The following is a 59,361-nucleotide window of genomic DNA, read 5'->3' as shown; positions in this document are numbered from 1 at the left end:
GAAGTCAGTTGCTTCTGGAGGGGACTGGACAGAGATGGCCACTGATCAGTGTGGAAAGGATGTGCAGCCCTCTCAGGGCCAGCACAGCAAACATTAAACCCATTTTCTATTTCGAAGGGGTTGTTTTAAAACCGGATCACAGATGAGGTCCACTATCACTATCCGGGCTTCTCCTCAATTAGGGTTCCCTATCCTTCTAAGGTACCAGATATTTCCCTCCTTTTTCCTTATGTATTTTCTTGATAGCACTGAGTACCCACCCACCAGTATCTTATTTGCTTGTTTACATAATCATGGTCTACATACCCCTATAAGGATCCCTGACTTGATCCTAATCTCCATGAAAGCAGGAACTTTGGCCATTTTCAGTGTTGGCACTAAAAAAAAAAAATGGGGGAAATAGAAGCATAAACAAGAATTGTGAAACAGTATGCTAAATCCAGTGATAAAGCAATGCTTGAGATGTTAGCTCTTTTGGTGCCTGAGGTCTCTACCTTCTTCGAATCACCTATATAGAGAACCTAACAAGTTTAAGTGCTGAATGAATAAATAAGTGAATGGAGATCTGTTTCCGCTCACAGTTAAGGAATTGAGCCTCTGCTGATCCCTTCTGTAAGAGGCTAATAGGCCCGTGCTCTGTGCTAAGAAACAGTACTATAAATTATAAAGTACAGGAAACCTGAACTGAAGAGCAAACTCACGCAAAGAGAACCAGTTAAAACACACACACACACAAACTCCATGTTCATTTATTTAAGAACCTCTATTTAAGAAGCTTAGAGAAAAGACCACCAAAAAGGGTGGTGGGAAGAGTGAAGCAGCCTACGCCTGCCTGCAACTCATGGGGTTTCACACAAGTCACTTAACAGTCTCAGACTTCAGTGTCCTCATCCATTAAACAGCAGGGTCCGCCCAGCTCAGGGGAATAGAGTCTAACAATTGAATAATAGAGCTGCCATTTATTGAGTACTTACTATATACCAGACATAGTACCGTCTTTACCTGTATTAACTCCTTTAACTCTTACTACCCTATTACATTATTTTCTCCCTTTTATAGACTAGGAAACTGAAACCCAGAGAGGTTAGGTAACTTGCACAAGGCCACAGAGCTGATGAGTGGCAGAACTGGGTTCAAGTCTGGGCAGTCTGACTGCAGAACATAAACATTAAAAAAAAATTTTTAATTATGAATAATATTGTATATGTAAAAGAGTATATAAAATGCATAAGAATATTTTTAAAGAACAACTGACAATAGAAAAAATTACATGAACGCCCATGTACCCACTTTCCAAGCCTAGAAAAGAGGACATTACCAATACCTGCAGTGTCCCTGGGTGACCCTGCTCAATTGCATTCCCTTCCCTCCCTGACAGAGGTAACCAGTAATTTGAATATTGTGTTGAATCATTCCTGTTTTTATAATTAAAAAAAAATTGACTCTAAATGTTAGGTTAAATTTTACTTGCATTTAAATTTTATAGAAATGTAATCATACTATATATGTTATTTTTTCTTGTTTTTTTCCCTTAACATTGTGTATAGTCATCTTATATTGATATGTGTAACTATAGTTCATTCATTTTTGTTGCTGTATAGTATTCCATTAGGTAAATATACAAAATTTCATTAGCCAGTCTCTATTGACAACGTTGGGTTGTTTCTAGTGTCTGCTATTACCTACAATGATATTAAGAATATTCTCATACATGTTTCCCAGGAAATCTATGCAAGGGTATCTTTAATGCATGAAATTTCTGGGTCAAGGGTATACAGATAGTCAATGCAACTAAGTAAGGCAAACATATACCAATTTATACTCCCACAAGCAGCTTATAAGAGTTCCTATTGTTCCACATCCTTGCCAATACTTGATATTATCATGCTTTTAAGTTTGGGGCCAATATGGTGGTTGAAAATGATAGCTCCTGGTTGTTCTTGTTTTGTTTTGTTTTTGTATTTCCCTAATATCTAGTGCAATGAGCATCCTTTCTTATTTATGGGTCATGCATATTTCCTTTTCAGAGAAATAATAACATTATCATTCCATTTTTAATTTGGCTATTTTCTTGTTGATTCATAGTAATTCTTTACATATGATGGATAGCAGATCTTCTTAAATATAAATGTCATTAGAAGACCCAGAATTCTTGAACACTATTATCCCAGAACTATTCTTTTGCTTTTAGGTTAGAATTAACCAACATGTTCTCCTTTCTCTTTTGAACAAATGGATGGTGATAGGGATATTTCTGGATTTTGAGGTATCCAAGGCAATTGCCTAGGCTGCCAAGCCCATAACTCATAGTAAGAACTTGAGTAATCAGTGCCAGAACACTAAGTGTATCTGTGTCCCCAGGAAACCAAATTTATTCCTAACAGTTCACATGAAGAGATTTGATTGAAGGTACTACTTGCAGAAGTCTAGATTATGGGATGTTATGACATCCTAAGACTAGCACCAGTAGGAAGCCATTACCTTCCTCAGGGCTAAAGGGCAAATGGAGGGCATACTGTTCTGGAGCTCAGTGGAAGCTGGAGCCATGAAGAAGAAGCTGCTCAGCAAGACTGTAACCATGTCGGAGCAGAGAAACAGACCAAAGCAGAAAGGGAGCAGTGGAAAGCACCCAGCTGCTCTCTCTACCTACCCTCTGGTTTTCTGAAAGAGTCTCCAATTAGTTAAAATCAGGTGGAAGCCAGCCAGGAAGAGACCCAGTCCACAGGGTTAGCCTCCAGGGGCACAGAGAAGGCAGAAAATGGAAATAGAAGAGGGCAGGGCAGCAAGCAGAGACCAGCCAGTACAGTGGAATATGAATCCCCCTGAGATTTCTTACAGAACGGATGACAAAAGACGGCTCATACTGGTTAGGGGGCCAAGCCCCAATCACCTGCCTGCCCCTACAATGTCCGCCTAACAGGGGACATTGTTCTCACCATCTTAGTTAAATTAGAAAGTGTAATATAATTAAATATAATTAATCATACAATTTTACTTGGTTAGGTCTGATTATACCAAAATTACATGGTAAAACTGGGACCTTATGGAAAATAATGGTCAAAGGGAAATATCTTCATCTATTAATTGGAACCTCATTTCCTCACCAATAAAAAGGGAATGATATTTACCTTGTGAGCATGCTCTGAAGATTAAAGGAGTTGATGTACATTAAGAGCCTTACAGAGGGGCTGGAACCAGTAGACCCTGGAATGTAGTTTGTTGCTATCATCATCATCATTTTATGTCATTTTACACTCCTCATTCTACTTAACATTGTTACAAATGCTTCTAGTTAGCTTTCCCATCATGTGACACACAATTGACACATTCTAGAATATTCAACTTAATGTGTCCACCTAGGGATCCACCAAAAACATAACATTGCCATTTGGATAGCAGTTTACTGGTATGAAGCACTTCCCCATTCATTCTTGTACTAATTCTTAATATTAGACTTACTGTCTCTGTTCTAAGACAGGGAAACTGAGGCTAAATGACATACAATCCAGACTTTCTAACTCCAAAATATGTCACAACTGTCCCACCTTTACACCTTCATTATGATCTCCTATGAAGTTCCACGTGTCAGGGTGCATCTTAGAATCTACCAAAAAGTTAATGCACACTAGGTTTATTCAAGTACTCTTCATGAACCTCCATCACAGATAATTTCTCTGATATGCTTTATCTTTTCTTGTGCAAAACTGCTTCAGATCTTGACCATTGATTACCTTTCTCTCTTTTATCAGGAGAGATACAGAGTTCCTGCCACTAATTCATGGTGATCTGACTCAACCCATCAGGCCTGCCTTCTCAGCAAGGCAGATGAACACTTGCAGATGGCCTGTCTCTTCTGCCATATCAGAACCCTACAGATGAGCCAAATTGGAATCCTCCATCTCATTTCATTCTGCATAAAGAGCCCTTCCTTGGGGCGGGCCGCGGTGGCTCAGCGGGCAAAGTGCTTGCCTGCTATGCCGGAGGACCTCGGTTCGATTCCCGGCCCCAGCCCATGTAACGAAAACGGAGAAACAAAATACAATAAAACAAGAAAATGTTTAAAAGATGTTTCCCTTTCTTCCTCTCTTCCTTCCTTCTCTCTGTCTTTCCTTTAAAAAAATATAAAAAAAAAAAAAAAAAAAAAAAAGAGCCCTTCCTTGGCACCAAATTCTAGAAAGAAAGAAGCAGGCCCTCATTGGAAAGAAATAATTGAAACCTCAAAGTTGGAAAAGTGAAATACAAAACTGAGAATTTTTTCCCAAGCTTTTTAAGGCATGAAATCATGAGATATTTCATCTCTGCCACTTCATTTACAATCAGCCTATATAATTAATATTTAGAAGTTAAGAGTTGGGGTAGGGACCTTTGCCAATGATGGTGCTTTGTGACTTAGGGGAGTCCTGTTCTCGTTGCCAGAAAAGTCAATACAAAGGGAAAGAATAAGACCAGTATTGGAATATTTTATTTAAAAAATTATTAAAATCTAAGTCATTTGACTGTGAGAGGTTTGGAGGCCTCCAAGGCTACAAAAGATCAGATGTGGCAAAGCCGTACAGGCAGGCTGCTCCGGGAGGAAGTGGGGTACAATGGTTTTGAGCAGAGCTTTCAAGTCCGACAGACCTACCTGAGACTCCTTGTCTCCAAAATCTTAAGGTCTGTGTTGTGATTCTCTGTAGGAGTCTGCCAAAGTCTCCAGGGAACATCCCTATTTGAGCAGCACTTTGGAGTCCAACAGACCTGTCTGAGACTCCTGGTGCCACCACTCACCCGCTGTATGGACTTGAACTTGTCACATCAACACGTTGGGCCTCAGTTTCCCCACGTAGTACCCACACCCCATGCAGTGAGATGATGCACACACCAGTTCTCTGGACGGTGCCCAGCACGTCCTAAGCCCTGAACAAAGGTTAACCTTTAATGTTATTATCTTCTGTCTAATGCATTCCTTATGTACATGTGGAAAGCTGTTTTTTGGCATTTTGTCACTCATGTAATATCAGCACACTGGATTTGCTGCCCCCATTTAAATACTTGGCATAAAGCAAGACAGAATAGAATAGATTCTTCCCCCACCCACTTAAGTCACTGCCAACTCTTTAATGTAAACAAGAGCATATTTAATGTCATTACTTGGAATAGTTAAGAATGGATAAACAGTAGTCCACAAAAGGTACCCCAAGTTTTGTAGTTTAAGGAATATATCCCTGAGTCTAGGCAGGCAAAAATAAATAAACACACGAGTAGAATATACTTAGAAACCACTGTAATTACATGGATTCCACCAAAATGACCTATTTTACTTCTTACCACCACTCCACCCCCCCGCCCCCCCCCCCCCCCCCCCCCCCCAGGCTGGGGAAAGCCTGTTTCCTTCCTTAACTCACTGCTACTACTGCAGCACAGCAGCCCAATTACACTGTCTCTCTCTCTGATTTAATTCTACAGAATTTTGTCTAGTTCCTATGCTTTCCTGGATTAGACCTTAGGAACACTGAGATGAAATGGCACTGCCTTTAAGGAGCTTCTTGAGTTGGGGAGATAGATACCAGCTGGCCTCCAGGTCCCATCATGGAGGAGGGTGGATTTACATTAAATTTCCTATCTCAGGTGTGCAAATTTCCAGAGGGAGGCCTTAAGCTTGGCTCCTGCCAACAGGCAGAGGTTGCGTCTTGTGTGTCCCTGCCCAGGTGAATTCAAAGTCATGGAATCAGCACCCTTTGACATTACTGTCTCTGGACTTCCCTCAGTTCCTCCCCCTCTGTCTTGAAAACCGCCCCCTACTTAAAAGCAGGTACCTGGTCCCTTCCCACCTTCTAACACCACCACCCTCATCCCCTTTCTCCGAGAAGCAAAGAAAAGCTTTGGGACAGTCAATTTTGGTGAAGAGAAATTCATTCCTACTAATATGTTAAAGAGTCTCCTCCTCCTCACAAAAATGATTCTGAAGGAATTCTGCATTAGTTGTGTGAGTGTCTGTGTGTTGGGGGAGAGAGAGAAAGTTTAGCAGGGATAACAGGGCACAGGAGCTGCCCATCTCTTCCCCTGCCTGGTCAGCCTGTGAGCCCTCCAAATTTCAAGGCATACAGTGCAGAGAGCAAGACATAGGTGCTCTCAAGTCAAGGAATGCAGGTGACACAGGGATGAGGATAGCCACTGGATTGAAGTACTGAAGGTGTTTGGGTGAAGGCAGATATGCCAGCCCAAGGAACTGAGGGCATCTCACTGGAGCCTAAGATTCAGGTCTTTGGCTTTTTAGGGGATGTGGATGGGAGGAGAGGAGAAGGAAAAAGCAGTGTGGGGGGAAGAGCACGAATTTTATTTTTGCCACTGATTATAGCTATTAGAACTGACCATATAAGATATGTGGTTTGGTTATATCCACATAATTCAAATCATACTCATTTATGCCAACTGCCTTACCATTTGTGTGAAATGGCCATGGTGCACCATGAGAAATGGTACACTTTCATAAAGAGGACATCACCACGTGGCAGGAGAGCCAAAGATCCCAAGGATTGCCAACCAACCAGAATGCAAACAACTCAAGGAGGAATCAAGCCTTTCAGCCTTGGAAACCATGAGCCAATTAATTCCCATTGTTTAGGCAAACCCGTTGTGTGGTATTTGTCATGGCAACCAGGAAACTAAGTTAGAGATCTAGAGAAATACAGCTGATATAGGCCCAATTCTTTAAGAGTCTGAACTAGACCAAAGTGAAAATTTGTTATTGAACAAACTCCAGTCAAACCCTTGCCTCCACCACTCTGCTGAAACTCCTCTCAATAAGGTTGAAAAGCCAGTGGACAATTCTCAGTTCTGTTCTACTTAAATCATGAGCAGTATTTGAGGCTATTAAACACAAGAGGAGTCCTTAGATAATGTCACTCCACCGAGGGTTCATCAATGCTCCAATGATAAAGATTTGGTAGTTAGCTAAAATAGCCTGGCATTCTTTGTAGCTGTTGGAAATACATTTGTACTTAATTGTGTATATATAGGTTCATATATGAAATAGGTTTAGTTCTTCTCAACTAAGATTTTTTATTGTTTTCAGCAAGTACCAAGTTTTAAAAATCTATATAGACAATCACTTCTGAGACTGTTTAAAGATAAGAGATACAGTAGTATCAACTCCCACCCATGCCCTGCCACTTGGTGGGTCACCACTATACATTAGGAACTGCATAGACATAGACTAGTAGTTAAGGTCACAGCCTCTTCTAGAGCCTTCCTACCTGTGTTCAAAATCTGCCCCTGAGGCGTACCAGCTAACAGAATAAAAGAAATACAAAACACGCAGAGCTACCATGAGCAGTTGCCTAAGTTGTACTCTGCATAAAGGTGCTCATCTAAGGGGAGATGGTGGTCGCAGTCCTGTCCTGGCCCTTCTCCCCATGCCATGTGTCTGGTGCAGCGTGATGTCTACCTAAAGAAGGGAGTCCATGAGACGTATCTCTTCAGAGGGGTGACTTCCTCTAATTTACACAAAGGTGCCAAAAGCCCAGCAGCAATCTGAAGTGGAGGCCTCTGTCTTAGGTATGTTCGGTTGTGCAATCAGAGCTTCATTTAGAAGCCTAGCACTTTGCAGCATTGCCTGGCATATGGCAGCACTCAACAAATATTTATTGAATGAATGACTATTAAAAAAAAAACTAAACAAACAAAAAGATTTAGGAAGAAAACAAAGAAAAAAAGATATAAGTGCTGAAGGTTGTAGAAGGTAACAGTGTTTCTCAAGGTGTGGTCCAAGAACCCCTGGGATTCCCCAGGACTCTTTTGATCATGACAGTTATTTTTTCATTCTCATTCTCTACAAGTGTACAGTGTTCAAAAAGTTCTGCGATGTGGTTCAGATTCCACATTGCAGCTAACCTTTAAGAAACTACAACTTATGAATTATTAGAGTACTATCAAGGAGAATATTTACAAGTATCTGAGAAGGCTATTAAATATTTCTCTAACCACATATGTGTGTGAAGCCAGATTTTCTTCACATAATACATCCAAAACAATCAATTGCACCAGATTGAATGCAGAAGCAGATCGTCTTAATTACTGGCTGCTATGACAAATACCACACAATGGATTGGTTTAGCAACAGGAATTTATTGCTCACAGTTTTGAGGCTCAGAAAAGCCCAAAGTCAAGAGTCAGCAAGGCAATGTTTTGTCCTGAAGCTTGTGGTATTCCGGTGCTGGCTGCCAATGCTCCTTAGGTTCTTCGGTTTTCCCATCATATGGCCATGTCCCCTCCTTTCTCTTCTGTGTTTCATTGACTTCTAGCTTCTTGCTCATTTCTGTGGCTTTGTCTTCATAAAACCTCCAGGAACAGGATCAAGGCCCAACTTTATTCAGCTGGGGCACAACTTCACTGAAAATAACATCTCTAATAGATCTTATTTACAAGTTCACACCCAAGGAATGGATTAAGATAAGAACATGGTTTTTTCCAGGGATGCATAATTCAACCTACCACAACAGACATAAGAATCCAGCCATCTAATATTTTTAGTCATTAAAGATATTTACAAAAATATAAAACAATGCTACTGTTTTTCACTAAATTTTTTATTTAGGAAAATATAATTATTTTTCATTTAAAAATGTATAATTTAGGTTAATATTTAATGCATTAATTATTGCTATTTTGAGGAATTAATATGTAAATATTTTTAAATTTCTCATTTGTACAATTGACTGTATTTTAATACAGTTAATAATTAATAGCCACAACCCACATCAACAAAAACACTTTGAGTTTCTCAATAATTCTTAAGTGTAAAGCGGCCCCAAGACTCAAAACTTTGATAACTGTAAGTATAAAGCAGACTAAATTATCACAATCACCTAGGGAACTAAGACAGGCAGTAAATGATACACCTCCCTACCAGGGATAGACTACCAGGGTGTGAGCCAGATGTCATCAAAAGTGCCCACGTCAGTCAGACACTCGCCAGTGAATAGATACATATGCTCAGGGCTATAAGGGAAGGAATGTACCAGCATTCCCCTTACCTACTAGAGGATTGTGTTTCACACCTGGTCCTGAGCACAAGCTGTATTTATGGATCCCAAGGAAACTTAGCAGGTCGTAATAGGACTCTCCCCTAGTACATCGCTTGCCAATTATTTTTATTAGATTCTAAAAATAATAAATTACATTGCCATGCCAGCTCAGTTCAGAGCTCAATTTGCTAAATTACCATCACACTGCTGTCTTTCTCAAGACCTGCAACCAGATAGGAGTCACACTGCCCGAGTAAGCCGGTGATGTGAATAGTTCCAGAAATGAAAATATAATCTATGGCTATTGGAGCAATCCGATTCTCCACCTGAAAGGTTTTCTTTCAATTTGTTTTGTGAATGAGAGAGAAACATTTAGTGCAAAATTGGAGTTCTTTGGGTAGAAGGTAATAAAGTAAATAGAAAATGCTTTTTTTAAATCATTACAGAGAAATACAGTGACAGTTTAAAATCATTAGGCAGCATTAAAATATCATGTTATTGAACTATATACATACAGCTCTGAATTAGATAGGTATGTGGAAAATTAATTGCAAGGATCAGTTTATGGTCATTTTAAAGTTTAATTACCTAGTAAAATCCAGCAGACAAGTGATTTCAACAAAATTACCATTTCAGATGAAAACAATAACATAACACTACAAACATATGTAAGACTCCATAGGTCTTTTCACTCACAGGGCAGTTTTGTCTTTGTGAATATGAGAGAAAAGACTACTCAAGTACAAGCATGATACACTGTTAATATTTAAATAAAATGCGTTTTAAGTATGGAATCCTTTGGAAAATTCATTTCATTGTCTAAAATTTTAGAGATCATTTAATTTTTTTTTTATTAAAGATGAAATACCCATTATGGCTTCCCAAGGGATTTTCTAATTGGACTGGGTAAGTAGTTCATTTATTGGGTGCATTTAGTGAAAACATCCAGTGGTCAAGTTCCATCAACAACTGTATCCAAAGGAAACACTTCTTGAGATGTACCCAGAAAGAGCACCAACCCTTCCCAGCTTGCCAGCTCCCCCTCTGTCAATTAGTTTTTGGGGTGAGCAGATAAATGTTGGGTGAAGTCTATCCAGGGTTTAGAAGATCTTGCACTCATTGATGGAGAAGAGCTTCCTTCTGTTGCGCCTCCTGGCTTGGTTGACGGCCGTTCGGACGGCACACTCAAATACCTGCTGTACCCCCCGGTTGCTGAGGGCCGAGCACTCTAGGTAGCCCTTTGCTCTCACATCCTGGGCCAGTCTTTTCCCTTCCATGGCATTGATGCAGGAGGCTCGGTGGGGCCCCATCTCCCGCTGGTCAGTCTGGGTGGCTACCACCAGCACAGGGGTACAGGGCAAGTTGCTCCTGATTTCACTGATCCACTTATTCTTCAAGTTCAGAAAAGAGTTATGGTTGGCCACGGAGTAGCACATCAGCACCACGTCTGCCTGCTGGTAGGAGAGGGGGCGGATGCTTCTGAAGGCATCGTTGCCAGCTGTGTCCCAGAGGCCCAGGCTGATCTGGATGCCATCCATGAAGACGTCCACACCTGTGTTCTCGTACACCGTGGGCCTGTAGGCCTCTGGGAAGGTCTCCGAGGTGAAGCGCACCAACAGGGAGGTTTTCCCCACAGCGGGGTCTCCCACCAACACACACTTGATGGAACTCAGCATCTTCCCAATCTGGTGTCCTAAGTACAAGTTGAGAATTGCAAGGCAATGAGCCCTCAGTGGACTGCTGCAGCAGATGCCATTCAACAAGAAGAATGAGTACCAGATGGGCTAGTGTTCTTGAGACCTCTGACAGCGCCTCGTGGAATGTTACTTCTCCCTGTCCATCAGAGGGAGAAGCACAGGCTTCTTTGCAAATCTCCAAGGCCTAGTCTTCCACTGGAACAGAAAGAGAAAGGGAAAAATTAAGCTTTTCCTCCCACTTTTTGTAATCATGGGGACTTCCTCAAGGGCAAACTCATCTACCATGTGGTAAACTGGTCAATTGTGGGGCCCACTGCAGTATCTCTTCCAAACCCACTCTCCTGGAGCCCACCTGGAGGTCAGGTTCCCTTCCCCTTGGCACAGAAAGCATGGGTCTGTAATCCCTAAGCACATGCACCCACAACTCCACATGGTCAAGAAGCAGAAGTTTATTTTATCTCTAAAATCAGACTAGTGTTAAAAACACATGCAACTTCTCTGCTCATAATATGAAAAAAGATCTCAATGGCAACCTGGTGTTTCAAGGAGACGTTTTTTAAACAGCTCTCTGCTGGCTTCTGTTCCAGGAAGTAGGGAAGGCAGTTGAGAGTGTTTACCGTCTCTTCAGTTTTTAATGATTCCAGCCACCCTGGGAATTGCAAGAAAGAGAAATGTATATGATGCATTTGAATCTGTATACAATCCAGAGCAATGGATACGATGAGCATTTTCCTTAATTGACTGATTTACTACCCAGTCCTTTTATATGTGAGAATTCATGTTGAGATAGGGGAAAGAAATCACCAGACCTGTAAAAAATTGCTGTGGATTTTCCCTTAAGGTTTTTCTAAGTTCTAGAATATCAACATTTCTAGGAAATGAGACCATTGGTTACAGATATAAGGGAAAGGTCACTGTCCTTGGGGTTTTTGGCTTCTAGAATCAGTTTCCATTACTTATACAACTGTGTGACGTTGGGTACTTGATCTCTGAGCCTCAGTTTACACATCTGCATGATGGTGATAAATTTGGAAACCACTTCTCAGAGTTTTGCGCAGATTAAATTCTTTGTGTCTTTCAATGTTTCTGGACAGCCTATGTATCAGGAATTCTAAGCCACTGGCTAAACATAATAATCTATTTGAAGGCAACCATATTTAGTGTCTATCTCTTAAACAGGATTGCATAAACATTGTCAGAATATAAATTTCATAAAAGGTACAAATTCTCATTCACAGCAGATCGGAGAGTTCCAGACAATGAGGTCAGCTTTGGAGACAGGCTACAGACATTTTCACAAGGCCAGTCCAGCTTCAGATGAAAAAAAGGCCTTTCACACCAAAACTCAGAGTAAAGGTTTTTAAAAATATATTTTTATTGAAATATCTTCACATACCATATAGCCCCATCCAAAGTATACAGTCAATGGCTCACAATATCATCACATAGTTATATATTCATTATCATCATTTTTAGAACATTTGTATCAATCCGGATAAATAAATAAAAAGAAAAAAGACACACATCCCATGCTCCTTACCACTCCCCCTCATTGACCATTAGTATTGCAATCTACCCAATTTTTTATCTCTTACCTCCCCCCCACACACATTATTTATTTATTGCCCTTATTTTTTTACACATCTGTCCATACCCTGGATTAAGGGAGCATCAGGCACAAGATTTTCATAATACATAATCACACTGTAAAAGCTATATAGTTATACAGTCATCTTTAAGAATCAAAAACTGTACTGGAATACAGGCAACAGTTTCAGGTACTTCCCTCCAGCCACTCTAATACACCATAAACTAAAAAGAAATATCTATATAATGCGTAAGAATAACCTCCAGGATAACCTCTCGACTCTGTTTGAAATCTCTCAACCACCGAAACTTTATTTTGTCTCATTTCTCTCTTCCCCCTTTTGGTCAAGAAGGCTTTCTCAGTCCCATGATGCCAGGTCCCAGCTCATCTCTGGGAGTCAGGTCCCATGTTGCCAGGGAGATTTACACCCCTGGGAGTCATGTCCTATGTAGGGGGGAGGGCAGTCAGTTGACCTGCCGAGTTGGCTTAGAGAGAGAGGCCACATTTTGAGCAACAAAAGAGATTCTCTGAGGGTGACCCTTAGCCATAATTATAAGTAGGCTTAGCTTCTCCTCTGTAGAAAAAAGTTTCATAAGGGCGAGCCCCAAGATCAAAGGCTCAGCCTATTGAATTGGTTGTCTCTACTGCTTACGAGAATACCAAGAATTCCCGATGGGGAAATTTAATATTTCCTCCTTTCTCCTCAGTCCCCCAAGGGGAGTTGGCAAATATACTTTTTTTTTGCATGGGCAGACACCAGGAATCAAACCCAGGTCTCTGGCATGGCAGGTGAGAATTCTGCCACTGAGCCACCATCGCACCACCCTGCCAAAACTTTTTTATTCTCTGCCTAAATTACTCTGGGATGTATTGGGGCATCACACTAACCTATAGAAACCAACAAAATCTCACTCCCTATTCAAGATTTTATGTAATTATGGTGTTCGAATAAACTGACCATACAAGTTAAATTAGATAATGTGCTATCAAAACTATAAATTTTGCATGAAATAAATATCTCTTCCTTTGGCCTCACACAGAAGTTGAAGTTTTAAAATACAGACCATATCATCCTTTATCCTATATTCTGATTTACCTTAGTCCTAGCCAAATCAGCTTCATTCATATCTCTAGTCGAAGTCTGATCACTTTTTCAATTTTTTTGCAATTGCTGTATGGAGCAATGCTGACTTTGATAGCTTCAGTGCTCTAGAGTGTCAGGTATCACATAAATACCCAAAGTTCTAGGGAATGACAAGGTTATACACAAATAACTCAGCATATCAGAATTTAGGAAAAACAGTTAAAACTCTGGAATAGAGGGTGGGCCATGGTGGCTCAGCAGGCTGAGTTCTTGCCTGCCATGCCGGAGACCCAGGTTTGATTCCCAGTGCCTGCCCATGTTAAAAAAAAAATTCTGGAATAAATGTGACTATGTAAGAGCCTACAATCTAGGAACCTTTACAATAGGCCCCAAACTCATAACCCATGTTTTCACTTCAATTCTCTGAGTATGTATATTATAGTTAGTTCATATAAGTGAGGCATGATAATATTTGTCTTTTTGTTTCTGCCATTTCATTCAACATACTTTCTTCAAGGTTCATTCACCTAGTTGCATGCCTCAGAACTTCATTCCTTCTTGCAGCTGCTCAGTAGTCCAATGTGTATATACACCACAGTTTCCCTTCTATTTCTCAGTCATGTACCCTTAAGCCACCTTCATCCATTGCAAATCAAGAACACTGCCTCCATTAAACACCAGTGTGCAAATGTCCATTTGTGTCCCCACACTCAGTTCCTCCAGGTATATACCTAGCAATGGGATTGCAGGACCACCTCTAGCCTGCTGTGTAACCACCACGCTGCCCTCCAAGGGGCTGCACCTCTCAGCTTCCCAACTAACAGTGAACAGGTGTGTCTCTTTTCTCATTTTCTCCAACACTTGAATCTCTCTGTTCAGTTTTAAACAGTTTACTCACACATCATACAATCCAACCTATGTAAAAAGCCTGCCATCGGGAATATAAGAATGTAAACCAGTGCATGGTTCCAAAGCAGTGAAGACAATTGCTAGACCTTGGTGACAGGTGTCACCTTCAGCAGATCACCAAATATGGGGCCTCGGGGCCAGGGAGGGGAGGAGCTCAGGCCAGATAGGGCAATACCCTATATGGACATGAGACACATCGTCAGAAAGTGTGTCACACATTCCCAGTACTAAGCTGCTGTGGGTCACGTCCTCAGCATGTATATCTGATTGGCTTGATTTCAGCGGATTTTTTCCTAACGCAGGAATTCTCCCCCAAAAGGGCTGCCAGGTGAAAAATAACAGTGGGTTTTCAGTGGTATACTACAACTGGCTACCTGGTTGTAGTACCCTAATTACATATCTCAATACAGAAGAGTAACTGCAAATGAAACTTCAGAGAGCTACATGAGTGATGCCACGGAGTGAAGCCTTGAGACTGTGCCTCTCTGAGCTTTATCAGACCGCAGTCAATGAGCCTTCAACCCCAAAACCTCTCAGGGCTGGATAATTCGATTTCTCCTCTCCTTTCTCCTACTGTTTTCACAGCAAGGACAGCCTTCAGTTGGCCTGCACCCTGCACACACAGCAAGCCAGAGGAGGGAAGGGAGGCTTCCTGTTGCAAGGGCGTCAGGCCCTTCTGTTCATTATAAGCCAAGGGATAAAGACGGAGGGTTAAGGAAATGAGGCATCCCAATTCATTTAATCTTCTGGAGAATGGTGGGCTGTCTAGGAGGAGCTCCTGGTTTCACTTGAGCCTCACACTCACCCCATACTAAATACCCACTCTATTACCCCTGCTTCAGACCCACTCAAGGCTGCTCTCCTCACCTAGAAAGACCTGCCCTTCACCCAGTCCTCCCAACCCCTACCTCTTCTTTTTTTTTTTGAATTTTTTTTTTTTTTTTTTTTTTTTTTACATGGGCAGGTACCGGGAAGTGAACCCAGGTCCTCTGGCATGGCAGGCAAGCATTCTTGCCTGCTGAGCCACCGTGGCCCCCTACCTCTTCTTAAGTCTTCTTTGATCAAAGGTGATGGTGGAGTTATACAGAGCAGACCGTGTTTAACACATGAGTAAGATTGCTGAATCTTTATATTGATATTTCTTTTAGTCTCCAGGACCCTTAGAGCAGCTAGAAGTAAATCCTAAAATGGTGGAATTGTAATACCCACCAAATTTTGAAACCTATTCTACAACTAAGTGTTGTGATGTGCTGTGAAATGTATTGCTTTTTAGCATATATGTTATTTTTCACAAAAAAGAAAAAAATATGTTTTTCCTAGCCTCCAATGTTTTGGAGCAGCTAGAAGGAAAAATCTGAAATAGTGGAATGGTACCCCATAACAAACTGAAATCTGTTCTGTATCTACTTATCAAAATGCACTTTGAAAATCATTGCTTTTTTTCTTTTCTTTGATTATATGTTATATTTAACAATAAGAAAACTTTTTTTTAATCTTCTTTGACTCCCCCCATGCCATCCCCGCCCCCAGCTATGTTCCTACAATACCTCCTAATGCCTCTAACAGAGCAGTTGTGACACTCTGCTGAAATGGATTGTCCTCTTGTGCAAAGCTGGAATAAGATTTGCCTTTCCTTCCTCTTGGGGAGCTCATGAGGATCAGGTGGAAATCATAATAATGCAGCAATTTGTGCTAGTACATTTAACAATAATTTGTACATTTGGAAATGCTCTGTTTTATGAGAAAGCCTGTTTAGAATGCTCTGGCATAAAATAAACTGAGGTCAAATTATGCCTGGGATGAGCTAATTGTTATTATTGCTGGTTTTAAATCAGTGGGGCTTTGTATGATGTGGCTGACTTCAAAATGCTGATAGGATTCTCGGTTGTTTCTTCAAAACGATGCATGACAGCCATCAGTCAATGTCAATTACAGACACTACATCTAAATGTCACCCTCCTCAGAAAGCTTTTGGCAAAGGGCCTGTGCTGGCAGCAGCTAATTCATTCATTAAGAAAATTGTTAACCGCATGAATCGAACACATTTAGATGATTAGGAAATCATCACTCTCCTCAGCAACAACTCTCTGGCCAGCACTTCCATCAGTGACCCTCCTTAGCCTAGCAGAGACATCCCAGCAAGAGCAGACCTTGCTCAGGATGGGGGAACCCAGCAGAGAGCTTTTCCCGTCTGGGGAAATGGAAAGACGCTCAAAAAATCTTAAGCAGCTTAGTAAAAAAAAAAAAAAAAAAAAAATCTAGACATCTCCAAACTTTACCACTTCAAATTCTTATTCAGTTCTCATACACTTGTATATAATATCTTCTAAACATATATATTTTTTAATTTTATTTTCAACACGTTCTACATACTTGTCAGGCTTTCAGCTAAAGAGCTTTCTGTTGTGTCAAAATTATGCACAGCCATTCCCCATTGTTAGCCCAGTCTTTTGAGTTAGTTCCAACGTTTACCATAATTAACAACTGTGCCATTAATAGCCTTATACATGTTATTTTTGATGTGGGGGGATTTTCTGCGGGATATATTCACAAATGTGGCATTGCTGGGTCAATGGGGGCATTCTGTGACATTTATTTATTTTTCATCCACCAGTCACTGTATTAAGTGCTTTCTATATATTATTCCTTGATTGTTTGATTCACTAAAAAAAAAAAAAAAGTTAAAATTTTGTTTAGGGTGTCCTGTGTGGCAGGCTCTATCACAGTACCGAGGACATAATAGTAAACAAGCCACCAAGTTTTTTGTGGAGATTATGGTGGGGGAGGGGTTGACAATCCTGCTACAGTCATACAGCTAAGCGGCAGGGACAAAGTTAGACCCACAAAGAGCCTGACACCAAAGCTGCACCCCATAATTCCCATTAACCCTTTCCAAGTCATGCCAAATTAAACTGTGCTTCCTATGCAAATACAGCTCCAAGACACTTTCCCTATCCCCACCCCCAGGTCACAATTCCCCTTTTACAAATAAACCAGTGTTTGATATTTAAAAGGAAGCATGCTGTTTCTCGATCCACTAGTGTGTTCAGCTTGTGAAAATTGATTGAGCTATATGCTTACAAGGTACTTGCTTTTTCTGTATGTGTAATAAACACCAACAAAAAGTAATTTTAAAAAATGAGGTTTAAAAAAATAAGGGTGTTGTTTCTGTGGTGAACACCTTCTCAAGTAGTATTTCATCTTGCAAGCTTCATCTTGTAAGAGTCGATTTCACTAATTCTTAATCTGACTTTGAGAATTCCTCCCAGCTTGTTTCCAATTACTACAAAAAATATCAAATTCCCCAGCAAATACCACAAAAAGAAATCACTTATAATTTTTTTTGTATACACAGATCATCCCTATTCCAAATGAATTTTGTTCTGAAAGTTCCTTTGCAAGCTGCTGGTTTGCAATTTAGTAATGCATGTTCCCCAGAATCAAGGTTCTAAGGAGCATACTTATATCCCAAAGCCTTAAAGCATTTTTAGCTCCCACATAGTTGAATGAAAACAGAGTATCTCAAACTCCGAGGCCTCCCATTATCTCAGTGGCCTAAACTTCAAAGCCTCTCTGAGCCTTGAGCCCCTCTAACCCTCAGGCCAAGGACAGGGTACCCCTTCCCCTCCTCGATTCTGTACCCCCCACCCCCACCCCCCAGCAGGTCCCTTCCACTCCTAGGAATATGGTAATCAGGTTGTGTCACCTCAGCTCGGGAGTTCTCAGCCTGGTCACGTTCAGTTGAATTTCAAGGCGGGTTAGCTTTGTAGCTGTTAGAGTACCAATTCTTAAAGCAGTGCTGGAATCTCATCTCAAAATTAAAGCAGTGGTAAAATATATTTACTACAACATTTCTCATAAGTGTGGGACGGAATACTGAAACTCTTCTTGGGCTGGGGAGCGAAACGGCACAGGGCATGCTCAAGGAAGGCCATGGGGCCACTAAACTTTTTAGGGGAAGTGAACCTCATTTACTAAAGGATTCTTAATTTCTCTGAGTTAAGTATGCACGTCTGGGGCCTGAGCTGATTGGTTCGTGACAAGAGGGAACAAAGAGGAAACACATGTATATCTAATCGTGATCTGATTTAACAATGATATAAAGAAACGACTGCAAACTATGTCCCATCCAGGCCAAATCTAATCCAACGCCTGTTTTTGTATGGCCCATGAACTAAGAATGGTTTTTCCATTTGCTGATGGTTGGGGGGAGAAAACAACAAAGAGAAATAATATTTCATGACACGGGAAAATTATATGAAATTCAAATTTCAGATTCCATAAATACAGCTTTATTGGAACCCAGTCATGCTCATTCATTTATTTATTGGCTATGGCTGTTTTCAGGATACAACACAAAGTTGCAACAGAGATTTTATGGCCTGGGAAGTCTAAAATATTTACTATCTGGCACTTTACAAAAAAGTTTGTCAACCCCTACTATAAGGAGAGGCAGTTCAGAGGAAGAAGAAGAGCACAGATGCTGGAGTCAGATGGGCTTGAGTTTGACTCCAACATCTGCCACTTACTGTGTGATCTCGGGCAAATTACTTAACCTCTCTGAACCTCAGTACCTTTGTCAACAAAGGTGGCAGAGTTTAGTAGTATAGGAGAGTGGGAATGAGGAAGGCCTTGTCTAGAGTAGAAGCTGTGAGACTAGTAAGGAGGAAAGGGACCCCAGCAATACTTGTGAGGTAGAATTGACCAATGGGCCTTCTGAAGTGAGAGGACTGGAGACCATAAATGCCTTTGAGGAAGCTGATAGCAAACACAGGAAACACTGGAGGAGAGAGATAGCCCTTTCAGACGAGGTGAAGGATTATGTATTTCAGACTAGGCCTGTTGATGAATCAGATTTCAGGAGAGTCAAGGAGGCCACCTTGTAGGTATAAGAATAAGTGGGAAGGAAAAAAACAATGGTGGCAAACATGGTTCTCACTCATCCATGAACTTTGGTATGAAATATTTGGCCATGCATCTGTTTTTTTCTATGTTATTTTTAATGACAAAAAATTATTAAGAACAGGTGATTGCTTAAATTAATTACAGTTTGTCTCTATGAAGGATATTCTTTAAAATAAAAATGTACAAGTATAATTGACTGATATGGAAAAAGTCTCTTTAAGTTAAGTGGGAGAAAAACAGGTTTCGAAAGGATATGTACTGGGAGAAATCTGCAGAACCTTGTATTAGGCAATGGATACTTAGATTTACATCAAAAGCACAATCAACAAAAGAAACACAAATAAATGAGATTTCATTCAAATTTAAAACTTTTGTGCATCTGAGGATATTACCAAAAGTTGAAAAGACAACCAATAGAATGGGCAAAAATATTTGGAAAGCAAACGTGTGACAAGCATTTAATATCCAAATTGTATAAAGAAATCCTACAGCTCAACAACAAAAAGACAAACAACCCACTTTAGAAATGGGCAAAATACTTGAATACATATTTCTTCAAAGATATATAAATGGCCAAAAAGCACATGAAAAAATGTTCAACATCCTTAGCCATCAGGAGATGCAAATCAAAACCGCAATGAGATACCATTTCAAATCCATTAGAACAGCTATTATTTTTAAAATGGTAAATAATAAGACCTGGTGAAGATGTGGTGAAATAGGAACCCTCATACACAGTGGGTGGAAATGTAAAATGGTGCAACCACTGTGGAAAACAGTTTGGAAATTCCATGGGAAGTTAAGTACAGGATTACCATTTGACCCCAAATCCCGTTTCTAAGTATATACTCAAAAGAATCGAAGCAGGGACTGGACAGATATTTGTACACCAATGTTTGTAGCAGTGTTATTCGCAATAGCCAAAAGGTGGAAGCAACCCAAATATTCATCAGCAGATGAAAGGATAAACAAAATGTGATATGTACATACAGTGGAATATTACCCAGCCTTAAAAAGGAATGAATTCTGATACATGCCATTACATGACTAATCTTTTAAGATATCATGGTGAGTTAACTAATCAGATATAAAAAGACAGATATTGTATGATTCCATTTATATGAAATTGCTACATTTTGTAAATGCATAGAGACAGAAAGTAGAGTAGAGTTTACAAGGGGAGTGGGTGGGGGTAGTTGGGGACTTAAATGCAGGATGATATAGAATTTCTGTTTGGGGTGATGGGAAAGTTCTGATAAGGGATGATGATGAGGGTAGCACAACATTGCAAGTGTGATTAATCCCACTGAATTGTATGCTTGGGAGTGACTGAGATGGGAAAGGTTATGTTGCATTGATGTTTCTGTAACTTAAAAAAGAGAACTAAAGCAGTAATGACAAATAAATGCAATACAAGCCTGGACTGTATAATGTAATATTCATATTATACTTTTCATAATAATATGAAAAAAATTGGAATATATAAAAAAATTTTAGATCACTGTTAAAGTTCATGAACTTGATAATTGTACATAAGATTACATAAGAGAATATTCTTATTTTTGGGAAATGTACATGGAATTATTTTGTGTTCAAACAGCATGGTGCATAAAACTTACTCCCAAATGTTTATAAAACTGACTTACAAATAAGTAGACTGAGATAGATGATTGATAGATAGATAGATGGATGATAGAATAATATAGCAAATATGGCAAAATTCTAAAATTGGTGGATCTGGGTATCTGGGATGAAGGAAATTATGTTCGTGTTCTCTGCATAGTTTTGTGTTGTTTTTGCTACTGTCCTGTAAGTTGGAAACTATTTCAAAATAAAAAGTTTAAGGGATAAAAAAGGGTATGTATACCTCCATAAATATGAAAAAGTCTAGAGGACTGTATATATGTTAAAATAGTTTGTTTCTGGGTCCTGGGATTACAGGTGATTCTCATTTTCATTTTTAAATGCGCTTATGCGCATTTAAAAATATTTCTACAATAAGCATGTGGGGGGGTTGTATAATTTTGAAGAAATGCTTTGTATGTGAAATATTGCTTTTTAAGTTTGGCTTAGAAGGGAAAGGAAAGGGTGAGTTGCTCCGTTGAGGCTGTAGAGGATCTCCATGAGCTCCCATTAGTAGTAGCTTTGATAAAAATTTTCTAGATCTGGATAGACAAAATTTGCTTAAAATTCCTAGAAGAAAAAAAAATTCCTAAGAAGCACCTCTCTGGCTTCAGGTTCCTATTTAAAAGTTTATTTCATCCTCTCCCTCTTCATGATGGAAATGAGTCAAGTAAACGAAGCAATCAGCCACCTCACAGCTGTCCAGTTACCCTAAACCCCAAGCCTGTCTTTCTTTCTTCTTCCCATTCATAGGAGAGTTTTAAAAGTCTTGTTGTTGCTGTTTTTTTAAAGATATTCCAAGAAATCTGAATATGGACTGATTATTAGATGACTTTAAGAAGTTATTACTAATTTTGTTGGGCAATAATTATATTGCGGTCATATTTTTAAGATCTTATCTAACATAAAGATGTTAACGTATTTACAAGTGAAATAACATGATGCCTTGGATTTGTTTTACATTATTCCAAGGGGAATAAAAAATGAGAGTGACAGATGGAGTAAGACTGGCAAAATGCTGAGAACCGCTAAATTTGGGTGATGGGTACCTGAGGGCTCATTAGTCTATTCTCTACTTTTGCGTATATTCAAAATTTTTAAAGTGTGAGATCTTTTGTTTTCTATAGCATTTCATCCAAGCTGTAGTTTTAGTCTCACTCTTCAGTTATAGAGAAAATGCAAAAGAGTATCAACAACAAAAATAAATATTCTTTATGCCAAAGTGACGTTTTCAAGTAGTTGAAGAAACGTTAGTACATCAAATAACAAATGATGTTAGAGTAGACCGAGCAAAGACTTGGAACCTGCCTCTGGTAGAGGGGTCTGGAGGAGGAAACGCTCCAGGCTTGGGTAGGGATCCTCTGCCAAGTCAAAAAAAGAAAAACTTTGTGCTTTAAGTACAAGCTCCACCTGAAGCTCGATAAGACATCACTATCTATCCCTGGGAAGTAAGGGCACCTCTAGAAAATTCCAGCCAAAGGATGGATGCTCTTGAAATTGCTTTAAGATTCTCAGGACTTTTAACCTCCTAACTTGTATAATTACATTCACCAACTTCTCATGTCTTCCCTGCCCTATTTCTGCAGAATATCTTCCTTTCTTTAAAAGAGCAAAATGTCATAATGAAAATAACTTTAAAAAAAAAAAAGAGAAAGAAACTCAAGAATGAAAATGTAAATCAAAGCAACTGAGAGTGAGGGAGACTCTATGCCCTGCCCTGGGGTCTTTTTTTTTTTTTTTTTAACTTTTCTGTTGTATGGTATAACATATATACAAAGCAAAGAAATAAAAAGCAACAGTTTTCAAAGAGCTCTTCAGCAAGTAATTACTAGACAGATCCCAGAGTTTGTCATGGACTGCCATACGACCCTCTCAGACTTTTTCCTTCTAGCTGCTCCAGAATATAGGAGGCTAGAAGGAACAAATATATTTTTATCATCACAATTGACTTTTTTTCCCCTTCTTTTTTTTGTGAAAAATAACGTATATACAAAAAAGCAATAAATTTCAAAGCAAAGCACCACGATTAGTTGTAGAACAGATCTTAGAGTTTGACATGGGTTACAATTCCACAATTTTAGGTTTTTACTTCTAGCTGCTCTGTAGACTAAAAGAAATATCAATTTAATGATTCATCCTTCATATTCATTTGTTAAATCCTATCTTCTCTGTATAACTCCACCATCACCTTTGATCTTTCCATCCCTCTCTTTATGGGTGTTTGAGCCATGGTCATTCTAACTTTTTCACGTGGGAAGTGTCTGTCACTAATATGGGCCAGGGGGATTGAATGAGCTAATGCTCTGGAGAGGCTGGGCTCTCTAGGTTTCAGGATTTTTCTGGCCCAGGGACCCATCTGCAGGTTGTAGGTTTCTGGAAAGATACTCTAGTGCATGGAACCCTTGTGGAATCTTCTGCCCTGGGGTCTTTATGCCTGAAAAGTTACATGGCCTGTAGGGAGTTTCTGTTTCCTATAGGATTTTACATCTTCCCCTTAGATTTAAAGCAGTGCCCTGTCTGATCTTTACTTACTATGGAAATGTGGAATCTGCCTGATGCCTGGATAGACTCCCACCAAGTCCAAGATACCTCCCACATCCAAAGCTCCATATGACTAAGAAAACCATCACACCCCAGGGTTTCCCATCAGCCCACCTCCAACCAGCACTAGCACCATAGCACAACACGCATATCCATAGGGAGGCAACGAGAATTCGTCTTTTATTTACTAGTCCAAGCAGGCAGAAGATGGCTTCCCTGCTCTGACTAACTTCTCTCTTCATTTTCTCTGGACCATTTTTACATACTCTTTATTTTTCTGATTATAAAAAGAGCGCGAACGCATTGTTGAGTATTTTGGAAATACTGAAAGAAGGCAAAAACCAACTACCAGCTAGAACCAAATGCTAAGATATCACTGTACCTTTTCCTGATTTTTTTAAAGTATCATTTTGCTTTCAAAACTAATATTATACCTTATATATAATTGACATCTTGCTTTTTACATTTAACATGCATTTAAAATATTTCTTGTATCATTAAGACATGATAATATATTAAAATGTAATTTTAATGACTACATAATATGTATGTAAATATAATATCATTATGTAATCAATTGTTTATTATTGAACATTTAAATTGTTTCTAGTTTTTTACTGTATTAACACTGGCTGAATATTTTTGTCTATAAATTTTGTATAAAAATATGATTATTTTATTAGGATAAATAGTAGCAAGTACAATTACTGGATTGAAGGAGATTAAAAGATTGGACCAATTTATACTCCATAAGCATCATATGAGAGTATTCATTTCCTCCCACCATAAACCATCACTGGGTTTAATATTTGCCAATTTGGTTTTAATCTGCATTTCATTCACTACTAGTAAAAATTAGAATTCTGTTCTATGATTATCGGCTACTTTTATTTCTTCTTTTGTAAATCATCTAATTGTGTACTTTGCTTACTTTTCTAGCAATCTTTCCTTAATAATTTTTAAAATATTTCATCTTTTTAAATCAAAAGAAGAAAGGATATCAAGAAGCAGTTAAAACTAGCATAGCGGAAAGTAGGAAAGAGGGTGGAAAGGGAGAAGTAGATTAGATTTCAGTGACACGGTTACTTGATACAAACGATCATACTAAGTGACTTCATCAGGTATGCTGAAGCAGCGAAGTGCCACGGCCAGGACCCCTGCCTGCTGCATCTTAACTTAACACATTCTAGAAACTTGTCATGCACACACAGGGTACACTTTATGCTTACATGAAATTGCATGCACTTCCCACAGAGAATCATTTTGAAGGCAATGTTTTGCTCCACCAGAGTTGCTGCTTTCTGGCAAGTCCATCCTAGCTTGGTGTGCAAGAGGTCCTCCTTTTTCATTTATTATTTGAAACTTTCGTGTAAAAACCATGTGCTGTCTAATTCCGCTCTTGGAACAATTTTGGTTTCACATCTTACCTCTCCTCCATTTCCTCTTCTTAAATATAAGTATGCTGAACTCAGAAGACATGTTTCCTGACAATAAAATATCATTTTATTTCTATTTTTTAATTATTTGAATTAGACCGCAATGCACAATTTGTTGCTTTAAAACAAATTGCTGCGATTTTCCTATACTTCTGAATTCAGCAAGGCCTGTAACTTACAAATTACATAAGATATGTGAGATGCCATACTAACCTGAAATTATTTCTAATTATAATTAAACTATGGCCTTATATATGTTTTGAGTTACCCTTAACTTTTTAAAAAATATTTTCATTGAGATATTTTCAAACACCAGACAGTCCACCCAAAATATACAATCAATGGCTCATAATCGTAATGATTTTTAAAAACTCTTTAGAGATTAAGGCTATTAATTCTTTCTTAGTTAAATTTGTTACAATTCTTTTTTAAACTGTTTTGTTCCCATTCTGGAAATTTTCCAAATTCCAGTTACTCCTCCATCACTGACCAACCCCTAAATGGAATGTAATATTCCATGTCTCCTCCTGTGGAAAAAAACTTAGCCTTATTAGATGCTTGAAAGGTCATCTAGTTCAATTCACTCATTTTTCCCATTAAGGAAACCAAGGACTAGAGAGAAGTGGTTTAGCTACTTGGGGGCTGTCTTAAGACCCAGAAATTTGATCAGCTGAGTCAGCACTCTTTCCATCCTCACAGAATTTTTCCAAAAAATTTATGACTATTTTTATAATCCATACTTAATTTCCTTAATATTTTAAGTGCAAAGCCCATGCACACAGACATTCTAAACTACCAGCTCTGCTTTTGTTTCCAGAGAAAAATTACTATAGCAACCAGCTCTGCTTTTGTTTCCAGAGAAAAATTTTATTGCATATCAGCAGCTTTCTACGCAAAAGTTAACTCCTAGTTTTAATATAACAAGACTTTTCGAGCAACATAGATCACCTCTCTTTAAGCTTTTAAACATCCTCTAGAATTAGAATAAATTCTAATTTACTAAGAAATAAATTTACAAAGTGCTTATAGTAGAAAAGAAATATTTTGTTCTGAGTATTGAGCCCAGACCTACTCATATTTTGGGAGGAAAAGCTCACATTTGACATTAATGAAGTGAGGTGTTTTGGTTTGGGGTTCACTGAATAAAAATGCAAATATGTGACTGTTTGCAAAGAACCTAGGTTGTGGAGTCAGGGGGACTCAGACACTCAACTCCCTAACTGATTAGTTTATTAACCTCTGGCAACTCACAAAACCACAACTGCAAAATGTGGATTAAAATGCATAGTTTATGGGATTTTTAGAGGCAATTTAAAGAATCTATTTCCATGCCTAGCAGAGTGCCTAACCCTTAGTAAACAATGATAACAGTAAAAGACTTATATGGCACTTACATTTGCCAGACACTGTTCTATGTGTTCTACGAAAAATTAACTCATTCAATGTTTGTAACCACACTATGCGGCACGATACCATTTTTGTTTGATTTTAGAGTTGGGGAAATTCAGCTAAAGCACAGAGAAGTAAAACAACTTGGCCAAGATGATAAGCTAGTGAGGAGGGTGGCTGAGTTTGAACCCAGACAATCTGACCTTGAAACTCATTCATTGGACTGTCTACCTCCGCTTCTACGTACCAAGCCTGTCTCTCGCTTGGGTGAAGTCTGCCTAGCCTAGAAAACTTGATGAAGCTAAGCAATTCTAAGATAAAGACAAGAAATGAGGAGGGAGAGCTGGAAAGACATCTTTCTGCTGGTGAGTGATTTCTTTCTCACTACTGCCTGATTTATAGCAGCACTTGAAAGATTTTTCCCTGAAGCACATAATCTTGCACCCCATTGGCAGACGTGTAAAAGAGAACCATCTTTGCAAATGGCACTTTGGCAGTATCCAGTGGCAAACCTAGTCTTTTTCTTTCTTTCCTTTTTTTTTTGTATGCTGTATGGCAGGGTCGCATTTCATTATTTTTCCACGTATCCCATTATTGCAGCACCCTTTGTTGAATTTTTTTTGTTTGCTTGTTTGTTTTTTGTGTGTCTTTGCTTGCTTGTTTGTTTTCTGGAAAGTGCATGGACTAGGAATCGAACCTGAGTCTCCCATATGGCAGGTGTGGTAGTTAGATTCAGGTGTCAACTTGGCCAGGTGAAGGTGCCTAGTTCTATTGCTGTGGACATGCACCAGTGGTATGTGAACCTCATCTGTTGCCAATTACAACTGCAGTCAGCTAAGAGGCATACCTGCTGCAATGAATGATGTTTGATTTAATTGTCTGGAAGCTTAAATGAGAGGCATCAACGTAGCACAGCCCAAGCAGCTCAGCATACCTCATCTCGGCACTCGCAGTTCAGCCCAGGCTTTTGAAGATGCAGAAAGGAATTAGCCTGGGGAAAGTTGCTGGAACCCAGAGACCTGGAAAGAAGGCCAGCAGAGATCACCCTGAGCCTTCCCGCATAAGAAAGAAACTTAGTTGAAAGTTAGCTACCTTTCCTCTGAAGAACTACACGTTTTTAATGAAATAAATCATTTCCCTTTTATTAAAAGCCAAACCATCTCTGGTGTGTTGCATTCCAGCAGCTAGCAAACTAGAACAGCAAGCAAGAATTTCATCACTGGCAAACCTAGCATTTAACACCCAGAATTTTACTGGACAAAAGTGGTGGATTCTTTTGCCATATGCACTCAAACAACCAATTCCTGAGACACTGGGGTTTCAAAGAAAGAAAAGTTTATTACTAGGCATGTAGCAGGAGATGTGATAGCCTATTGGCCCAAAATCTGTCTCTACAAACTACAGTAATTCTGATAGTTTTATAGAATTCAAAGATGGGCAGGTTTCAGAACAATGAGTACAGTGGCCCCAGATAATTTCATTAGAGCTAATTATTGAGCATGCGCAGATTGATTACATCCTTAGTCACAAAAGGTTTGTAAGAAAATGGCAGCCTTAATATATGATGGGCATGACTTTTAGTATTATAAGGAGGTATAAGTGATGTATAGGTTGAAGTCTAAGCTACTGCGCATGTCAGGCAGGCCCAGTTTGGTTAGATCCTGTCTTGGTCATCAAGATAACTTTGGACTTGGGGTGGGTCAGTTCTTGACTGACCCAGGATCCTTCATTAATAAGCATTAGGGGCTGCCTTTAGTGACCATAAACTCCAAAGTCGAAAAACTACATAAATGGGTACAAGTAAAGGTTAGTCACAAGGTTTTTACAATCACAAGGGCATGAGATCAAGACTATACAATCAATATCAGAGATCATGGCAGCTTGATAACCATTCAGAAATTTCAGGCATTTCCCTCTGTCTACTCCAATATACCAGAAAGCCAAAAGGAATATCTGTATAATGATTCAGCCATCAAAATCATCCCTTAAATCCTCATTTCTCAGTTATAAGAAGAGGATTGTTTTCTAATACTCACCTCCTCTATGTGACAAAATTATTTTCAAAACTAATGTATACCATAGGACAATTATTATTTCTTGATTTATTCTTCAGTTTTAAAAGAAATAATTTACAAGAAAAATTTCAATTTTAGAAGTAATATTCAAATCAGTGAAAATTTCACCTAGAACTAAATCCTGCACTCACTACTAATCAAAAATATTACACCTTGCAACTCGTGCTCTGTTTCACTGTTTAAAATTTAAACGCAAAATTCCAAGAAGTTCCTAGAATAACATAATAGAAGTAGCCCAATTCTGTTCCATGGTCTCTACAATCAACACGCTATCATTGTTTATTTTTAATCTACTGTTTATACTCAGTGCCTTAGGGGTTGGAGACGCCATCTGTCCCCCAAAGTCAGCTCAAAGCAATGCCTACAGAACATTATAAACTTTTACTTTATCACGGCAGCCCATGTGGTGGTGATAAAAAGCAGGCCCATATAGATTTTACTATTGTTTTCTAAATTCTCTACAGGCAATGCACCTCCTTATAGCTGCACCAGGGGTGGAGCCCATTCTCCACCCACCCTTGTACGTTCCTAGCAGTATCTATCAAATTCTTAAATGCATATGCTTTCTAATTCAGAAATTCTAATTCTTTGAACACATTGTCCAGACATACCTACACAATTGATCAAGCTATACATGCAAGAATTTCCATTGCTGCATTATTCATAAATCTGAAAATAATTGAAAAGTCCACCACCCATCAAAAAGCAATGGTTAAATTAATGATGCTGTGTCCATACAGTAGAATTCAATACAGCACTAGAAAGAATTAGGTCAGTATTTAGGGATTGGCCAGGAAGGGTGCCATGATATATTATTAACTGAAATAAGCAAGCAATTGAACAATTTGGTTAAAAAAAAAAAGGAAAAAAATTATGTAGAATAATAAATGCACAGTCTGGAACCCTCGGTTGGGAATGTCTTCCTGTTCTTGAACGGCTGTGGACTCTTTTGTCCGATGCACTCAATAACCAATTCCTGAGACACCAGGGTTTCAAAGAGAGGTTTAGTATCAGGCACATAGTAGGAAAGCAGATGGCCCAGTGGCCCAAAATCTGTCTCCCAGAACTGCAGTAATTCTGATAGTTTTATTAGAGAAAAAGATGGGCAGGGTTTAGGACAATGAGCACAGGGGCCTCAGGTGATGTGATTAGAGGTCATTTAATTGTTGAGCATGCGTAGATTAATTACCGGCTTAGAGAACATACATAAAAAAAAAATGGCAGAATGAGGTATAGGTGACTTGTAGGTTAAAGTCTAACCTACTACACATGTCAGACCTGTTTTGGTTAGATCTAGTCTCCGTCATCAAAATTACTTTGGATTTGGGGTGGGTTAGTTCTAGGCTGACCCAAGACTCTTCATTAATAAACATTAGGGGCTGTCTTTAGTGATTACAAGACTTCAAAGCTGAAAAACTGGATAATTGGGCACAAATGAAGGTTAGTCACAAGGTTTTTACAATCGCAGGAAAGAAGATAAGGGCTATACAATCGTTATCAGAGATGAAGGCAGCTGGGTTACAATTTAGATATTTCAGGAATTCCCCTCTGTCTATTCTGATATACCATAAAACAAAAAGGAATACCTATATTCCCATATTCAGTAATCAAAAAGGAATACCTATATTCAGTAATCAAAATCATCGCTTAAATTCTAACTTCTCGGTTACATACCTTTGCCCAAAAGAGTATTGGTCCAGGCAGAGGAAAACGTATTTGTATGGGGGCAGGAAAATTCAGGTTTGCTGTGAATTCTCAGTTCACATTACAAATGTCCATCTATAGATCAAACTGTATTAGGAAGATTGTAGCTATACTATAAATTGTTTAAGGGAGAGGAGGAACAAAGAAGAATATCTAAGAATACAGGTTTGTTCAGATTTTCTTAGCCTTTTTAAAATCCCCTTTTGGAATATAGATATAAATACATTACAGATATAATATATAGTAATGGGATTGAATATTTCCCTAAAGGCTCAGCTTCTAATCAAGAACTAATATGAACTGTAAGAAAAAAAGTTCATAAAGACCCTGAAACTGCCAGGATACTCTAGAGTAAAATTCTTTTTAAATTGTGCAACTTATCGCTTATGCATGCATAATGTTCTAGTCACACTACCTTACAAATACATAAACGTCCAAAAAATGACAGGATATCTGCTTTAATTGTCTTTAAACCAGGCCTACTAATAAAGAGTCTAATGGAAACAGAAGATAATAAAGAAAATGCTAATATAGCTTTGAGTAGACCTAGAGGTTTAATTTCTTTTTTAATTTTACTTAGTTACTTAGCTATTTCTCTGACCCTCACATTTTTTTTGTTCTCTATAGAAGAAATGAGTTCATGGGGAGAGCTAATGTGCTGGCCATCCAAAGGCGGAATGGTCTGGCTCTCCATCACAATGAGGTCCATAGAGCTGGGACCTTAGAGAATAAAATTCCAAATTAGAGCAAGGAGAAGCAACATTCTGCATACAAATAAATGACCTAACTCTCAGCTTCATGCCACAAAAAAAATCAATTTAAATGGACAAGTAGTATAATAAAAATAAACGCCAAAGGCCAAGAGAATACTCTTCTCACATCTCCAAAACCTTGATTACCCTCTTCTGACTTTCCCTACTCCCACTCTTCCAGGTAAAGTTCTTCCTGTTCCAGGGTTGAGTTCAAATGCCACCTCCTCCAGGAGGCCTTCTGGAAACTCTCAATAAGCATTATTTTTCTCCCTTATTTGAGTTCATATATCATCTTTAAATTTTTTACATTTGTTTTTTGAATAGTTAATACATGCCCATAGTAAAATTTAGAGAATACAAAAGTGAAAAATATATATCCTTTCCCTGGGCTTGTCCCCCCACCCCCACACCAAGGATCCAGGCCATCTTCACAGAGGTAATTACTGTGCTAAGTTTCCCATGCATTTTCCCAGAGCTATTACATTATTACATGTAAATGCCATGTGTAATTATCCTACACACACACAAATACATTTTTTATCTACAAAATGCAGCTACACTATACTACTATTACTACACTATACTCCCTGTGATGCCTTTCAAACCTAGTAATATATCATGAAACATTTTCCTATCAGTAGATTTTGAGTTGCCTGATTCCTTCTAAATAGCTTTAGTAGAGGACTAAGCAAGTTCCTCCTCAGTTATGGATAAATCTTAAAATGTGCAATGATTTGAACTTTTTCTTTCTGTTTTGTACCTAGAGGCAGCTTGCCCTGGCCAGAGAGCCCTGGCCTGAGTCAGGCCGAATCCTGGTTCTCCCACTCACCGTGTGACCTGGCTTTAGCCATTTAGCCTCTATGGGCTGCAGTTCTTTGATCTGTGAAATTAGGCCTTGAGCTGGAAGCTCTTTCTAAGTTAAGCATTGATAACATAAACTGTCTCAGCAGATTTTAGCAGAGAAAGAGAGAAGGAATAGCCAAAGTAGGCACAGAGGATCCCAGCTGATATCTAGCAACAATCTCTGATTCACACAAGGTAAAAATAGGACCTGGGTGTCTTTTCCTAGAAGCCCATTCCAATCCAATTTAGAATTCACAGGCCCAATTTGTGGCAGAGAGAACTTACAAATAACAAGTCTTTATAGATCTCCAGAGACTCCTTGGAGGAAACCACCTGGCCCATTTGCAGACCTTCAGCAGTAATAAGATGGCCAAGAGACCCAAAGGTGATGTTGTTGATATACTTGTGGGTTTTTTGGACAAAAAGGCAGCCATTGGCCCCAGTACTCATCTGCCGCCTAACACCACAGCAAGTATGGAAATACCAGACTTTGGATAGAGTGTTCCACAACCAAAAATCCCCAACCAGATATCCATAGGGGGAGCAACTAGTACAGTCCCTAGCCTGAAGTGGTGTTCAATAGCAATCTGCTCTTGATGCATGAGTTATGGCTCTCAGAGATTATCCACAGCTCCTTAGTGGAGTTTGACATTCATCTATTATGCCAACTCTCAACCCCCACACAGCTATTATCAATGTGTTCAAAAACAGGAGGCATAATCCTAAATCTTTTTCTCACAGTGACACTTTCAGAAAATACACTCCCTGACTGAAATTGACTTGCCATTTCTAATCATTTCTGTCTTTGTGTCTTCTTTTTAAATACAAAACAATTTGCTACACAGGATAACTCTTCAAAGGTAAAAAATATAAAAACTTCTTTATCATAGAATTCTTACTATTATAGAAAATATATCTAATAACATGGAAAAAAGTATATGACAACATTGTTGCCCAAAATTAAGCAAGCTCAAAACAGTATGAGTGATATGATCCTGATTCTTTCAACTAAAAAAGAGAGAGAGAGAAGAAAAAGCAAGGTACTATACCAAGAATTACTATGTTCTAATCAGTGGAATTACAGGTTGGTTTTCCTCTTTGTGTGTGTGTGCTTATCTGTATTTTCCAAATCTTCGTAAACATATATTACTTTTGTAACAAAAAAAGTTGTAAAAATAAAATCTCATGATCCGTTTTTGTTTTGCATGGACAGGCACCGGGAATCAAACCCAGGTCTCTGGCATGGCAGGCAAGAACTTTGCCACTGAGCCACCTGCCCTCATGATCTGTTTTTTAAAAGAAAATATAAACACATCCTGAAGTTCCTTTCTGGGCAAAAATGCCATTTGCTAATATCACTGGATAGTCACTCTCAAGAAGTATGGCCCAGAAAGCCTGGGTCCTGTTTCCAGATCAGCCCGATTGATAAAATCACCTTGAATAAGTTCAGAGCCACTACCCACTCCTGACCCTGCCTCCATCGCAGTCACCCATGTGCTAAACGAGCAGGTTGAACCACTGGGTCTGAGTCCCCTCTCACTCTCAGTCTACATCTTCTTATAACAGGGCTCTTTCAGACACCACTTACATTTTTTTTTTTAAAGGCTTGAAATAATTCAGTAATTTGGGATGTGGCCAGAACATCCCACTTAACATGCTAGAAGAATTCCTGGGGAGCTAACATCCTAGGAAACAAACTTTCTCATGTCATAAAGATGGATACCATTGGTAGAATTTGTAGGAACTTCCTTCCTTTTGTCACTGAGTCCCAAAATGGTCAAGATGGTACCTAATCTAGCCCCTGAATTTCAGCTGCATGTTACCCTATTTGTCATTTTTGCCATATTGTCATGCTACCTGAATTATTATTTGTTTGACTTTTTAAATAAACCAACTTTAACTCATTAGTTTTGGGGTTCATTACCCCCAAAATACTCATTTCACTGGGACTTCCAATGGTCACACCATTAGGGTAAAAGTGATTCAGAAGTAAACCTGCTCCTCCCGTGATTCTGAGGAAACAGGCAGGCGCTATCTAGGCCCTATTGAGAGCTGGGGGAAAGGCAGGGAGGAAGGAAGGGATAAAGGAAGAAAGGGAGGGAGACAAGAAAAACTGTCTTTGAAAGATTGTAACCCACAGCCCAAAGGCCTTCATAAGTATTTGCAGCCCAAATCTGTATCACCAGGGTAGTTCAAGAAACCCAGGTATCTGGCAGAAATTCTCTCTGAACAAAGCTTCTTCATCCTAGGCTTTAATATATCCATATAAATAATTTTTCAAGGGTAGTGACCGTACACAATCTTTTTTTTTTTTTTTTTTTTTCGCATGGGCAGGCAGTAGGACTCAAACCTGGGTCTTCAACATGGCAGGTGAGAACTCTGCCACTGCGCCACCTTCACCCACCCGGTAGCAGTTACATTATTTTTTCTCACAATCATTTTTATTGTCATAAGGCATGTGTTACTACCTAAAGCAGGAATGACAAAGGTAGAAGGGAAATTGTTTTGGTGTTCAAAATCAGTGGTCTTCTTATCACCCCCACTCTCAGGAGTCACCAGGTTGGCACCCCACTTCTGGCACTCCTGATGTCTGATGAAGAAGAGACTTAATAAATATGTGTGTTGCCATTTGAAAAAAAAAAGATGGAGAGCCTTACCAAGGCAGTTTTCATTAACTCAATAAATTTGCCATGGTTCTCGGCGTCACCTCTAAACCACCAAGAAGCTATCTGACTTTCCAGAAGGCAACTCAGTTTAGGCCAAGCTCATAAGATTTGTTTATATAGCAGGACGCCAATTCATTTGTTGGCCATGAGAAATGCAACCATCATGAGGACTAGAACACTGGTGTTGCAACATGGTCTCCATATGTCTTCACCATGGGGAGTGTCATTGGAAAGCCAAACTATAAGCAGAAAATTCCTGGGCAGCAGAGATTCAGAGAAGAGCTAGTCGAATGACCTAACGACAATGAATTAGCCTAAGGCACACTTCTTCCCTATGAGGAGGACCTTATCAATGGGATCAAAATACAGAAAGTCCATTAGCCAAGATTCTCTCTTCACTGACAACGCTGGGGTGGGAGCTGCCCAAGTTTACTTCTCAGACTCTCTTGTTTTCTGTGTCACTGTGGTTGATCAACCCCCTTTTTTACTAATTAACACCTTTTTATATAAATCCTACTTCTCAGAAGATGACTCTCTAGGCATTTTCATGCCCTAGTTTCCTCTAATCTTGCCTTAGTGGTAAAACTTGTAAAATTCCAAAAGAGACCAGCTCAAGACCCCAGCATTAGCCAGCCTATTTAATCCATGATCCCAAAGTGAACTGAAATACATCAAAAAATAATCTCTTAACCTCACTCCATCATCCTTTAACTACCTTTTCACTTATACATTATTAATATATCTTGTACACACATAAATACCATGTAAACATCCATTAGAAAGTTTCCTTCCACTTTACCATTCCCAAAGCGCCCTTATACCATAGCACATGGACCAAATAAATATACAAAGTGATTGTGAAAACTAAAGAACTTGCACTACACTAAGAAAGTCTTCGCAGTATTCCGTGTTTTGTGCAAATGAACTAAAGGAAGGAACATTACAAACAGGGGGGCAGGTGTAGCTGTATAGAGCCAGTGGTCCTAGGATTATACAGGTGAGAACAATTACTCTTCCCAGGTACCAACTAGAATGTTTGCCTCCACCAACTCTCTCATCAGGATGGATCTCTGATAACAAGGCCCTTACCACCATCTGTTATCGTTATTGATTATCTCAGCCAGACCCAGGTTCTTGCAAATCAACAAGGGTTTATTCAGTTTTGAGAATTTGGGGGTTTTGTTTTGTATTATATTGATAAGCCTTACCTAGTAAGATTAAGTATGATAACTTCCCAGTAAATTCAGTGCTCCATTTCCCATGAAGTTTTACCAATCTAGCCTAAGATATATCTATATATATCTATTTATCTATCTATCTAGGTAGATAGATAGATAGTTAGATAGATAGGGAGACAGAGAGAGAGGTGTCAAATCAGGAACTAGAAGAGTGAAACCCATACTTACCATTTTTCCAAAACAGGGTCCCAGGGAACTTCAGTATCATAGAGTCTACCTTCTGTGAGTTGAACTCTGTCTCCTCCTTTTTGTACCTGATATAGAAGCCTTCCTTTTCTCTTTGACATGAAACCCCATCATCTCTCCTTTTAATGACTTCCTCACTGAATTCCACCAAATTCTCCATTAAGAATCATCACTTGTACAAAGAATTGAGGTTTCTGGGCCCCTCATTTTTGAGAAGCATCTGATCTGATAAGGTCCCCAGTAGTCTTCTTGGCCTGGGGTAATCAAGAGGCCCATCTTAGGAGGACCCTCCCCATAGGAAGATGGCAAAGGAAGCAGCTCACCAATCTCTGAGCAGCTGCTGCCAACCCCACTGATAAGGATCTTCCCCTGCAAGAAAGTGCAACCCTCAGGTTTCCAGCCAGTTGACACTTAGGGACCTATCAAGACCCCTTCAGGGGATAGCCTTCCTAGCAGGTCCCCTCCTACAAACTGGGTGACACCCAGGGTGGTAGGAAGTCCTGTCTACTAAACAGCTGTTCCACCACTGGAACAGCAGCCCTTTCTCCTGAGGCTCAGTGCTTTGCTGAAATCTTGGAAGGTAAAGCCTTTTTTTTACCATTTGACATTTACATGGATGTGTTTCCAGTCCCATTCTTTCCTCAAAGTCAGTTGGAATTAGAGGAAGAAGTTTCACACACACACACGCAAAATATACAAAATAAGAGTGAGGCAACAGAAGTCATATTTACTGAGCATTAGAGCTGTTCTCTGAGCCATTCCGACCTAAGTCTGACTTAGCAAGCACTAGAGGCCCACCAGTTTCCTGTCTCATCTGTGAATTGATAATCTGAATTGTCATGAATCTGAATGCTCATTAATATCAGTCATGTATTCATTCCTCAAATATGTTTTGCACTCTGACAATGTGCTGGGCGCCGTGCTAGATGTTGCGTGGGACCAAAGTCAATGGAGGAATTCTAATCTGTCCCCATGGCATCACTTCCAAGCACCTGGGTTCACAAAAATAATCATTAGTAAATAAGCATTTGGCAGTTTGTTCACTGTGTTTGCTAACCATCACACAGCCCTGGAAGTATCACTAGTTGCAAGGTATCATCATCCACAATTTATAGAAAAAGCAATTGAGATTCTCATTCATTCCCTGGGTGGAGCCAGGGAATCTACTTTTTTATGCAGTAGGATGACAATCAGGTTAGGGAAATACTGTGGAAATACAGCTAAATGCAGCATTCTCAGGTAGTTTTCATTTGAACTTCATGATCTAGGAAGTAATTATTATATTATTATTCCCATTTTACAAGTGAGGCAACTTAGGCACAGAAAAACCGTTCTGGCCAAAAATAAAATAAAAAATACTCTCCTCTCCTCTCCTTCTCCATTGCCTTTCTTTTTCATCTTTTACAAACAAAGCAATGGAACCATTGGAACCAATTATTTTAAAAACAATCATTTATGATTCCACTGTTTGCAAAATCCCTTTTGGTTTTTGTACCATCTACATGAGAACATGCAAACAGCTTGCTATGGATCCAATAAAACTACCCCAAGACATCTACTATGATTCTTAAGTGTCTTCCTGCATCGCTTTATTTTTACTAAAAATAATCAGTATTAAAGATATTTGAGACTTATAATCATATAAATGGGTAGACCTTCCTTGGATGCTAATTTTTTTTTTCTTTGTATTCTGTATGGCAGGTTCACATTTCATTCTTTTTCCATGTGAGTATCCCATTATTGCAGCACCATTTGTTGGATTTTTGTTTGTTTGTTTGTTTGTTTGTTTGTTTGCCTTTTGGGGAAGTGCATGGGCCGGGAAATGAACCTAGGTCTCCCGCATGGCAGGCGAGAATTCTACCACTGAACTACCCTTGCACCCCTGGATGTTGAATTTTAAATAAACCTATTGTAAAAAAGATTTTTTAAGACACTCATGGAAATACGATTACAGATTGGGTATTAGACGATTCCAAAGGATTCCAAACTCCAGTATCCTCCAAATTGATTAGTATAGTCTAAACAAATGGTAACACTTCTATTTCCTGCTTCCCCACCCCCTCCTCTCAGTTGAGGCAGCCGTGTAACCCAGTTCTGGCCGAGGACCAATGATCTGCTTGGGAAGACTCTGGGAAAATTCTTGTTTGCCTAAAAAAGGGGACAGTCATTGCCAGCTCACCCTCTTTCCCACCTCCACTCAACCCCAGTCCTCTCCAATGGAAGTACAATGCTCAAAACTACAGCAACCATTTGCAACCATGATGAAAGACGACAGGCAGAGAGGGTGTTACTGAGCCACTGAACTACAGACAGCAGCACAGACCATGAGACTTGTTGGGCGAGAGAAAAAAATTCTGATTTATTAAAGCTGCAGCTAGGTATTGTTAAACTTACCAGTATTCCTATCTGATATACTGTCTCAGGAACAGTAGCTGTCCTAATAAAATCATGAAGTTATTGTTAAACTGAGGCTAGGGAAAAAAGTACACCAAAAACAAACACAAAAATGTAATCAGGAATATAACACAAATCAAATGTGATTTTACTCATATGTTCGTTTAAAAGGAAATCTCTTTTTCAAAACTAATAAACTTTTCAAGTAATTTCAAAATATCCCAAGTAATATTTGGCATTTGAGACTAATAAATTTTTAGATATTTGGTATTGTGTAGAAAAATGGTTATGAAAGGCCTACATTATACCACAATGAATGCATTTATCCTGATTTATTTAATAGGTATACCTTTAAAATATTTGTAAATCAATTATTTCTAAATTAAATATTTAAGGTGGATAAGGAAAGTGTACTTCTTTTAAAAGCCCTGTATTCACCACTTGAAAATTTTATATTTTGTTTAAATTCTGACATTAGTGAAAGCTAATTTTCTCTTATTTTAAAAACAAACTGTTCACAGACCAATTTAATAACTCCAACATCTCTCAATAAAAGTGATTCTCTGTAGCTTATCAAGGTATATAAGACCCAAGAAACTCAAAATCCCTCAAATTCTAAAGATTCTCTTGATCTTAACAGATAAAATTTAATTATAGACAGCATTTTCAAAACATTAGGTTTCCCTAGAAATGTCAAAATAATTCTCATATCAAATTCATTTTACTAGTTTCATTATTAACCCCAGACTACAAATTGATTTTCATTTAATAAGGATTATTGGCCTTTTTACTAAAAATATAATACATGCTAGTTACAGGAAAAAATGAAAAACATTTAAAAATCACATGTAATCACTTTTTAGAGAATAACTTTAACATATTGGTTTATTTAGCTCCATATTTTGAATTTGTGTATAAAAATCAACATATAGGCCTTTTTTAACAAAAATATGTAGTTTTATACTCTGATTTTTTTCACTATTAAACATCTTCAAAAACAATGTTTTGACGGATATTTCATAGGCTGAAAGTTAATTTATTGACCATATCTTTCTCTTAAACAGTTTAGATGGTTTTTAGATTTTTCTATTATTAAAAAAAAACATTACATTGAATGGCTTTATTTTTACAATAAAACACTTCCTATGTGTCCTTAGAAATAATCTCTATCAAAAGCTATGGACATTTTAAAGCTATTTATTCATATTGCCCAACTGCTTGCAATTTTTATATTCTGAAAAGAGGCCTTTCTTAATCCATATAAAATAATTCAAAATAAATATTTAGAACAAAGCATATTAAGTGTAGGAGGAGGGAGCATTTGGCTTTTTCCCTGACTACTTGGTGTTATTGTTTATATATTGTACTTTGGCCAACATTTTATGGGAAAAGAAAAACATTTCCAATCAAACCTTAAAAGACTGAGAAGACAACTGAATTCATTTTATTTATCCTGGTTACCGGTTTGTTTATGAAGCAGCATTTTATATTATAGGTGCTAGCATGCTAGATACTGGCACAGAAAAAATAGTAATTATAATTGGCAGGTAAAATAGAGAATTACATACCTGATGAGAAACTAAACCAGTCATACCCTAGCATTTATGAAAGAAGTAACACAAGCATTTAAACTCCAAATAGCAGGAATGAACATAGGAAATTTTTTTAAAGTGTGGTCATTTCAGACCTCAAAAGAAAGGGTCAGTAAATCAGAGGAAGCTTTAAGATAAGTAACTTCGGAAGGTTGGCTGGTCACAAATCAGGATAAAAAAGGCAACTTAAACTTAAGCTGAAAATGTTGGTTTTTCTTTTAATGAGTACAATTGCACAATCTAGTTTTTAAACTGAAAGCCACAAAAGTCTAGCCCTGTTGGAAGAGAATTTTTTTTGTTTTTCTTTCCACATGTGTGTATGATGGGTCTTTCCTGGATGACATGTCTTATGGGTAGCCCTTGGGGAAATCCAAACTATTGCTTTAGGTTTTGAACTTTTGATGCAAGTTTTACACAGAACATTACCTCCCCACCTTGCCACCTGTCCATCCCAATCCATGTGAAAACTGTCCATGTAGTTTCATAGATCTAGAATTTAATAGAAACACTACCACAATCTACACTTTAATTATTGTTCCTAAGATGTGGAGGATGAAAAGAAAGAAGAGACAACAGCAGGTCTCAGAAAAGATACCCCCATTTGCCCTTTTGTTCATTTAAATCATCCCTTTAAGTATGGGTTGTGCTTCTTAATTGTAAGCAGTGTTTACTTTAAGCGTCTTTTCTCTAGATGTCACACATCTTGGAGGGAAAACACTGAAAAGATGGCATTTTTAATACATAAATAATTACGTTAAAACAAAATTAAATTAAAAATATATTAAATAATTGCGAATCAAATGTATACAGATACATTTAAATTAAAGGGCACATGTCACATGTGCAACAAAGAACATGTATTACTATTATAATTTTAAAGCCAACATTGCTACAGATAATTCTGAAAGCGATATTCTGCGCATAGGAATACGACAATATTATTTTCACAGATATAGGACATTGTGGTACTGTGAACACGTAAAGCTTTTCTGCCTTCTCCCCTCCTGTTTCCTTTATATACCTCCAACATTCCCCTCAACTCCCTCAGCACCACCAGGGAAAGAGAGAGAATTATTAATAAATTTCAGAAAGTTATTGCCCAAAGATATTGGTGCTTGAGGAAGATCAGGTTTTATCAAAACAAAGTGTACCGATGGGAATTTTTTAAACTCCGTAAGGGTTTTTGTAATTGTTGATAATGTTTTTAAATCATGTAAAATTTGATTCCAAATATTTGGCTCTCCTTATCCTTCTTGAAAAGAAAGGCATTCTTACACTTTCAACCATGGTCGGGATCCTTTTCAGCACGTAATTGGAACAAAGGCAGAAATTTTTTGAAGCAACAACAACAAAAAAGCGTGAGAAAGGGAGGAAAAGTTCACGGCAGGGTAGGTATACTTAGAAATGTTCGAGAAGGTAATTAATTGCTGGACAAGGAGTTGGGAAAATAAGGATGCTACCTGGGGCAGGAACCCCTTAAAGAAAGGAAAAACAGCAAGGGAGAGGCAAGCCTGCATCAGCAGCTTGCTAGGCAATGACAAAGCAGGGGAAACAATCCCTAGGAGACAGGAGGCTTAGAATGTTTGCTAGTGGCCTTTGGTGTCCATAGAATATTTCTGTTTTGAGGCCTGTCACTAAAGAGCAAATGAGGCAATATTATTATTACAATACATAATGAAATTGGCAGGAAACTTTGTCATGAGTGCACAATAATTTAAAATGATGCTAGAGGTTGAGGTGACCTAATTAATTGAACATATCTGACAAAGGGTTTTTTTTCCATGTAAAGGCAGATTTACAATTTTTACATTATCCTACACCAAGAGAACCCTGATTTGTATTTCACAAAATTTGTCTGGAGGGTTGTCGTTGGCATGCATTTTCCCCTCCCCAACTCTATCACAATAACCTGATAACATGATCTCAAATTATCACTTTCCACAGAGTTGGCTAACTGAAAGAGATGGATTTGGGATAAGTCTCCATACCCCTGCCTGGAGCCCTATCTTATTGCGAGGCAACCGGAGATTAATAGCTAATAAACACCCACCTTCCCAAATGACAAGTGAGGTGCCCACTAATGGAAGAGGGTTAACTGGTCTTGCGTGGTCAAAGTACTACACAGGAAGATGACTTTCTCCAAAGCCATCAGGGTCATTTAGGTTTTGAACTTTTGATACAAGTTCAAGTACACAGAACATTCCCCTAAGTTCGAAGAACTCAGATGTTCAGCTTCAGATAGGAAAACCTGCGTCTTACATTCCGAAGCAAGGGCATTTCATGCTGGCAAATGCCCTTCAACCCTAAAAGCAGCCTGGCCGAGGGTCCAGTACTCACTGAGGGCCATCAATTGACCCCCTACTCCCAGCCACTCCCATCACGCCTGACTACACTCTGGAGTTGGTCAGATCTGTATTTACAACCTGCCTGCACTTCTGGTGCCTTCCAAGGGGCCAAGTGACAGTAATTAAGACATTAAAGTAGAATGTTGAAAGGTTCCTTTCCCAAACAAGCTGACCCTGGCTTCATATAAGAGACTTGAGAATTAAGGATTTAGCACATTAGTCATATATTCTCCCTGAAAGGAACCAATTCTAGCCCCACACATTTACTCAATTTAAGGACGCAGTGCTATAACATGCTATATACGTAGATGGCAGATGCCATCTTGTCCTCATTTCAGCCATCGACTGGAGAGTTAGCATTTCAATCTTACGGGCTTAATCCAACCTTCAGCGAAAACCAGAACTTTCTCAGCTTCGGATGTATTAACAGCCTTGGAGGTAGGAGTTCTTATCATGATCCCTGGGAGTCCATCGATGGATCTTAAGGGTCCTGCGATCCCCTAAAACTGTACAGCAAATATGCATGTTCCTGTAAATGTGCTTTTTCTCATGGAGAGGGTCTTAGGTTCTCATCAGATTCTAAAGGCATTTGCGAACAAAGTAGCAATTAGGAAACACTGTTCTACAGCAAAAGTGAGTTAGTCCACAAAGGCAGAGAATAGGACAGTCAGCAGAGGAGCTTGCTGAAGGTGGAGAGTTCAGGTATCAGACCCTTGACCATCCAACAGAACCCGAGTTGACTCTCCAAACATTAAGAGGGTTGTTGAGTCAGTCCTTGCTTTATCCTGTCATGTCCCAAGACACGAGAGGCCCTGATGACAGGGACTGTGAAGGTTTTGTTTTTCGTTTTTTTTTTTTTTTAAGTAAAAGAATCATCTTCAGTGTGAAGTTTGAAGAACTCAAGATATTAAAGGCTATTTGAGAGCTTATTACACTTACTAATGTTCTCCTAAAGCCAGATGAAGATGTTGTTTACTTTCGAAATGGTTATTTTGTAATATATTGTTCTTATGACATATGTCTAACTGCCATTACTAATTCAATTGCTAAAGTGCTATATAGATCACACTACCTTCAAGCAAAAATTATATTTTCTTTCCTTTCTAATGTAATGGTGTCACACCGTTGGGCCCAAAATGTTTCTGGACAAATCCTACTGTAGGCTTATTCTTAATTACCACCTCCCAAAGGTTTGAAATCGAATGTTCATGAGTCCTAAATTCTCACTGTGACCATTTCTCCCTGTGCTTTCTGCTTACAGTTTCCTTGTTCACAGCTACTTTCAGTTGGTTCAAACGTCTGACAAAAGTTGTTGAGCAGTGGGAAGGAATTTTGTGGTACAAATTATATTCCTCTAAGGAGGAACACAGCCTCCTGTTTTTAGTTTGTTTTTATACAGTCGACACAATAAATTGCCGCATTTGGACTTACTCTGTTGTTATTCCCCTTTCATAGTATAAGCCCTTAGCTCCTGAACCTCCAGGTAACAGCCTTACCCAAACATACATACACACACACACACACACACACACACACACACACTGATATACATCCCCAAGACCAACCAAGGAAGTTGATTAATCTGACAGTGTTTCTCAAAGTTTGATCTGCAGGCCATTTGCACAATCTTTACGGGATGGGAAGGCTTGTTAAAAATGCATATTCCTACCCAGGCCCGGCCAGCTGGATCCGAATCCAAGGAGGTGGAATATAGTATGCTATATTTGTTAACAGGGTCCCCTCCAATCCAGGTGTTTCTTAAACACACCAACATTTGAGAACCCAAGATTTAGAAGAATCATTTGCTTTGTGGTTTGGACCCTGTTGTTCTAATCAAAACAGAGCTATTTTCTCTGCCATCTTGTTTGCTTTTGACATCAAGAGACCTCCTTGCCTCATCCTAAGAAATGTTCTCACCTCACTCTCCGGCCTTGGATAGCAGCTTTTCTCTGGACTGTTTCTTAGGCTCTGCAGTCTACATTAGTAAGTCCTCCGTTCTCAGCCAGACCCTTCCTCCTCCTCATTAGGCTGCTCTTCAGAAACCTCCTTAGCATCCACAACCCCACACTACTCGGATCCAAACTCCCTTTACAATACTCTGCCCAGAGATTAACAATACACATTTAAAGACAAGCCCCAGCTGGTCAGCAAAACTCCTCATAACCGTCCCTTTTAACATTACAACTACTTAAGATCATTTATTTACAGACTCTCTCCAGACTTTTTAATTGCACACACACCACTATCACAATAAAGGAAATAAAACCAAAAATCTACCATGTTGCCATCATAACACACGAAATACTTTCATTTTAAACATGCTCATAATGAAATCAGAATGTTAGTGAAATTTTGAACCTTGCTTCTCTAACTTTATAGCAAGTATATTTTCATAATTATAACTATGACTCTTAATATCTATAAAATATTCCATGGCATTAATTTTGCCAGAACTCTTATTGTTTAGTATTTATGCTATTTTCAGATTTTGTTGTTACAAATGATAATACAGTGAATATCTTCACACACATTCTTTTTTCTTTCTTTGAATTATTTATTTAGAATAAAGCTCTGGGGATAGAATGAGCAGATCAAAGTGTATCAACATTTTAATGGCTCTTGATACATATTGCCAAAGTGCCATATTTGTATTTTACACAGTGCCCCAGCAATGTACTGGTAAATGTTGAATAGGCACTCAAAGAAAAGAAAAAAGGGTGGGAGCCTGATTTATAGTGTTTACTGATTTCATAGTATACATACTTCCATTTTCAAACTACCACTGTGACAACACCGAACTCAGAGTTGGTAAAAGATGCTCAGTAGTACACCAGTATTTCCATCAGGCAGATAAATAGAAGTAACTTCAAGAGCATAGAGAGTAGTAAAATGTAATAAATTAATTCAATTAATTCTGTCCACTCACCCACAGTTGGTCAATACTCTCCTCAGGCACTCATTTTCACTTGTGTTTTTCCATAGGATCCCCCATATAAACTACTCAACCACTTATTTTCTCAAACACTGGACTAAGTGAATGACTATAAGTAGCTATCATGTCAAACGTGATGAGAATGAATTGCATGTTACTTAACCACTCGTTTCCTTGATTTTCTTTTCTACGAAATGGGGAAGAGGTCATCGCTGACTTCTGTTTTACCAGAAACAAAGAGAACTGATAAGAAGGCTCCGAAGAATGCTTTGCTTTAAGAAGCAATTGATCATTCAGTAATGCTCTGAAACTTTCTTCCAAAAGTAATTCATTAGTAGTATGCTATTTTACAGGGAAAGAGATATGGGAAAGTGATTCAGCACTTTATTCCTTAATGCAAGTTTCCTTTCTTTGGGTTTTTCCTGAGTGATAACAGATAGTCTTCACATATATATAACACTTTAGAGTTTTTAAAGAACTGGAACCCTACATTTGCTCGTTAAAAATGTAAATATGGTGTGTAAAAACCGTAAGTATGCTGACGCCCTGCCCCAGGAATCCATCCTAAATCCAAAATAAGAAAAATACTTTCCAGGTAAAGATGCTAATCATGTTAGAAAGACAACCAATTTATCTTATCTCAGTACTTACTCTATTTACCATCTCCATGCTTGGGACCCTTTTAGGAGAGTTCTCTTAATTGACTGCCTGCAGAACAATTACCACCAAATCACCCCGGGGGGTAGGGGGACCTATTTTTTCATCCAACAGATGGACCCCACCTCAGGGCTGGGGTGTGATACATGAGAATCCCACATTTTCAAGTTTCATGAGTGGTTTTTATGCCCTGCCAGCTTTGGGAACCACTATTCAAGGCCAGAACCAAGCAAAGCAACATCTTCTCTGAACAGTTGTCCTTATGCAGAGACGAGTATGACAATTTCATGTGCAAGACATCAAGAAGGCACAGGGCATTCAAGCAGCTGTTAGAATCAAAATAATTAAGTAGCCAAGTAGGAGCCATATGTTTCTGGCACCATTCCACACACCCCCCCTTTAGTCACACTTTCCATCTCTGACGCTTCCTACTTGCTCTCACTGTGCCACCCACTCCCAGCACCCAATACAGCCCTCTACCTCCTAGCCTCCACCTGGGCGAACCATCCTTTCCATAAACGAAGCCCCAAATTCCCTCCCTCATGGCATCAGTGGGGCTCTAGAAGGAAAACGATTTTACTATTTGACTAGAGTAATCTGCACACATAACAGAGAACCCCTAGTATAATTAACATACCAGCAGTATTTGCGTTTTGAAAATGGGATTTACTAATCCCAAAGAACCTCTAATCTAGTAAATGGAATAGAGAAATAGGGTGTTGTTTAGTCTTAGCTTTCCCCCGGACCAAACGTCCGGAACCCAAACAAGCACTTGGAGCATGCAATGTCAAAATGGTCCCAACTCCTGAATTCAAGTGGACTTTTAGCTGTTTCCCTGCTAGCGTTAAATGTCTTTAAATCATAAATCTAAATAATTTAAACTGGCCAAGGAATAAGAGTCACACTATCCACTTCTAATTCCAAGCACCTTTATAAAAATCCACCCGAAGCATTCGGAAAGCAACACAAATAACCCATAAATGATGCTGTAGTTACCCGGAGGAGGCTCTCTTAAGCCTGAGAAATTGGTAAGGAAAGGCTGGAAAATTCAGTTTCTAATCTTGTTTTCCATCTTTCTTTTTTTTTTTTTGCATGGGCAGGCACCAGGAAATGAACCCAGATCTCCGGTATAGCAGGCCAAAACTGTGCATGCTGAGCCACCCCACCATGGCATGCCCTCCTTTTTTCATTATATTAACACTTCAAAACACCAAAATAGTATACCTGGTCCATAACCCATATTCAGAAAAGGTTAATTCCCAACCTCTACCTGTCACCCCCACTTGCTTGGCATAAAAAAGTTAATTAAAAAAATCTTGTTTCCAAGAAAGGGATCACATCGTCATTTTAGTGTCCACAGCCAAGTCCTTAGGAAAAATTATAACAGCTGCACTTATGGAGAGATTCTTTTATGCCATGTTCTAGGCAAAATGCTTCACATATTTTAATCTCATTTTATCCCTCCACCAACCCCAAGGTAGGGATTTTCAGTTATTACTGTTGTCATTTGTAGGTATTTTGCATGTGTATTGTTTTTAATCTGAGGAATGAAGTTAAATAACTTGTCTGAGAGTTCACAGTTCAAAGTGACAGACCCAGGAGTCAACACAAGTCTGGGCTCATCTACACCATCCTGTAGTTTCTTATTATATGGATGTACATATTTCATGGTCCAGGGGGAAAAAAACATACCCTGAATCATTATGATATACTGATACTCCAAAGGAATGATCAGGCAAAGACCAGCAGCAAATCTATGATAACTCATTCCAACATGCAAAGGAAGTACACATATTTCCTGGAATTTCTGAACTGGTTTTGGAGGAGTAGAGACTTGTTTGCAATCTGTCAGCCATTGTGCCCTCCCAAGATGAAGGCCATGTTAATAACCAGATGACTGAGGGTTGGTAACCAGAAATGGAGTTCTTACAGGCACCCCAAGCCACACAAACTCGTCTCTGCATAAACAGTGTACAAAGGAAAGACAGAGCAAGTGAAGGACTATTGATGTATAGACATAAAGGAGCCCCAAGGATGAAGGCGCAAAGATGGCCGGATTCCCCCTCAAATGAAATGCTGTTAGAGCTCTGAAAGCTGACGAGGAGTCTAATGGTATAAGAAGACTAGAAAACTACTGAATGAAGTCCATTCTCTTAAGTGGCCTCCTACAGCCTTCATAAACTCCCACGCCCCGAGCTTCCAAACTTATCTATTGCTAACATGTAAAACAAACTTTCTTCTCTTCTTGGGCCAGTCTCCTTGACTGGGTTAGTCATTTCCTAATTTTAGGCTCATCTTTGTGACTCTGCCTACACATTCTTCCTAGTTTCCTGGTCTGTAATAACCTTTCCCTTCTCCATCTACTCAAACCTCACAACCTTCCAGGCCCATGACTTTCTGACTACTCCAGTTCATGTCCCACCCCTGCCCCTTCTCAGAATCCCTATAACTCTTATGCTACCCCATTCATTGCTTAATTTCCATATTGTGTGGCTCCCTAAATTTTACTTCTTACTATGACTACTAGATTATCTATATTCCAAATAAATATTTCTTTGTATTTCTCTTTATCTGCCACAACATTAGTTTAGAACCAATAGGTGATAATAGCCTACTTGTTCCTTGCTTGAATACTCCAATGAAAGGTTAAATTTAATAAAACACCTAACACGAGTAATTTCCTCAACTTTTTTTAATTACAACCTAGACTGCTACCTCACAGTATGTTCTCAAACCCAACATTTCAAAATAATTAAATTAAATTTAATCTAATTTAAAAATACATACTTATGGGTCACATATCACTTTTAGGAAAAGGACATTAGCATTGGCAATAAGCATAACCAACAAGCTGGGAATTCCTGAACCAAAGCTATGTGATTTGAATTCAGATTCTATTTCTTCTCTAAACTAAAAAGTGTTTAAATTCATATTTATGCAACCTAGAGGATCTTTAGATTTACTTCATCAAAGGTTGTATGACACTTAAATTACCCATGTGTTTAAGCTCAATCATCATCAATGACAAGCATATGAATTTTTAGGATAATAGGTGGAAAATTGAAAAGCCAAATATCAAAACTTTTAATGCTACATAACTATATGTATACTGTCAGGATTTGGGAACAAGGGAGAAGGTGGCTAATGGTATAAGAAGATGAGAAAACTAATGAATGGAGTCCATTCTCTTCCATGGCTTCTTACAGCCCTCATAAAGCGCAACCCGCTCCCTCCCCCTGCCCCCATTTGACTGCATTCTTTACAACAGGTAAAAGAGAGTGACAACTACAATGTTAAGCCCAGAGTAAAAGCTAAATGAAATTAGAAAGATTGCTTTTGACACTGAAGGAATCCTATTTAAAATTTTGAATAAAAAATATTTTTAAAGATACAAAAGTCTTACCTGTGGTAGAATGCTGTAGAAATTTCTTGACACCAAAATGAGTGGCTCCGGAAGTCAAATTTGTTCAGAACAGGTAGGTAAAAACAAAAGCAGCTGGAGCCCTTTCACTATTGTGATTTCCTTCCACGATCAATTTTTCTCCCTTCCATAAAACTACAACTGATCCATACTGGAAGAACTGAGTAAGAGTTGGTCTGGCAGACAATCCAGATGGTTGGGTTTAGTGTGCATACGGTGGTGACTGGGGCAGTGGGGACGATCTGGATGTGACAAAAGAGATTAGCAAGTTCCTTTCCTTAAGTCAATTTCCTGTAGTTAGCTTCTCCGCAGAGGGGGTTTCATTTGTGTGGGTTTAGGTGTGTGTGTGTATGTGTGTGTGTGTGTGTGTGTGTGTATGTGTGCCTGCACATTTCCCTCCATCAGAAAATGAAACTTCCCCAGATAAGAGGCAGAATAAGACCTTGCTGCCTGGCTGGGTTTGTGTTGAATTTATCCACCAGCCCTAGACCATTTCCTGCCTACCCTCCTCCTTGATTTTCCACCAGCAAATCACCTACTTACAGAGGGAAGGAAGAATGAGAAATCAAGATGATTCCTTGAGGAAGTTAAAGAAACGGAATAATAATAATAAAGAAAGAGTCCATTCCGCTGATTGGTCTTGATCAATTAAGCTTAGAAAAAAAGCACCTTAGAACTAAACTTCAGTTTGGTGAGCACACTATGGAAGGAAAACAGCAAGTGGGTTGCTTCGTTTTGGTTTATTAATAACTATGAAACAATAATTTGGAAAGAGCAGAATCAGCCATTGCAAGAACTCAAGGGGCCCCACCATGCAGTCACCATTTTAACAATGGGCACCTGTCCTGAGGTTCTTGATTATGACTTGTTTTCAAACCCCTTAGAGTTTCATTATTTGCCTAAAAACCTAAATTTACTTGTTTTGTCCTGAGCAATCCAGGTGTAGAGAGCATCTGCAACTAATTAGATGATAGCTGAGTTACCCAAACCAACAAATTTAACTTTCACAATGCAGTCATGCTCCTGTGCTTGAAATCTCTGAATAATTATAAATGCTACTGCCCAGGGTGAAAGCTTGGTCAAAATACCTACAAGCCATGTGGATAAAGTCAACTCCATTCATATCAACAACAACATTTATAGAGCACCTACTATATCGAGACAGTGCTGGGTGCTGGGGTGGGAAAGGAAATACAGAGAGGATTGAATTAAATCTCTCACTCATAGTGGTCAGAAATCAAGTGAGGGAGACAGACGAAGCCATAAAGGAGATCCCATAAGTAAGAGTCTATTTAGGTTCCAGTCCTCACACAGAGAATTCTGGAACACCCGAGTTTTATAAAAAGGAGAATGTGTGCAACCCTTTTGCCAGCTATCATAGACACTGAAACTTGACGTGGATTCTTTCATAGTTCTCCTTTGGAATCCAAAAGTTGGATTCAAAGGAAGCATGACAGACTTCCAGGAGGCCCCACTGACTGGTATTCAACTTGGTGAATTCATCATTTAGGGGCCATCCTCAATCCTTGCAGACTCAGAATCCTACTGTGTGCCTGTCAATGTGCACTGAAGAAAAGCACAAAGAACAAGATTGATTAGTCCTCATCCTCACAGCATCTAAGCCACAGCAGAAGGAGAAAAAAACATTTGAACAAATGCAATAATTACAAATTGTGGTAAGTGTTACAAAGGGATCAGAGAAGGAGTTGAGCTAAAAAGCAAAACAAAATATTTACTTCCTAGAGGTGGTCAAGGAAGGCCTCTTGAGCAGCTGACATTTAAACTGAGAATTAATGTAGTGGTTTCTCAGCCCTGATTGAAAATCAAAAGAATCTGAGAAGTATTTAAAAAGCACCAGTGTCTGCCTTAATTGGTCTATGTTGGGACTAATATTATTTTAAACTCCTCTGATAACTCTAATGTGCAACCACTGCCCCAAAGGATAAGGAGGCAACCTGAGGGGAGTTGGAGGAAAGGTACTCCAAGCAGAGGCAATAGTATGTGCAAAGGCTCTGAGACGGGAAAAGGCTTGGCATACACAAAGTGTTAAAAGAAGGTTAATGTATCTGGGGTATAGTGATGAAGGGAGAAAATGGTATAAGACGAGAATTCTCAGAGGTGGACATTCAAATGTTTGTCAGTGCGGCAGTTCAGATATTATGTAGTCCAACTTTGGGACAGAGGTGGAGAAAAATCCTAAGGGACTCAGCGTTGGGCAAGGGATAAAAACTATGGGTATTACGTTCTACTGGGAACCAGACTTTTATTATAAACCATATTTGTCACTTCCTCCAGGAAGCCCTCTGTGACCACTACACATCCTCACCATAAGCCAGGGTTAGTTGTCCTCTCACGGGCTTCCACAGCACCCTAAGTTAACACTGCCCAAGCACTCACCAAACTGCCCTGTAAATTCCAATTTAGAGACCCTTGAAGGCCAGGGCCCAACCTTGCTCACAGATGTCTCCCTGACAAAAAATAGTGATTCAACAAACACTTTCCAGCCAATAGATTGGCTTTCTCATCTAATCCTCACAACCACCCTGTGTGGTAAACATTTTTAAACCCACTTTACCGCCAGAGAAATAGAGACTCCAACCGGTTACATGATTTGCATGAAACCGTGTGGCCTACGAGAAGCAGAACCAAGATTCAGTTCATCTTCCTGTCTTGGATCTTCACGAGGCTGCCTCCCAACCAAAAGCCCTGGGCCCCTCTGTGGAGGGAGAGGCTGCCCGCGTTCTGGGTCTAACGGCCTGTTTCCTCTTTCCTGAGCATCCCTCCAAACACCAACATTCCCAGACAAACACCAACGGCTACAGGTCCAGGTTAAAAAACACAGACTTTTCCCCCCAAAACACCTTCATTTTGAAAATACTCTCTGAGATGGCAGAACAGCTTCTTTTCTACTTAAGTCTCCTAACAGCAACGGCCTCGTCTACTGAGGGTTTTTAAATACTGCGATAGCTGCCCTCGTACTCTGAACTCATGCACAAGTGATATTCTTGTTCATTGCAAAGGTACTCTGCCCCTTAATACCACACAGAGCCACATTAACGACAATTGTATATCTGGAATTGCACTTGGAAACCTTGAGATATGAACCATTTATGAAATTATTTTTACCTTGGTTTAGTAAGTAGTCCCCTCTTTTCTTACTATTAGCATACTAACTAAGAAAACTAAGATATAGTGTTTTAAAATCTAATGCTTATACATACCCTCATTTGTGATATGCCACCTAATGAGATAATTCAGTGGGTTCTGAAGTTGGGAAATATGTACTAAAACTTTGAATGCTTTGAGTTTCAAACCCAGGGAAACACTATCATAAAATCATTCTTACCCAGCTCCCCGCTAAATGACAGACAACTGCTTCTGATGGAGGATTTTCATGATGAGTCTAAAATGTTAGCTGTTTCTTAAGAGGAAAAGCCTAATTCTGATGTATTACTTTCAGTGTAAAAATACATTCACATAAAATAATCTTTAAAATTCTAAGTGTTAAAAATATTTTAGCAATGCCACAGTCTAGAAATCACGTGAATAATTTCCTCCTTATGCATTTTAATTCATTATAAACAACAGCTTCCCTAACCACATAATAATATCATTTCAAGCATCTTATAAATTCCCTCTTATAGCCATAACCATAAAAACATCATTCCATCCCGCTGATATTCTCATCATCTATTTTCTCTTTAAGTATTTTAATGTAATATAACATACTGGCTTTTGTTTCGGTGAATATTAGATTCCCAGGATTCTCAACTGCCGTTTTTATCCTGGTTTATTGGACCCGTGCAATTATGTTAATCTCACAAATATTCACATCCTGGTGCTTTTCATTGCAGAGCTATAAATCATAACAACACAGGGTCTTATTGTAGAGGTAATAGCACCCAAAGTAATAACTCAAGTTGTGGCTCTAAAGTTTTTTATAACAGTAAAAAAAAAAAAAAAAAAGAGCCAAAACAGAATTAATGTACCCAAATAACCCTCAAAGCAGTCCCTAGGTAGTTGATGCATTTTCCAACACTGCAGACCTTAGTCAAAGCACATTTATTTAAAACCTTTCACAGTTCTCTTCAGAGATAGTTAATAAACGCCAAAATAAATCACTTCATTCTATTCACAACTTGTTTTTGACACAAAATATTGTCTGGCTTGGTCACCTACCTTATTCACTGAATGTAGCTCTTGAAATCAAATCCACTCAAAAAGGATGAAGATTTGCTGTCATTGAAGAAATTCACAAGAATGTGCCATGGCCCCGATGGCAAACCCAGAAGAGGAATTTAAAATGTGACGTGAGGTTCAGTGGTCGAATGCTCCTTCTATGTGGGACACATGGGTTCGATTCCCGGTACCATGCGCCTAAAAACAAAACAAAACAAAAAAATGTGTTGTGAGTCAGAGCGGCATCCTTGGGCCAAGTATACAAACTCCCAGGGGACTACTGCGAAGCATACAAAATTTACACTGATGTAGAAATTCTGGTTTGTTTAGCAAAAAAGAAGACCACCCACTGCTTCATCTCACCCTGGTGTTTTACTCATCGCCTTGATAGCTATCTTCAGCTTGGGTACAAACATCACAGGGCAACTGCAGCTCAGCACACCTGCTCATGGCGGGTGTGGAAAACATTTCAGTTGTAAGGCTGGGCAGATCGAGTGTAACTTGCCATCTTTTCAAAATAACAGATCTCCTGCACAATTCTGGAGGGAACAGTTTGAGGCTTATCCCTGAAGGCAACCTGAAATTTTGGAGAAAGCATAAATTTGGATTCAGGCAGAGCAAGATTCAAACCCCAGTTCTATTTATTATGGAGGATATGGACCTGATGTTCTTTTCTGCAAAATGGGTATAATAATATCTACCTTGGAAGGGTTTTGTAAAAAAGTTGTGTTATGCTTAGACTAGAGCAGACACTCAATACATCATAGCTATTATTTAGCCACTCCTGTTTTATATTTTTGCCTTCTGGGTTCCCCCAACCCCATCCCGCACCTGCCATCCTGGACTCTTCTTCTAAGTATCAACTATTGAATTGCAAAATTTGAGAAGTTTGGCTGCTGCCCAAATTCTGGTTAAATAAAGTCATCCAAGTTTATACATCACACATAGGATTCTAATGCCATATGTTTATTGTCTCACTGGTTTGTAAGAGTCCAGAAATATTAAAACCTGTCACCAGATTGCTAATGGAACTCTACTCCTTATGCATAATCTAAACAATCACAGAATCTTCAGAAATGCCTTCTGAAGTCCTCTGCTCACCACACTACAGACTCCTCAAGATACAGGAGAATTTATCCTTTCCTTTCATTCAACAAGCATAGACTGAGCACTTGTTATAATAATTCTTGCACTGTGTTGGACACGGGGCATACAGCAGTGAACCACAATGACGAAATAGCCTGTTCTTCTGAGTTTCCATCCACTGGGGAGACAAACAATGCATATGATAAATTAGTAAACTACATAGCATGTCAGAGTGTGTTAATTACTAAGGAGGAACATAAAGCAGGGAAGGGGGATAGAAAGTTTTGAAGAAGGGGGCTGCAAATTTAAACAGAGTGATAGGGAAAATCTTCAGTGAGAAGATGAAAGAGGTGAGGTATTTTAAAATATATATCCAATATCCATCTTCATGTGGAATTGTCCTTAATATCAGCATGAATCCCTAGGTTTAAAGATCCTATGCCTCACCAGGTGCCTGCCTTCTCGTCGGTGCTAGGCCTGCTTCCTCTTCCAACAGAACCCGCCACAGCTCTGCATGGCAACCCTTTGCCTCCTCCCCTCTCAGTTCCAACCCTCCACTTAACTCATCTGTTACCTGCCTTTCTGGTCCTCTCTGAGTCTCCTCTGAATCCTTGTCAGTATTTTTCATAATGGACTGCTGATATCGAGAGAGAAATAGCGTCAGAGCTAAGTCATTAGTTGAAAACAAATCCAGAGTAGTAGAAGCCTATTAAGATAATAGTGTCATAAGGCTGCCTACTTCAGTTTGCTATTCTCTGACCCCTTCATCTTTTTAACCAAGTTAGAATAAAAACTTAATAGCAATCACACAGGCTCACCATTTACTGAACACTTAACATGTGTCATCTAATGCACTTCATAGGCATTTTCTCACTTACGTGAGATTATTGCCCCAACAAGCATGAGGTACATAACACTGTTATTGTTTGCAGAGGAGGAAACTGAGGCAGAGAGATGTTAGGTATCATGCTCAGGGTCACATAGGCAATAAATGGCACAGGCTGATTAACTGGTCAATCTTTACATTTCTTTATGATGGTAGCCAGGTGAAGTTTGCCAATATCAGTAGTACAGTTTACTACAGATTATGGCTATATCATTTAAATATTATACTTATTAAGTCTCTCACACCAGGCAGGGACATACCCCAACCCCTCAAGCTGGTTTGTCTGATCATGAATTCCAAATAGATTGATTTTAAACTTCAAAAGCTAACATTTTTGCATGTAATAAGACAAACACTTTTTTCCTTTGCCCTCTCCCTGTTTGAACTTTTAAAGAATAGTTCTTGGCCCCTTTATGTCTTTTTCAAAAATGCTTCTCATTTCCTGCTTTAGTGTATAAGCACCAGTTTTAGACACCAGGTTTAGGTGCTGTTTTTATTAGCTATTGCCACTATACAAATCAGTAAGAGGAATTTCACTTACTACTAAACAGTTCTGCTGACAATGTAAAGGTTATTTGTGAAGATGGCTTTCATTTACCCTCCTGAGAAAAGTTCTGCATGCTGCTATAGACATACACTGATTTATAGAAGAGGCATGTCACTGTCTTCTGAAAATCACAGAAAACTAGAATTGCTGTGGCTTATCAATTCATAATCTGAACAGATGGGTCTCTTAAGAGAATAAAATGTACCTCACAGGAACTTATAACCAACATAAGGAAGTCAGGATTTATCCTGAGTTGGAAGTAAAATAACCAATTATGTTTTAGTTGCAAAAATACCCAGAATGTGTGCAGATTCTTGGCTTTAGATAAATGAAGTTTATATTATTAAAAATGGTCAAGAAAATCAACTGCAGACCTCTTTAAGTTCACCAGAAAGTAACATCCTCCTTATGCAGGGATTTACTTCAATAGAAAATTTATATTTGACATATTGACTAATTTGAAACAATTTTACCAAAGCTATGGGAAGTCAGATTTAGATTAGCATATCTCTTCTCTCTGATGCATTAATCTCTTATCTTGGAAATATCCACCTATTTGAGATAAATGATAAATGTCAAGTCAGTAAATAAAATTGTGAATTCCAATCACTTTGCTATTGATGGAAACTTCATAAGAGAATTAGCTTGAAACATCTATGTGAAAGCTTATGCTTACTTATAAGCTGTATTTAGGCCCATAGGTAAAACAAAACAAAACAAAAAAAAAACAACTAAAACTAAAACTAAATACAACACCACGTCACCCAGCTAAGACTCTACACCAAATGGCACTGTTTATCAGAAAAATAGTCATGGGTGCAATGAAAAAGAGACAGGTGTGGGAATAGAAGCAGCTAGCTTCTAGGCGAAGCCACTGATTTCATTTCTCTTTGGCTGGTTACAGATCAGTCCTAAGAAGCAGGCAATTTCAGCTCACCATAAACCAAAGCGGGGCTGAGTTTTGAGGAATACTCAATGACATGAAAACATACTATGTCATAGTATATACAATTATTAAGTGAAAAAAGCAGAAAACAACTCTTGAATTTGAATTCAACTTTTTGTGTGCATATATACACATGGACAGAGTAACCTTTGGGTGACACGGTCATGAGTGATTTTTGTTTTCTTTTTACTTTTCTGTATTTCCCAAATTCCCTATGATGAGCATCTTTCATTTATATGAAGCAGGTGGAAAACTGTTCTTTTAACTGCATTGAGCAAGTCTATCCAAGTTTTTTTTTTCCAGAAACCCTTGTCACTGCTTCAGCTGCAGTGTGCTTTACGAAATTAACAGGGATTTTATAGCAGCGGATTCTCAGAGGAGACTCACTTAACCACAGTTGAATCTTGCAAAGTCATCTTCCTCATCATTCTGCCTATGCAGGGTCACATTTAAATGATTCCAACCAGATACAAATTCCAACTTCTACAGAAGCCCCCTAAAGCCCAGGATTCCAGACATTTCTGCATTAAAGCCTGTCTTAAATTTTCCATAAAATGAAAATCACACCTGAGAAAGAGACTCTAGGATGTGTAGTAGCTTTATCTTCTCATGGCAAAGATAATGAAGTATTCAGAAATAAAAGAGTGAGGTTTCCGGGAAACTAATTCAGTGTCTGAGTTCAAAAAGAAAGAGGTAGTGGGAAATACTTGATGCTTATTAAAGGAAAACATGTTTGTGACAAGTGCAGTCAACGATTACAAAATTTGGTTTCAAATTAAACCTGCTGTTTTTTCTTATTATTGTGTTACCTCAATATGATAGCTGTGCATTTTTTTTAATCATTAGGAGAAAAGGAAGTACTTTTGTAAATTCTCCTAAATGAGAGCTTTCTGCTTAAATGACATTTAAAATTATACACAAAAATTCAATATCAGTCATAAATAACTGTTCTTTCAATGTCTTTTACCACACAAATCTTTTAAAAGTAAATTTTGAATTAAAAACGCTTTCAAATAATAGATGGTAATTAATATTTTAAAATTTCAACTTATGTGTGAGACTAACGCAAAAAAAGTTCATATTTTGACTAGTGCATTTCCTAATATAACTTATGTAGACAGCTTACTTGAACACCATAAGTACATGGAACCTTGAGTAGGGCATGAGATTTTGTGGGTTTGTCCAGAGTGATGCCCCGGTAAATCCCAGAGTGATTTGAACAGTGAATAAAAAAGTATTTGCAAAGTCCTCTTTGGGGAATGGTGAGAAAGGGGGGAAATTCAACTTCCCCAAGTTGAATTCTTGATATTCTCACAAACAGTGAGGACAACCAAAGCTATAGGCTGAGCCTCCAATCTTGGAGTTTGTTCATATGAAACTTAACCCCACAAAGGATAGGTCAAGTCTACTTAAAATTAGGCCTCAGAGTCACCCCTGAGAGAGCCTCTTTTGTTTCTCAGATGTGGCCTCTCTCTCCAGCCAACACAAAAAGGAAACTCTCCACCCTCCGCCTGTCTGCCTGGGACATGACTCCCAGGGATGTGGACCTTCCTGACAACGTGGGACAGAAATCCTAGAATGAGCTGAGACTCAGCATTAAGGGATTAAGAAAACCTTCTTGACAAAAACAGGGAAGAGTGAAATGAGATGAAGTTTCAATGGCTGAGATATTCCAAACAGAGTCGACAGGTTATCCTGGAGGTTATTCTTACACATTAAGTAGATATCACCTTGTTATCCAAGATGTAATGGAGAGGCTGGAGGGAACTGCCTGAAAATGTGGAGCTGGGTTCCAGTAGCCATGTTTCTTGAAGATGATTGTATAATGATATAGCTTTCACAATGTTACTGTGTGATTGTGAAAACCTTGTGTCTGATGCTCCTTTTATCTACCTTGTCAACAGATGAGTAGAACACTCATCTGGAATAAAAATAAATAATAGGGGGAACAAATGTTAAAATAAATTTAATTTGGGATGCTGGTGATCAATGAGGGGGAGGGGTAAGGGGTATGGTATGTATAAATTTTTTTCTGTTGTCTTTTTATTTCTTTTTCTGAATTGATGCAAATGTTCTAAGAAATGATCATGATGATGAATATGCAACTATATGATGATATTGTGAATTACTGATTATATATGTAGAACAGAATGATCAAAATAAGAATGTTTGCATTTGTTTGGTGTTTTTTGGTATTTAAAAAAACTAAAAATTAAAAAAAGTTCAAATGAAAATTTTAAGTTCTCAAATGCTTAACAACAAATGAAATTGTTCTTAAATATTTAGCCAACCTATCTTTACGGATACTTGTTATTCAAAATATAAAATTGGTTTTTTGTTCTGTGATTTCTGACTTTAAATTAATCTAATATAAAATAATAAGATTTTAAGAGATGCTTTAAAAGGAAAGTCAAAATGACTATGTTTTAACTTTGAAATTATGTCTTTCAGATTCAATTTATAATCTACAATGCACCTTATTTATATTACCATATTTGAACCTCACAAAAGCAACATAAAGTAGCAATAAAACCAGATATTACTACTATTAGTAGTATTATCAGCATCCTCATTTATAAGTGAGAAAACTGAAAGGTTAAGTAACTTATACACACACAGTAACACAACTCCCTCTTGATCACTTTACTACTGTAAATTGATCTCCCAGAAAACAAAGTACTTTTCTAAATTAATTCATTATAGCACAATAACAGACACCCATTAAATAGAAGAAA

The 59,361-nt window shown here is 38.6% G+C and overlaps 1 protein-coding gene across 8 annotated transcripts; it reads right to left on the bottom strand.

The window, feature by feature from the left end:
* Window positions 1–8,111: 8,111 nt before the first annotated feature.
* RHOH (ras homolog family member H) lies at window positions 8,112–53,652 on the bottom strand. 8 transcript variants are annotated; one of them, XM_077136666.1, is made up of 5 exons: window positions 53,525–53,652; window positions 53,162–53,359; window positions 48,965–49,224; window positions 11,236–11,351; window positions 8,112–10,897 (listed from the first exon to the last, which is right to left on the bottom strand). In XM_077136666.1, the coding sequence occupies exon 5, from the start codon at window positions 10,679–10,681 to the stop codon at window positions 10,106–10,108; it is 576 nt and encodes a 191-aa protein (XP_076992781.1). In that variant the 5' UTR covers window positions 10,682–10,897; window positions 11,236–11,351; window positions 48,965–49,224; window positions 53,162–53,359; window positions 53,525–53,652; the 3' UTR covers window positions 8,112–10,105. The 8 variants fall into 8 exon arrangements, 7 of the variants coding, with proteins under 7 accessions (XP_076992781.1, XP_076992783.1, XP_076992780.1 ...); XM_077136668.1 differs by lacking the exon at window positions 48,965–49,224; XM_077136665.1 differs by lacking the exons at window positions 53,162–53,359; window positions 53,525–53,652 and adding an exon at window positions 51,558–51,903.
* Window positions 53,653–59,361: the final 5,709 nt, after the last annotated feature.

This window comes from Tamandua tetradactyla, chromosome 19 (assembly GCF_023851605.1).
Source record: "Tamandua tetradactyla isolate mTamTet1 chromosome 19, mTamTet1.pri, whole genome shotgun sequence".
Taxonomy (NCBI): domain Eukaryota; kingdom Metazoa; phylum Chordata; class Mammalia; order Pilosa; family Myrmecophagidae; genus Tamandua; species Tamandua tetradactyla.
Note: the sequence above shows the minus strand (reverse complement) of the source record. Positions and strands in the feature narration are given on the sequence as shown.

Excerpts from the sequence above, each read along its gene's own strand:
- RHOH (XM_077136666.1), bottom strand. The coding sequence starts at position 10,681 with ATGCTGAGTTCCATCAAGTGTGTGTTGGTGGGAGACCCCGCTGTGGGG.